The following is a 66914-nucleotide window of genomic DNA, read 5'->3' as shown; positions in this document are numbered from 1 at the left end:
GTGCCCTGGCTGTCCCTAGGTGGGTCCCTGGGGGTGCCCTGGCTGTCCCTGAAGGTCCCTGGCTGTCCCATAGGTGTCCCTAGGGGTACCCTGGCTGTCCCTGGGGTGCCCTGGCTATCCCCTAGGTGTCCCTGGGGTGCCGTGGCTGTCCCCTTGGTGTCCCTGGGGGTGACCTCCCTGTCCCCTAGGTGTCCTGGAGGTGCCCTGGCTGTCCCCTTGGTGTCCCTGGGGGTGCCCTGGCTGTCCCATAGGTGTCCCTGGAGGTGCCCTGGCTGTCCCCTTGGTGTCCCTGGGGGTGCCCTGGCTGTCCCATAGGTGTCCCTGGAGGTGCCCTAGCTGTCCCCTAGGTGTCCCTGGGAGTGCCCTGGCTGTCCCCCTAGGTGTCCCTGGGGGTGCCCTGGGTGTCCCTCTGGGTGCCCTGGCTGTCCCCTAGGTGTCCCTGGGGTCCCCTGGGTGTCCCCGGGGGTGCCTTGGCTGTTCCTGTGGTGCCCTGGCTGTCTTCTAGGTGTCCTTGGGGGTGCCCTGGCTGTCCCGTAGGTGTCCCAGGGCTGCCCTGGCTGTCCCATAGGTGTCCCTGGGGGTGCCCTGGCTGTTCCTTAGTGTCCCTGGGGGTGCCCTGGCTGTCCCTTAGGTGTCCCTGGGGGTTCCCTGGCTATCTGTGGGGTGCGTGGCTGCCTCTGGGGTGCCCTTGATGTCCCCTAGGTGTCCCTGGGGTGCCCTGAGTGTCCCTGTGGGTGCCCTGCCTGTCCCTAGGTGTCCTGGGGGGTGCCCTGGCTGTCCCTCTAGGTGTCCTGGAGTGCCCTGGCTGTCCCCTAGGTGTCCCTTGGGGTCCACGGGCTGTCCACTGGTTGTCCCTTGGGGGACCTGACTGTCCCTGGGATGCCCTGGCTGTCCTCTAGGTGTCCCTTGGGGTCCACGGGCTGTCACTAGGGTTCCCTTGGGGGGACCTGACTGTCCCTGGGATGCCCTGGCTGTCCCCTAGGTGTCCCTGGGGGTGCCCTGGCTGTCCCCTAGTTGTCCCTGGGGTGCCCTGGCTGTCTCTTAGGTGTCCCTGTGGGTGCCCTGGCTGTCCCCTAGGTGTCCCTGGGGTGCCCTGGCTGTCCTTTAGGTGTCCCCTGGGGGTGCCCTGGCTGTCCCCTAGGTGTCCCTGCCTCGCTCGTATCCTCGACTCCGCCTCCGGCGCCATGGTGACACCCCTCCCAGTCTGGACCAGTGTGGCCACACCCCCTCCCCTGGGGCCATTAGACCCATCCCAGTAAGACCAGTAAGGCACCGTGTGCCCACCATCGACCCCCACACGCCTGCCCAGTTCGTCCCAGTCCACTCCCCGTCCATCCCAGTTCTCTCTGATCACCCTCCCAGTGCTCCCAGTCCATCCCAGTCCCGCAGGTGCTGGTGCTTGTGGCTTGATCAGCTGGTGCCTGTCCGCAACGTGGAGCGGGTCAAATGAGGCCTCAGGGGGAGGGGGGGGCGGATTTTTGGGGGGTCCTGGGGGTCCCGAGTTGTCCTGGAGGGGTTTGGGGGGTCTGCGGGGAGTCTCAAGGGGCTGCTGTGGTGTTTTTTCCGGGGATCTTCGGGGAGGTTTGGGCGGCCCATTTGAGGCATCAAAGGAACCTGAGGAGGGTTTTGCGGGCTCCTGGAGGTCGGGGGGGCCCTGGGGGTGGTTTGGGGGGCACTGGGGGGTTCCAGCCCGTGACCCCCCCCCGTTTTTGACCCCCCCCCCCCCCCCCCGAGCTGTTTCGGTCTCATCGACGCCCTCCTGAAGCCCAAGGGGGGTGGGCGCTGGCCCCCCCCGCTGCCCCTCCCCCTGCCACCCCCGCGACGCCCTGCAGGTGAGGGACCCCCAAAAACCCCTCCCCCAGACCCCAAATTCACCCCTGGGACCCCAAAAAACCCCCAAAACCTCTCCCCGGACCCCAAATTCACCCCTGAGGCCCCAAAAAACCCCCAAACCCCTCCCCATGAACCCCAAATCCACCCCTGGGACCCTCCAAAACCTCCCCAGGACCCCAGATCCACCCCGGGACCCCCAAATCCATCCCTTGGACCCCCAAAAAACCCCCAAATCCATCCCTGGACCCCCCAAAACCTCCCTTCAAACCCCAAATTCACCCCTCGGACCTCCAGAATCCTTCCACAGGGACCCTCAGGGGTCGTTCCCCCACGAAAAGTGCGGGAAACGTGAGGGGAGAAAAAGGGCGGGAAACGTGAGGGGAGAAAAAGGGCGGGAGGCAGATAAGTGGAGGGGATCAATGGAATTTTGGGGGGGGTCAGCGACGCTGAGGAAGGATCAATGGAATATTGGGGGGGCATCAATGACATTGGGGGGGGTCAGTGACACTCGGTGGGGATCAATGATGCTGTGGGGGGGTCGATATCAGCTCGGGGGGCGGCCATGGGTTTTTGGGGGGGCCGCAAACGCAGGCAGCCGTGCTGGGTTTGGAGCGGGGGGGCCCCTTCAACCTCTTGGGGGGGCCCTGGCTGTCCCCTGGCTGTACCTGGGGGGTGCCCTGCCTGTCCCCTAGGTGTCCCTGGGGATGCCCTGGAGTCCCTGGGGGTGCCCTGGCTGTCCCTGGGGGTCCCTGGCTGTCCCCTAGGTGTCCCTGGGGTGCCCTGGCTTTCCCTGGGGTGCCCTGGCTGTCCCTAGGTGTCCTTGGGGTGCCTTGCTGTCCCCAAGGCGTCCCTGGGGTGCCCTGGCTGTCCCCTAGGTGTCCCTGGGGGTGCCCTGGCTGTCCCTGGGGGTCCCTGGCTGTCCCATAGGTGTCCCTAGGGGTGCCTTGTCTGTCCCTGGGGGGGCCCTGGCTGTCCCCTAAGTGTCCCTGGGGGTGCCCTGGCTGTCCCTGGTGTGCCCTAGCTGTCCCCTACGTGTCCCTGGGGGTGCCCTGGGTGTCCCTGAGGTGCTCTAGGGGTGCCCCGGCTGTCCCTGGGGGTACCCTGGCTGTCCCCTAGGGGTCCCTGGGGGTACCTGGCTGTCCCTGGGGGTACCCTGGCTGTCCCCTAGGTGTCCCTGGGGGTGACCTGCCTGTCCCCTAGGTGTCCCTGGAGGTGCCCTGGCTGTCCCCTTGGTGTCCCTGGGGGTGCCCTGGCTGTCCCATAGGTGTCCCTGGAGGTGCCCTGGCTGTCCCCTTGGTGTCCCTGGGGGTGCCCTGGGTGTCCCTGGAGGTGCCCCGGCTGTCTCCTTGGTGTCCCTGGGGGTTCCCTGGCTGTCCCCTAGTTGTCCCTGGGGGAGCCCTGGCTGACCCTAGGGTGCCCTGCCTGTCCCCCTAGGTGTCCCTGGGAGTGCCCCCCCCCTGGCTGTCACCTAGGTGTCCCTGGGGGTCCCTGGCTGTCCCCTAGTTGTCCCTGGGGGAGCCCTGGCTGTCCCAAGGGTGCCCTGCCTGTCCCCTAGGTGTCCCTTGGGAGTGCCCTGGCTGTCCCCTAGGTGTCCCCTGGGGGTGCCCTGGGTGTCCCTCTGGGTGCCCTGGCTGTCCCCTAGGTGTCCCTGGGGGTCCCCTGGGTGTCCCCGGGGGTGCCCTGGCTGTTCCTGTGGTGCCCTGGGCTGTCTTCTAGGTGTCCCTGGGGGGGCCCTGGCTGTCCCCTAGGTGTCCCTGGGGTGCCCTGGCTGTCCCTGGGGGTGCCCAGGCTTTCATATAGGTGTCCCTGGGGGTGCCCTGGCTGTCCCCTAGGTGTCCCAGGGCTGCCCTGGCTGTCCCATAGGTGTCCCTGGGGGGTGCCCTGGCTGTTCCTTAGGTGTCCCTGGGGGTTCCCTGGCTATCTGTGGGGTGCCGTGGCTGCCTCTGGGGTGCCCTTGATGTCCCCTAGGTGTCCCTGGGGTGCCCTGAGTGTCCCTGTGGGTGCCCTGGCTGTCCCCTAGGTGTCCCTGGGGTTCCCTGGCTGTCCCTGGGGTGCCCAGGCTTTCCTATAGGTGTCCCTGGGGGTGCCCTGGCTGTCCCGTAGGTGTCCCAGGGCTGCCCTGGCTGTCCCATAGGTGTCCCTGGGGGTGCCCTGGCTGTTACTTAGGTGTCCCTGGGGGTGCCCTGGCTGTCCCTTAGGTGTCCCTGGGGGTTCCCTGGCTATCTGTGGGGTGCCGTGGCTGCCTCTGGGGTGCCCTTGATGTCCCCTAGGTGTCCCTGGGGTGCCCTGAGTGTCCCTGGGGTGCCCTGGCTGTCCCCTAGGTGTCCTTGGGGTGCCTTGCTGGCCCCAAGGCGTCCCTGGGGTGCCCTGGCTGTCCCCTAGGTGTCCCTGGGGGTTCCCTGGCTGTCCCTGAAGGTCCCTGGCTGTCCCATAGGTGTCCCTAGGGGTGCCTTGTCTGTCCCTGGGGGGGCCCCTGGGTGTACCCTGGTGTCCTCTGGGAGGGCCCTGGCTGTCCCCCTAAGTGTCCCTGGGGGTGCTCTGGTGTCCCTGGGGATGCCCTGGCTGTCCCCTAGCTGTCCCTGGGGGTGCCCTGGGTGTCCTGGGGTGCCCTGGCTGTCCCCTAGGTGTCCCTGGGGGTGCCCTGGCTGTCCCTGGTGTGCCCTAGCTGTCCCCTACGTGTCCCTGGGGGTGCCCTGGGTGTCCTGAGGTGCTCTAGGGGTGCCCCGGCTGTCCCTGGGGGTGCCCAGGCTGTCCCCTAGGGGTCCCTGGGGGTACCCTGGCTGTCCCTGGGGTGCCCTGGCTGTCCCCTAGGTGTCCCTGGGGTGCCGTGGCTGTCCCCTTGGTGTCCCTGGGGGGTGACCTCCCTGTCCCCTAGGTGTCCCTGGAGGTGCCCTGGCTGTCCCCTTGGTGTCCCTGGGGGTGCCCTGGCTGTCCCCATAGGTGTCCCTGGAGGTGCCCTGGCTGTCCCCTTGGTGTCCCTGGGGGTGCCCTTGGTGTCCCTGGGGTGCCCTGGCTGTCCCCTAGGTGTCCCCGGGGATGCCCTGGCTATCCCTGGGGGGCCCCTGGCTGTCCCTGGGGTGCCCTAGCTGTCCCCCTAGGTGTCCCTGGGGAGTGCCCTGGCTGTCCCCTAGGTGTCCCTGGGGGTGCCCTGGGTGTCCCTCTGGGTGCCCTGGCTGTCCCCTAGGTGTCCCTGGGGTCCCCTGGGTGTCCCCGGGGTGCCCTGGCTGTTCCTGTGGTGCCCTGGCTGTCTTCTAGGTGTCCCTGGGGGGCCCTGGCTGTCCCCTCGGTGTCCCTGGGGGTGCCCCAAGGTTTCCCCTAGGTGTCCCTGGGGGTGCCCTGGGTGTCCCTGGGGTGCCCTGGCTGTCCCGTAGGTGTCCAGGGCTGCCCTGGCTGTCCCATAGGTGTCCCTGGGGGTGCCCTGGCTGTTCCTTAGGTGTCCCTGGGGGTGCCCTGGCTGTCCCTTAGTGTCCCTGGGGGTTCCCTGGCTATCTGTGGGGTGCCGTGGCTGCCTCTGGGGTGCCCTTGATGTCCCCTAGGTGTCCCTGGGGTGCCCTGAGTGTCCCCTGTGGGTGCCCTGCCTGTCCCCTAGGTGTCCCTGGGGGTGCCCTGGCTGTCCTCTAGTGTCCCTGGAGTGCCCTGGCTGTCCCCTAGGTGTCCCTTGGGGTCCACGGGCTGTCCACTAGGTGTCCCTTGGGGGGACCTGACTGTCCCTGGGATGCCCTGGCTGTCCCCTAGGTGTCCCTGGGGTGCCCTGGCTGTCCCCTAGTTGTCCCTGGGGTGCCCTGGCTGTCTCTTAGGTGTCCTGTGGGTGCCCTGGCTGTCCCCTAGGTGTCCCTGGGGTGCCCTGGCTGTCCTTTAGGTGTCCCTGGGGGTGCCCTGGCTGTCCCCTAGGTGTCCCTGCCTCGCTCGTATCCTCGACTCCGCCTCCGGCGCCATGGTGACACCCCTCCCAGTCTGGACCAGTGTGGCCACACCCCCTCCCCTGGGGCCATTAGACCCATCCCAGTACAGACCAGTAAGGCACCGTGTGCCCACCATCGACCCCACACACGCCTGCCAGTTCGTCCCAGTCACTCCCCGTCACATCCCAGTTCTCTCTGATCACCCTCCCAGTGCTCCCAGTCCATCCCAGTCCCGCAGGTAGCTGGTGCTTGTGGCTTGATCAGCTGGTGCCTGTCCGCAACGTGGAGCGGGTCAAATGAGGCCTCAGGGGGAGGGGGGGGCGGATTTTGGGGGGTCCTGGGGTCCCGAGTTGTCCTGGAGGGGTTTGGGGGGGGTCTGCGGGGAGTCTCAAGGGGCTGCTGTGGGTGTTTTTCGGGGATCTTCGGGAGGTTTGGGCGCCCATTTGAGGCATCAAAGGAACCTGAGGAGGGTTTTGCGGGCTCCTGGAGGTCGGGGGGGCCCTGGGGTGGTTTGGGGGGCACTGGGGGGGTTCCAGCCCCGTGACCCCCCCCCGTTTTTGACCCCCCCCCCCCCCCCCGAGCTGTTTCGGTCTCATCGACGCCCTCCTGAAGCCCAAGGGGGGGTGGGCGCTGGGCCCCCCCCGCTGCCCCCTCCCCCTGCCACCCCCCGCGACGCCCTGCAGGTGAGGGACCCCCAAAAACCCCTCCCCAGACCCCAAATTCACCCCTGGGACCCCAAAAAACCCCCAAAACCTCTCCCCGGACCCCAAATTCACCCCTGAGGCCCCAAAAAACCCCCAAACCCCTCCCCATGAACCCCAAATCCACCCCTGGGACCCTCCAAAACCTCCCCAGGACCCCAGATCCACCCCGGGACCCCCAAATCCATCCCTTGGACCCCCAAAAAACCCCCAAATCCATCCCTGGGACCCCCCAAAACCTCCCTTCAAACCCCAAATTCACCCCTCGGACCTCCAGAATCCTTCCACAGGACCCCTCAGGGGTCGTTCCCCACGAAAAAGTGCGGGAAACGTGAGGGGAGAAAAAGGGCGGGAAACGTGAGGGGAGAAAAAGGGCGGGATCAAGTGGAGGGGATCAATGGAATTTTGGGGGGGGTCAGCGACGCTGAGGAAGGATCAATGGAATATTGGGGGGGCATCAATGACATTGGGGGGGGTCAGTGACACTCGGGTGGGGATCAATGATGCTGTGGGGGGGTCGATATCAGCTCGGGGGGCGGCCATGGGTTTTTGGGGGGGCCGCAACGCAGGCAGCCGTGCTGGGTTTGGAGCGGGGGGGCCCCTTCAACCTCTGGGGGGGCCATGGCTGTCCCCTGGCTGTACCTGGGGGTGCCCTGCCTGTCCCCTAGGTGTCCCTGGGGATGCCCTGGAGTCCCTGGGGGTGCCCTGGCTGTCCCTGGGGGTCCCTGGCTGTCCCCTAGGTGTCCCTGGGGTGCCCTGGCTTTCCCTGGGGTGCCCTGGCTGTCCCCTAGGTGTCCCTGGGGGTGCCCTGGCTGTCCCTGGGGGTCCCTGGCTGTCCCATAGGTGTCCCTAGGGGTGCCTTGTCTGTCCCTGGGGGGGCCCTGGCTGTCCCCTAAGTGTCCCTGGGGGTGCCCTGGCTGTCCCTGGTGTGCCCTAGCTGTCCCCTACGTGTCCCTGGGGGTGCCCTGGGTGTCCCTGAGGTGCTCTAGGGGTGCCCCGGCTGTCCCTGGGGGTACAGTGGCTGTCCCCTAGGGGTCCCTGGGGGTACCCTGGCTGTCCCTGGGGGTACCCTGGCTGTCCCCTAGGTGTCCCTGGGGGTGACCTGCCTGTCCCCTAGGTGTCCCTGGAGGTGCCCTGGCTGTCCCCTTGGTGTCCCTGGGGGTGCCCTGGCTGTCCCATAGGTGTCCCTGGAGGTGCCCTGGCTGTCCCCTTGGTGTCCCTGGGGGTGCCCTGGGTGTCCCTGGAGGTGCCCTGGCTGTCTCCTTGGTGTCCCTGGGGGTTCCCTGGCTGTCCCCTAGTTGTCCCTGGGGGAGCCCTGGCTGACCCTAGGGTGCCCTGCCTGTCCCCTAGGTGTCCCTGGGAGTGCCCTGGCTGTCACCTAGGTGTCCCTGGGGGTCCCTGGCTGTCCCCTAGTTGTCCCTGGGGGAGCCCTGGCTGTCCCAAGGGTGCCCTGGCTGTCCCCTAGGTGTCCCTGGGAGTGCCCTGGCTGTCCCCTAGATGTCCCTGGGGGTGCCCTGGGTGTCCCTCTGGGTGCCCTGGCAGTCCCCTAGGTGTCCCTGGGGTGCCCTGGCTGTCCCGTAGGTGTCCCAGGGCTGCCCTGGCTGTCCCATAGCTGTCCCTGGGGGTGCCCTGGCTGTTACTTAGGTGTCCCTGGGGGTGCCCTGGCTGTCCCTTAGGTGTCCCTGGGGGTTCCCTGGCTATCTGTGGGGTGCCGTGGCTGCCTCTGGGGTGCCCTTGATGTCCCCTAAGTGTCCCTGGGGTGCCCTGAGTAACCCTGGGGTGCCCTGGCTGTCCCCTAGGTGTCCTTGGGGTGCCTTGCTGGCCCCAAGGCGTCCCTGGGGTGCCCTGGCTGTCCCCTAGGTGTCCCTGGGGGTGCCCTGGCTGTCCCTGAAGGTCCCTGGCTGTCCCATAGGTGTCCCTAGGGGTGCCTTGTCTGTCCCTGGGGGGGCCCTGGGTGTACCCTGGTGTCCCTGGGAGGGCCCTGGCTGTCCCCTAAGTGTCCCTGGGGGTGCTCTGGTGTCCCTGGGGATGCCCTGGCTGTCCCCTAGCTGTCCCTGGGGGTGCCCTGGGTGTCCCTGGGGTGCCCTGGCTGTCCCCTAGGTGTCCCTGGGGGTGCCCTGGCTGTCCCTGGTGTGCCCTAGCTGTCCCCTACGTGTCCCTGGGGGTGCCCTGGGTGTCCCTGAGGTGCTCTAGGGGTGCCCCGGCTGTCCCTGGGGGTGCCCAGGCTGTCCCCTAGGGGTCCCTGGGGGTACCCTGGCTGTCCCTGGGGTGCCCTGGCTGTCCCCTACGTGTCCCTGGGGTGCCGTGGCTGTCCCCTTGGTGTCCCTGGGGGTGACCTCCCTGTCCCCTAGGTGTCCCTGGAGGTGCCCTGGCTGTCCCCTTGGTGTCTCTGGGGGTGCCCTGGCTGTCCCATAGGTGTCCCTGGAGGTGCCCTGGCTGTCCCCTTGGTGTCCCTGGGGGTGCCCTTGGTGTCCCTGGGGTGCCCTGGCTGTCCCCTAGGTGTCCCCGGGGATGCCCTGGCTATCCCTGGGGGGCCCCTGGCTGTCCCTGGGGTGCCCTAGCTGTCCCCTAGGTGTCCCTGGGAGTGCCCTGGCTGTCCCCTAGGTGTCCCTGGGGGTGCCCTGGGTGTCCCTCTGGGTGCCCTGGCTGTCCCCTAGGTGTCCCTGGGGTCCCCTGGGTGTCCCCGGGGGTGCCCTGGCTGTTCCTGTGGTGCCCTGGCTGTCTTCTAGGTGTCCCTGGGGGGCCCTGGCTGTCCCCTCGGTGTCCCTGGGGGTGCCCTGGGTGTCCCCTAGGTGTCCCTGGGGGTGCCCTGGGTGTCCCTGGGGTGCCCTGGCTGTCCCGTAGGTGTCCCAGGGCTGCCCTGGCTGTCCCATAGGTGTCCCTGGGGGTGCCCTGGCTGTTCCTTAGGTGTCCCTGGGGGTGCCCCGGCTGTCCCTTAGGTGTCCCTGGGGGTTCCCTGGCTATCTGTGGGGTGCCGTGGCTGCCTCTGGGGTGCCCTTGATGTCCCCTAGGTGTCCCTGGGGTGCCCTGAGTGTCCCTGTGGGTGCCCTGCCTGTCCCCTAGGTGTCCCTGGGGGTGCCCTGGCTGTCCTCTAGGTGTCCCTGGAGTGCCCTGGCTGTCCCCTAGGTGTCCCTTGGGGTCCACGGGCTGTCCACTGGTTGTCCCTTGGGGGGACCTGACTGTCCCTGGGGTGCCCTGGCTGTCCCCTAGGTGTCCCTTGGGGTCCACGGGCTGTCCACTAGGTGTCCCTTGGGGGGACCTGACTGTCCCTGGGATGCCCTGGCTGTCCCCTAGGTGTCCCTGGGGGTGCCCTGGCTGTCCCCTAGTTGTCCCTGGGGTGCCCTGGCTGTCTCTTAGGTGTCCCTGGGGGTGCCCTGGCTGTCCCCTAGGTGTCCCAGGGCTGCCCTGGCTGTCTTTTAGGTGTCCCTGGGGGTGCCCTGACTGTCCCCTAGGGGTACCTTGTCTGTCCCTGGGGGGGCCCTGGCTGTCTTCCTAGGTGTCCCTGTGGGTGCCCTGGCTGTCCCCTAGGTGTCCCTGGGGTGCCCTGGCTGTCCTTTAGGTGTCCCTGGGGGTGCCCTGGCTGTCCCCTAGGTGTCCCTGCCTCGCTCGTATCCTCGACTCCGCCTCCGGCGCCATGGTGACACCCCTCCCAGTCTGGACCAGTGTGGCCACACCCCCTCCCCTGGGGCCATTAGACCCATCCCAGTACAGACCAGTAAGGCACCGTGTGCCCACCATCGACCCCCACACGCCTGCCAGTTCGTCCCAGTCCACTCCCCGTCCATCCCAGTTCTCTCTGATCACCCTCCCAGTGCTCCCAGTCCATCCCAGTCCCGCAGGTGCTGGTGCTTGTGGCTTGATCAGCTGGTGCCTGTCCGCAACGTGGAGCGGGTCAAATGAGGCCTCAGGGGGAGGGGGGGGGCGGATTTTGGGGGGTCCTGGGGGTCCCGAGTTGTCCTGGAGGGGTTTGGGGGGTCTGCGGGGAGTCTCAAGGGGCTGCTGTGGGTGTTTTTCGGGGATCTTCGGGAGGTTTGGGCGGCCCATTTGAGGCATCAAAGGAACCTGAGGAGGGTTTTGCGGGCTCCTGGAGGTCGGGGGGGCCCTGGGGGTGGTTTGGGGGGCACTGGGGGGTTCCAGCCCGTGACCCCCCCCCCGTTTTTGACCCCCCCCCCCCCCGAGCTGTTTCGGTCTCATCGACGCCCTCCTGAAGCCCAAGGGGGGGTGGGCGCTGGGCCCCCCCCGCTGCCCCCTCCCCCTGCCACCCCCGCGACGCCCTGCAGGTGAGGGACCCCCAAAAACCCCTCCCCAGACCCCAAATTCACCCCTGGGACCCCAAAAAACCCCCAAAACCTCTCCCCGGACCCCAAATTCACCCCTGAGGCCCCAAAAAAACCCCCAAACCCCTCCCCATGAACCCCAAATCCACCCCTGGGACCCCCCAAAACCTCCCCAGGACCCCAGATCCACCCCGGGACCCCCAAATCCATCCCTTGGACCCCCAAAAACCCCCAAATCCATCCCTGGGACCCCCCAAAACCTCCCTTCAAACCCCAAATTCACCCCTCGGACCTCCAGAATCCTTCCACAGGACCCCTCAGGGGTCGTTCCCCACGAAAAAGTGCGGGAAACGTGAGGGGAGAAAAAGGGCGGGAAACGTGAGGGGAGAAAAAGGGCGGGATCAAGTGGAGGGGATCAATGGAATTTTGGGGGGGGTCAGCGACGCTGAGGAAGGATCAATGGAATATTGGGGGGGGCATCAATGACATTGGGGGGGTCAGTGACACTCGGGTGGGGATCAATGATGCTGTGGGGGGGTCGATATCAGCTCGAGGGGCGGCCATGGGTTTTTGGGGGGCCGCAACGCAGGCATCCGTGCTGGGTTTGGAGCGGGGGGGCCCCTTCAACCTCTGGGGGGGCCATGGCTGTCCCCTGGCTGTACCTGGGGGTGCCCTGCCTGTCCCCTAGGTGTCCCTGGGGATGCCCTGGAGTCCCTGGGGGTGCCCTGGCTGTCCCTGGGGGTCCCTGGCTGTCCCCTAGGTGTCCCTGGGGTGCCCTGGCTTTCCCTGGGGTGCCCTGGCTGTCCCCTAGGTGTCCTTGGGGTGCCTTGCTGTCCCCAAGGCGTCCCTGGGGTGCCCTGGCTGTCCCCTAGCTGTCCCTGGGGGTGCCCTGGCTGTCCCTGGGGGTCCCTGGCTGTCCCATAGGTGTCCCTAGGGGTGCCTTGTCTGTCCCTGGGGGGGCCCTGGGTGTACCCTGGTGTCCCTGGGAGGGCCCTGGCTGTCCCCTAGGTGTCCCTGGGGGTGCCCTGGCTGTCCCTGGTGTGCCCTAGCTGTCCCCTACGTGTCCCTGGGGGTGCCCTGGGTGTCCCTGAGGTGCTCTAGGGGTGCCCCGGCTGTCCCTGGGGGTACCCTGGCTGTCCCCTAGGGGTCCCTGGGGGTACCCTGGCTGTCCCTGGGGGTACCCTGGCTGTCCCCTAGGTGTCCCTGGGGGTGACCTGCCTGTCCCCTAGGTGTCCCTGGAGGTGCCCTGGCTGTCCCCTTGGTGTCCCTGGGGGTGCCCTGGCTGTCCCATAGGTGTCCCTGGAGGTGCCCTGGCTGTCCCCTTGGTGTCCCTGGGGGGGCCCTGGCTGTCCCTGGGGTGCCCTAGCTGTCCCCTAGGTGTCCCTGGGGGTGCCCTGGCTGTCCCCTTGGTGTCCCTGGGGTACCCTGGCTGTCCCTTATGTGTCCCTGGGGGTGCCCAGGGTGTCCCTGGGGTGCCCTAGCTGTCCCCTAGGTGTCCCTGGGAGTGCCCTGGCTGTCCCCTAGGTGTCCCTGGGGGTGCCCTGGGTGTCCCTCTGGGTGCCCTGGCTGTCCCCTAGGTGTCCCTGGGGTCCCCTGGGTGTCCCCGGGGGTGCCCTGGCTGTTCCTGTGGTGCCCTGGCTGTCCCCTCGGTGTCCCTGGGGGTGCCCTGGGTGTCCCCTAGGTGTCCCTGGGGGTGCCCTGGGTGTCCCTGGGGTGCCCTGGCTGTCCCGTAGGTGTCCCAGGGCTGCCCTGGCTGTCCCATAGGTGTCCCTGGGGGTGCCCTGGCTGTTCCTTAGGTGTCCCTGGGGGTGCCCCGGCTGTCCCTTAGGTGTCCCTGGGGGTTCCCTGGCTATCTGTGGGGTGCCGTGGCTGCCTCTGGGGTGCCCTTGATGTCCCCTAGGTGTCCCTGGGGTGCCCTGAGTGTCCCTGTGGGTGCCCTGCCTGTCCCCTAGGTGTCCCTGGGGGTGCCCTGGCTGTCCTCTAGGTGTCCCTGGAGTGCCCTGGCTGTCCCCTAGGTGTCCCTTGGGGTCCACGGGCTGTCCACTGGTTGTCCCTTGGGGGGACCTGACTGTCCCTGGGGTGCCCTGGCTGTCCCCTAGGTGTCCCTTGGGGTCCACGGGCTGTCCACTAGGTGTCCCTTGGGGGGACCTGACTGTCCCTGGGATGCCCTGGCTGTCCCCTAGGTGTCCCTGGGGGTGCCCTGGCTGTCCCCTAGTTGTCCCTGGGGTGCCCTGGCTGTCTCTTAGGTGTCCCTGGGGGTGCCCTGGCTGTCCCCTAGGTGTCCCAGGGCTGCCCTGGCTGTCTTTTAGGTGTCCCTGGGGGTGCCCTGACTGTCCCCTAGGGGTACCTTGTCTGTCCCTGGGGGGGCCCTGGCTGTCTTCCTAGGTGTCCCTGTGGGTGCCCTGGCTGTCCCCTAGGTGTCCCTGGGGTGCCCTGGCTGTCCTTTAGGTGTCCCTGGGGGTGCCCTGGCTGTCCCCTAGGTGTCCCTGCCTCGCTCGTATCCTCGACTCCGCCTCCGGCGCCATGGTGACACCCCTCCCAGTCTGGACCGGTGTGGCCACACCCCCTCCCCTGGGGCCATTAGACCCATCCCAGTACAGACCAGTAAGGCACCGTGTGCCCACCATCGACCCCCACACGCCTGCCAGTTCGTCCCAGTCCACTCCCCGTCCATCCCAGTTCTCTCTGATCACCCTCCCAGTGCTCCCAGTCCATCCCAGTCCCGCAGGTGCTGGTGCTTGTGGCTTGATCAGCTGGTGCCTGTCCGCAACGTGGAGCGGGTCAAATGAGGCCTCAGGGGGAGGGGGGGGGCGGATTTTGGGGGGTCCTGGGGGTCCCGAGTTGTCCTGGAGGGGTTTGGGGGGTCTGCGGGGAGTCTCAAGGGGCTGCTGTGGGTGTTTTTCGGGGATCTTCGGGAGGTTTGGGCGGCCCATTTGAGGCATCAAAGGAACCTGAGGAGGGTTTTGCGGGCTCCTGGAGGTCGGGGGGGCCCTGGGGGTGGTTTGGGGGGCACTGGGGGGTTCCAGCCCGTGACCCCCCCCCGTTTTTGACCCCCCCCCCCCCCCGAGCTGTTTCGGTCTCATCGACGCCCTCCTGAAGCCCAAGGGGGGGTGGGCGCTGGGCCCCCCCCCGCTGCCCCCTCCCCCTGCCACCCCCGCGACGCCCTGCAGGTGAGGGACCCCCAAAAACCCCTCCCCAGACCCCAAATTCACCCCTGGGACCCCAAAAAACCCCCAAAACCTCTCCCCGGACCCCAAATTCACCCCTGAGGCCCCAAAAAACCCCCAAACCCCTCCCCATGAACCCCAAATCCACCCCTGGGACCCCCAAAAACCTCCCCAGGACCCCAGATCCACCCCGGGACCCCCAAATCCATCCCTTGGACCCCCAAAAACCCCCAAATCCATCCCTGGGACCCCCCAAAACCTCCCTTCAAACCCCAAATTCACCCCTCGGACCTCCAGAATCCTTCCACAGGACCCCTCAGGGGTCGTTCCCCACGAAAAAGTGCGGGAAACGTGAGGGGAGAAAAAGGGCGGGAAACGTGAGGGGAGAAAAAGGGCGGGATCAAGTGGAGGGGATCAATGGAATTTTGGGGGGGGTCAGCGACGCTGAGGAAGGATCAATGGAATATTGGGGGGGCATCAATGACATTGGGGGGGTCAGTGACACTCGGGTGGGGATCAATGATGCTGTGGGGGGGTCGATATCAGCTCGAGGGGCGGCCATGGGTTTTTGGGGGGCCGCAACGCAGGCATCCGTGCTGGGTTTGGAGCGGGGGGGCCCCTTCAACCTCTGGGGGGGCCATGGCTGTCCCCTGGCTGTACCTGGGGGTGCCCTGCCTGTCCCCTAGGTGTCCCTGGGGATGCCCTGGAGTCCCTGGGGGTGCCCTGGCTGTCCCTGGGGGTCCCTGGCTGTCCCCTAGGTGTCCCTGGGGTGCCCTGGCTTTCCCTGGGGTGCCCTGGCTGTCCCCTAGGTGTCCTTGGGGTGCCTTGCTGTCCCCAAGGCGTCCCTGGGGTGCCCTGGCTGTCCCCTAGGTGTCCCTGGGGGTGCCCTGGCTGTCCCTGGGGGTCCCTGGCTGTCCCATAGGTGTCCCTAGGGGTGCCTTGTCTGTCCCTGGGGGGGCCCTGGGTGTACCCTGGTGTCCCTGGGAGGGCCCTGGCTGTCCCCTAGGTGTCCCTGGGGGTGCCCTGGCTGTCCCTGGTGTGCCCTAGCTGTCCCCTACGTGTCCCTGGGGGTGCCCTGGGTGTCCCTGAGGTGCTCTAGGGGTGCCCCGGCTGTCCCTGGGGGTACCCTGGCTGTCCCCTAGGGGTCCCTGGGGGTACCCTGGCTGTCCCTGGGGGTACCCTGGCTGTCCCCTAGGTGTCCCTGGGGGTGACCTGCCTGTCCCCTAGGTGTCCCTGGAGGTGCCCTGGCTGTCCCCTTGGTGTCCCTGGAGGTGCCCTGGCTGTCCCATAGGTGTCCCTGGAGGTGCCCTGGCTGTCCCCTTGGTGTCCCTGGGGGGGCCCTGGCTGTCCCTGGGGTGCCCTAGCTGTCCCCTAGGTGTCCCTGGGGGTGCCCTGGCTGTCCCCTTGGTGTCCCTGGGGTACCCTGGCTGTCCCCTAGGTGTCCCTGGGGGTGCCCTGCCTTTCCCCGAGGTGTCCCTGGGGGTGCCCTGGCTGTCCTTGGGGTGCTCTGGCTGTCCCCTAGGTGTCCCTGGAGTGCCCTGACTGAACCCTAGGTGTCCCTGGGGGTTCCCTGGCTGTCCCCTAGGTGTCCCTGGGGGTGCCCTGGCTGTTCCTGTGGTGCCCTGGCTGTCGCCTAGGTGTCCCTGGGGGTGCCCTGGGTGTCCCTCTGGGTGCCCTGGCTGTCCCCTAGGTGTCCCTGGGGTCCCCTGGGTGTCCCTGGGGTGCCCAGGCTTTCCTATAGGTGTCCCTGGGGGTGCCCTGGCTGTCCCCTAGGTGTCCCAGGGCTGCCCTGGCTGTCCCATAGGTGTCCCTGGGGGTGCCCTGGCTGTTCCTTAGGTGTCCCTGGGGGTGCCCTGGCTGTCCCTTAGGTGTCCCTGGGGGTTCCCTGGCTATCTGTGGGGTGCCGTGGCTTCCTCTGGGGTGCCCTTGATGTCCCCTAGGTGTCCCTGGGGTGCCCTGAGTGTCCCTGGGGTGCCCTGGCTGTCCCCTAGGTGTCCCTGGGGGTGCCCTGGCTGTCCCTGGGGGTCCTTGGCTGTGCCATAGGTGTCCCTAGGGGTGCCTTGTCTGTCCCTGGGGGGGCCCTGGGTGTACCCTGGTGTCCCTGGGAGGGCCCTGGCTGTCCCCTAAGTGTCCCTGGGGGTGCTCTGGTGTCCCTGGGGATGCCCTGGCTGTCCCCTAGCTGTCCCTGGGGGTGCCCTGGGTGTCCCTGGGGTGCCCTGGCTGTCCCCTAGGTGTCCCTGGGGGTGCCCTGGCTGTCCCTGGTGTGCCCTAGCTGTCCCCTACGTGTCCCTGGGGGTGCCCTGGGTGTCCCTGAGGTGCTCTAGGGGTGCCCCGGCTGTCCCTGGGGGTGCCCAGGCTGTCCCCTAGGGGTCCCTGGGGGTACTCTGGCTGTCCCTGGGGTGCCCTGGCTGTCCCCTAGGTGTCCCTGGGGTGCCGTGGCTGTCCCCTTGGTGTCCCTGGGGGTGACCTCCCTGTCCCCTAGGTGTCCCTGGAGGTGCCCTGGCTGTCCCCTTGGTGTCCCTGGGGGTGCCCTGGCTGTCCCATAGGTGTCCCTGGAGGTGCCCTGGCTGTCCCCTTGGTGTCCCTGGGGGTGCCCTTGGTGTCCCCGGGGATGCCCTGGCTATCCCTGGGGGGCCCCTGGCTGTCCCTGGGGTGCCCTAGCTGTCCCCTAGGTGTCCCTGGGAGTGCCCTGGCTGTCCCCTAGGTGTCCCTGGGGGTGCCCTGAGTGTCCCTCTGGGTGCCCTGGCTGTCCCCTAGGTGTCCCTGGGGTCCCCTGGGTGTCCCCGGGGGTGCCCTGGCTGTTCCTGTGGTGCCCTGGCTGTCTTCTAGGTGTCCCTGGGGGGCCCTGGCTGTCCCCTCGGTGTCCCTGGGGGTGCCCTGGGTGTCCCCTAGGTGTCCCTGGGGGTGCCCTGGGTGTCCCTGGGGTGCCCTGGCTGTCCCGTAGGTGTCCCAGGGCTGCCCTGGCTGTCCCATAGGTGTCCCTGGGGGTGCCCCGGCTGTCCCTTAGGTGTCCCTGGGGGTTCCCTGGCTATCTGTGGGGTGCCGTGGCTGCCTCTGGGGTGCCCTTGATGTCCCCTAGGTGTCCCTGGGGTGCCCTGAGTGTCCCTGTGGGTGCCCTGCCTGTCCCCTAGGTTTCCCTGGGGGTGCCCTGGCTGTCATCTAGGTGTCCCTGGAGTGCCCTGGCTGTCCCCTAGGTGTCCCTTGGGGTCCACGGGCTGTATACTGGTTGTCCCTTGGGGGGACCTGACTGTCCCTGGGATGCCCTGGCTGTCCCCTAGGTGTCCCTGGGGTTGCCCAGGCTGTCCCCTAGGGGTCCCTGGGGGTACCCTGGCTGTCCCTGGGGTGCCGTGGCTGTCCCCTTGGTGTCCCTGGGGGTGACCTGCCTGTCCCCTAGGTGTCCCTGGAGGTGCCCTGGCTGTCCCCTTGGTGTCCCTGGGGGTGCCCTGGCTGTCCCATAGGTGTCCCTGGAGGTGCCCTGGCTGTCCCCTTGGTGTCCCTGGGGGTGCCTTGGGTGTCCTTGGGGTGCCCTAGCTGTCCCCTAGGTGTCCCTGGGGGTGCCCTGGCTGTCCCCTTGGTGTCCCTGGGGTACCCTGGCTGTCCCTTAGATGTCCCTGGGGGTGCCCTGGCTCTCCTTGGGGTGCCCTGGCTGTCCCTTATGTGTCCTTGGGGGTGCCCAGGGTGTCCCTGGGGTGCCTTGCTGTCCCCTAGGTGTCCCTGGGGGTGCCCTGCCTGTCCCCTAGGTGTCCCTGGGGGTGCCCTGCCTGTCCCCGAGGTGTCCCTGGGGGTGCCCTGGCTGTCCTTGGGGTGCTCTGGCTGTCCCCTAGGTGTCCCTGGAGTGCCCTGACTGTCCCCTAGGTGTCCCTGGGGGTTCCCTGGCTGTCCCCTAGCTGTCCCTGGGGGAGCCCTGGCTGACCCTAGGGTGCCCTGCCTGTCCCCTAGGTGTCCCTGGGAGTGCCCTGGCTGTCACCTAGGTGTCCCTGGGGGTGCCCTGGCTGTCTCTGGGGGTCCCTGGCTGTCCCCTAGGTGTCCCTGGGGTGCCCTGGCTGTCCCTGGGGGTCCCTGGCTGTCCCCTAGGTATCCCTGGGGTGCCCTGGCTGTCCCCTAGGTGTCCCAGGGGGTGACCTGGCTGTCCCCTAGGTGTCCCTGGGGTGCCCTGGCTTTCCCAGGGGTGCCCTGGCTGTCCCCTAGGTGTCCTTGGGGTGCCTTGCTGTCCCCAAGGCGTCCCTGGGGTGCCCTGGCTGTCCCCTAGGTGTCCCTGGGGGTGCCCTGGCTGTCCCTGGGGGTCCCTGGTTGTCCCATAAGTGTCCCTAGGGGTGCCTTGTCTGTCCCTGGGGGGGCCCTGGGTGTACCCTGGTGTCCCTGGGAGGGCCCTGGCTGTCCCCTAAGTGTCCCTGGGGGTGCTCTGGTGTCCCTGGGGATGCCCTGGCTGTCCCCTAGCTGTCCCTGGGGGTGCCCTGGGTGTCCCTGGGGTGCCCTGGCTGTCCCCTAGGTGTCCCTGGGGATGCCCTGGCTGTCCCTGGTGTGCCCTAGCTGTCCCCTACGTGTCCCTGGGGGTGCCCTGGGTGTCCCTGAGGTGCTCTAGGGGTGCCCCAGCTGTCCCTGGGGGTGCCCAGGCTGTCCCCTAGGGGTCCCTGGGGGTACCCTGGCTGTCCCTGGGGTGCCCTGGCTGTCCCCTAGGTGTCCCTGGGGTGCCGTGGCTGTCCCCTTGGTGTCCCTGGGGGTGCCCTGGCTGTCCCATAGGTGTCCCTGGATGTCCCCTGGCTATCCCCTTGGTGTCCCTGGGGGTGCCCTGGCTTTCCCCTAGGTGTCCCTAGGGTGCCCAGGCTGTCCCCTAGCTGTCCCTGGGGGTGCCCTGGGTGTCCCTTGGGTGCCCTGGCCGTCCCCTAGGTGTCCCTGGGGGTGCCCTGGCTGTCCCTGGTGTGCCCTGGCTGTCCCCTAGGTGTCCCTGGGGTGCCCTGGCTGTCCCCTATGTGTCCCTGGATGTGCCCTGGCTATCCGCTTGGTGTCCCTGGGGGTGCCCTGGCTGTCCCTGGTGTGCCCTGGCTGTCCCCTACGTGTCCCTGGATGTGCCCTGGCTGTCCCCTAGGTGTCCCTGGGGGTGCCCTGGCTGTCCCTGGTGTGCCCTGGCTGTCCCCTACGTGTCCCTGGGGGTGCCCTGGGTGTCCCTGGGGTGCCCTAGGGGTGCCCCGGCTGTCCCTGGGGGTGCCCAGGTTGTCCCTGGGGTGCCCTGGCTGTCCCCTAGGTGTCCCTGGGGTGCACTGGCTGTCCCTGGGGTGCCCTGGCTGTCCCCTAGGTGTCCCTGGGGTGCCGTGGCTGTCCCCTAGGTGTCCCTGGGGGTACCCTGGCTGTCCCCTATGTGTCCCTGGGGTGCTCTGGCTGTCCCTGGGGTGCCCTGGCTGTCCCCTATGTGTCCCTGGTGGTGCCCTGGCTGTCCCCTAGGTGTCCCTGGAGGTGCCCTGGGTGTCCCCTTGGTGTCCCTGGGGGTGCCCTGGCATTCCCTGGGGTGCCCTGGCTGTCCCCTAGGTGTCCCTGGGGGTGCCCTGGCTGTCCCTGGGGTGCCCTGGCTGTCCCCTAGGTGTCCCTGGGGGTGCCCTGACATTCCCTGGGGTGCCCTGGCTGTGCCCTAGGTGTCCGTGGATGTGCCCTGGCTATCCCCTTGGTGTCCCTGGGGGTGCCCTGGCTTTCCCCTAGGTGTCCCTAGGGTGCCCAGGCTGTCCCCTAGCTGTCCCTGGGGGTGCCCTGGCTGTCCCTGGGGTGCCCTGGCTGTCCCCTAGGTGTCCCTGGGGGTGCCCTGGCTGTCCCCTAGGTGTCCCTGGGGGTGCCCTGGCTGTCCTTGGGGTGCTCTGGCTGTCCCCTTGGTGTCCCTGGGGGGTGCCATGGCTGTCCCCTAGGTGTCCCTGGGGGTGCCCTGGAGGTCCCCTAGGTGTCCCTGGGGGTGCCCTGGCTGTCCCCTAGGTGTCCCTGTCTCGCTCGTATCCTCGACTCCGCCTCCGGCGCCATGGTGACACCCCTCCCAGTCTGGACCAGTGTGGCCACACCCCCTCCCCTGGGGCCATTGGACCCATCCCAGTATAGACCAGTAAGGCACCGTGTGCCCACCATCGACCCCCACACGCCTGCCAGTTCGTCCCAGTCCACTCCCCGTCCATCCCAGTTCTCTCTGATCACCCTCCCAGTGCTCCCAGTCCATCCCAGTCCCGCAGGTGCTGGTGCTTGTGGCTTGATCAGCTGGTGCCTGTCCGCAACGTGGAGCGGGTCAAATGAGGCCTCAGGGGGAGGGGGGGGGCGGATTTTGGGGGGTCCTGGGGGTCCCGAGTTGTCCTGGAGGGGTTTGGGGGGTTTTGGGGGGGTCTGGGGGGAGTCCTGGGGGCTGCTTTGGGTGTTTTTGGGGAATCTTCGGGAGGTTTGGGCAGCCCATTTGAGGCATCAAAGGAACCTGAGGAGGGTTTTGCGGGCTCCTGGAGGTCGGGGGGGCCCTGGGGGTGGTTTGGGGGGCACTGGGGGGTTCCAGCCCGTGACCCCCCCCGTTTTTGACCCCCCCCCCGAGCTGTTTCTGTCTCATCGACGCCCTCCTGAAGCCCACGGGGGGGTGGGCGCTGGGCCCCCCCTGCTGCCCCCTCCCCTGCCACCCCCGCGACGCCCTGCAGGTGAGGGACCCCCAAAAACCCCTCCCCAGACCCCAAATTCACCCCTGGGACCCCGAAAAACCCCCCAAACCTCTCCCCGGACCCCAAATTCACCCCTGAGGCCCCAAAAAACCCCCAAGCCCCTCCCCATGAAACCCAAATCCACCCCTGGGACCCCCCAAAACCTCCCCAGGACCCCAGATCCACCCCGGGACCCCCAAATCCATCCCTTGGACCCCCAAAAACCCCCAAATCCATCCCTGGGACCCCCCAAAACCTCCCTCCAAACCCCAAATTCACCCCTCGGACCTCCAGAATCCTTCCACAGGACCCCTCAGGGGTCGTTCCCCACGAAAAAGTGCGGCAAACGTGAGGGGAGAAAAAGGGCGGGAAACGTGAGGGGAGAAAAAGGGCGGGAAACGTGAGGGGAGAAAAAGGGCGGGATCAAGTGGGGACATCAGTGGAATATTGGGGGGGGTCAGTGACGCTGAGGGAAGATCAATGGAATATTGGGGGGGCATCAATGACATTGGGGGGGTCAGTGACACTCGGGTGGGGATCAATGATGCTGTGGGGGGGTCGATATCAGAGGTTATCAGAGGAAATCGCCGCCGCCGTCCTCCCGTGCCCAGAGCCCCGGCAGGACCCCAGCGCAGCTCCGGCTGCAGGCGGAGCAGGAGCGGCTCCTGCCGCCCGCAGCGATCCCGGTCCCGATCCCGACCGCAACGCCAGCTTGGGCCTCAGGCCCCGAGACCCACAACCCGCCCGCCGGGGGGGGCCGCACCGCTCGGGAGCCGCAGCCGACACTGACAGGACCCGAACCAGAACGCCCGCTCCCATTCCCGGCCCCGCCTGGCTCCGCGCAGGGCCGCGAGCAACCTCGGCTCGGCTCGGTTCGGCTCGGCTCGGCTCAGCTGCGAGGGGCGGGGCGGGGTCGCGGGCGATGGTCCCGCCCCCAAGCCGGGGCGTGCTCGGGGCGGAGCCGGGGCGGGCTCGGGGCGGAGCCGGGGCGGGTTCAGGGCGGATCCGGGGCGGGCTCGGGGCGGATCCGGGGCGGGCTCGGGGCGGAGCCGAGGCGGGCTCGGGGCGGATCCGGGGCGGGCTCGGGGTGGGCTCGGGGCGGAGCAGGGGCAGAGCCGGGGCGGGCTCGGGGCGGGGCCGGGGCGGAGCCGGGGCTCTGTGAGGCGGGGCCCGGAGGCAGCCGGGGCCGGGCAGTACCGGGGGCGCGGCTTCAGGGGCGCGGGGCGGGTCCCAAGTGCACGGCGCCGGGACCCCACCGGGGCGTTCCTCACCGAGCCCATAGAGCAGCAGCTACTTCCGCCACCCTTTTGAATCCCCGCGATTGGCGGGCTCGCTGAGGCATCTGCAGTGCTGATTGGACAGCGGGCCCCGGGAACCGCCCCCGCCCCCCGGCCCGCGCTGAGGGCCCGGGGCCTCCGCCCTCAGACCGGCTCCGGCTCCAACCCGGCCCGGGCTCTGCTCCGGTCCCCCCGGCCCGCCCTGAGGGCCCGGGGGCTCTGCGCCGAGACCGGCCTTGCCCCTCCCCGCCTCGCCCTGTAGTAGATTTCTGTTTGGTTTGTGGGAAGAAACAGGTGTGAGAAGTGAGATTTGTGCTGGAGAGGTGCTGCTGGGAAGAAAGGATGGAGTAAATCTGCTCCAAGGATGTGCGATGAAGAATTCAGGGTCAGAGGTGGGCAGTATTTATAAACTGTCTCCATATTTCCCTGTATCTCTGGGTGTTTGGATTGAGCCTGGGATTGTCAGCTATGTTATAAACAAGCCAACCCGGCTACTGAACTCCCAATGAACGTTTGGAAACCCTTGCACAGAAAGACAAGGTAGTAATGATTCCAAAGGAGAAAATGTAAATGAAGGGTAACGATTGCTGGGAAATTTCCTTAGGAATTGTGAACCTCACACAAACGGAATTTAGGAGGTGGAATCCCAGTTTCAGCCTTGGGCACGTGCAGGAGAAGAGGGATCCTTATTCACAGCAAGGAAAGCCCGGTGCCCCAGCGTGTCAGTGCACACAGTGCAATGTCCAGGAAATGAGCGGCAGGGACTGGCAGCAGCTGCAGGTGAGAGCTGTCACAGGCTGATTGAGGGGACAGAGCAGCCCCAGGTGAGAGCTGTCACAGGCTGATTGAGGGGACAGAGCAGCCCCAGGTGAGAGCTGTCACACTGATGAGGGGACAGGTGTAAGCTGTAAAGGATAACGAGGGGGCGGGTCCTGCCAGCACTGCTTTAAGAGGGGAGCCCGAGCTCAGTTTGGCACGGAGCTGCGGGAGGAGAGGGGTTTATGCTGGGCTCCCAGGTGAGGCTCATGGAAGGATGGTGATTTCATCTCACAGGGGCTGGGGGAGGCCTTGGGCGTGGAACATTACTTCAGGAGGTGCTGAGGGACAAACCTTTGTGCCGAGCAGCAGCAGCACAAAAGGTTGAAATAAGTTTTGGTTTGGCATGTAGTGATGGGATTGGCGTCTATGGTGTGCTAGTGTTAGCTAAAGGTTTAAACTTTAATGTTTATTTTTAAAGCTTTAAGTTAATGAATTAATATAGGTTGCAAGACATGGGCTTTTTCCTTTTTATTTGGCTAGCGGGAGGTCTTTAACTTTGGGGGCACTCTGGGTATATGTTCTGGAGTGTTATTGAGGGGATTGGACGTGGGGTTGTTTTTATTATATTCAGTAGTTTGACTGGGGGTGATAAGAGTTGGCTTTTTTTGCTGGAATTTTTTTGGGGTTGTCTGTTTGAAAATTTATGTATTTATGCAGTTAAGTGTAGTGGTGTTTCCGGTGTAACTCTTCAGCTTATGTTATTGTTTGTGTGTTTGAGGTGGTCCACTTGTCTTACGCCCTGACCGATTGGCCAACAGATCTGCTGAGATCATACATCGATGTTTGTTTTATTTCTTGTAGCCGAATAAGAGACAGCAGCCCGGTGACAGCAGGAAATTCCCAGAGGGCGAGGCGGCCTTCTGTGGCACCCGACATGGATTCTCATCCCCAGACGTCCAAGAGATAAGTGGAGGGTTCAGAGCCACAGAGGGGATGAAAGTGGAGTGCTGGGTCAGGACTTGTCAGGAGGGGTTTTTGAGTCAGGTTTGGAGATAGGGATGTCCAAGATGTGCCAATTGAGAGTACAGGTGTACCAGCCCGACCCAAACCCGAAGGAGTAGCCCTAAAGACATGCCCGTTTCCCTGAGTGCGGGTACAGGCAGGAGCCCTTATGCAGGACAATGCCAGAAGGCCTGGCTGCGAGGTGTAGGGCTCTAAAGAAGTTGGGTTTAGAAGGGGGGAGGTGTAGCCACACACACAGAGGCTGAGGTAAAGGACTCAAGGACTAGAGGACACACGGTGAAAACCAGGGGAACAGGCTAGGATACAAGTCAGAGTACAGGTGTAGCGGCCCTCACAGCACTGCTACCAGCACACTTCCCCTGAGAGCAGGTGCAGGCAGCAGCCCTAGTGCAGGAACACACCAGAAGCTCTGACCTGTGCAGACACTGTCAGGCTAGGGCCAGGCAGGAAGCGATAGTGGGGAGCAGGATCCAGCAGGGCTGGGGATAACGGGGGTTTCCCGCCCCACCCACCCTGGGATTCCCTGTCTCTCCGCAGCCGGTGGAAGTGCTCCTGATTTCCCTCTCGAGGCGGCGGTTGGTAAGGCTTCGTGCCTTTTGCCACCGCAAAGAGTTCGGCTCTGTCAGCCTCTGCCCTGTCTCAGGGCCACGTTTAGGGTAGGCAGGGAACAACTGTGGATGTACCTGTCCTGCGTGCGGGACAGCTCTTGGGACCCTAACGGTGCAGAGCGTCCCCGGCTGCAAGGTCTAGGGCTCTGAAGAAGCAGGGTTCAGAAGGGGGGAGGTTACAGTGATGCACACAGAGGCTGAGGTAAAGGACTGAAGGACTAGAGAACACACAGTGAAAATCAGGGGTACAGCCTAGGATACAAGTCAGAGTACAGGTATCCCGGTCCTCACAGTGCTGCTTCCAACACTGTTTCCCTGAGAGCAGGTGCAGGCAGCAATCCTAATGGCAAGGCAATGCCAGAAGTCCTGAGAGGTGCAGGCAGTAACCCTAAGCTAGGGCCAGGCAGGAAGTGACAGTGGTGGGGCCGAGTCCGCAGGGTTGAGGTTCACTGGGGATGTCCACCCTGCGTTCCTGTCCTGCTCTAACCGGGGATGCTCACAGCCCTAATGGAGGCCACGGTTGGTGGGCTCAGTGCCAGTAATGCCTCTAAGGCTTTGGCGCTGCGAGCGTCGGCCTCCGAGCTCAGCTGAAGCACACACGGGGCCCGAGGACCCGGTCCTGCTTAAGAGACGGTGAGTAGCAGAGCTGCTGGTTTTTGGCTGATGTGCAGCTAAGATTATGCTTTGATGTTTGGTTTTCTTTATTGTAGCTGACTAGGAGACAGCAGGCAAGTGACAGGAGGAATTTCCCAGAGGCATAGGCGGCCTTCTTTGGGACCCAGCGTGGATTCACCTCCCCAGACATCTGAGAGATAAGTGGAGGGCTCGGAACTAGGGAGAGGATGAAAGCGGGGTGCCAGGGCAGGGGTCAGCGGGAGGGATTTTTTGAGTCGGGTTTGGAGATGGGGATGTCCCAGATGTGACCCCTTAGGCTACAATAAGGGAAAGTCTCATTCTGGATCACAGTGCTGAGGTGTGCAGGGCAGAGCAGTCCCAGGGTGTGTTGTGTCTGTTGTGCACTTTGTGTCTTTTGGGTGTCTTGTCTTTTCCTTTAGTCTTTTCAGGCGCCTGTCAAAACCTCTGGCATCAGTCTTAGCATTTCTGATCTCTGTGCTCCTCAGCCAGGTGCCTTTGTCTCAGCTGCTCGGACACTCATCAGAATCCATCTCTCTTCACAAGCATCCAGTCCGATGCCTTTTCAGGTCTTGTTCTGAGCTGTACTGACAGCCGTGCACCGCCCTGATCCATTCCGGCGGGTTAGGTCTTGTGAGAATGCAAAGACAGGTCGAGGATTCTGACCGTAGGGTTCTCGGGCATCCATCTCTGCATTTCTTGGGATAAGTCATCCCGATGGCATCTTGTTCCTGCAGGGTTCTCTGAGCCTGGCCAGCTCACCTTCCTTCTCACCTCGGTCATCTCATTCCGAGTTCTCTGGACCCTCAGGGTCATTCTTCTTGCCCAGAGTTTTCTGTCCCTGTTGCGTCCCCTCGTTTGTCCTGTGCTGTGTCACGGGTGTTGGTGTGTGTTTGGCCGGGAGCTGCTCTGCCTTGATGCTCAGTCTGGGTGTGGGGGTAATAGGATAATAGTGCTGGGGGCTTGAAATTTGTGATGTGGGGTGTAGTTAGACTGTAGAGGGTATTCCTAGATTGCCACAAGATGTGTGGAGCTGTCAAGGTATCCTGCAGCACTCTGACTTTTGTCCCAACTTTCTTTCAGATGCAGAGGGATGAAATCTGTGGCAGAGCCCCCCAGTCTGGGTGAGGGGCTCCCCTGAGAAGGTCAGTCACTGTTTTGATTTGCAGGGGAGGTGTAAATGATGGCTGTGTTACAGCTCTGTTCTTTGTCTTTATTTTTAGGTGGTAAAGCCGGATCTCAGCAGTCAAGCTGGCGTGGGCGAGGTGAGCAGCGATGGGTGGACAGAAGCAGTTGCTATTGTTCAAGCCTCACTCGCTGGTGCAACTCTAAGCCTCCGTTATTGTGTGTTTTAGGGAGTCCACTCGCAGGAGGCCGAGCTCCCCTCTCACCAACCGGACGACAGACCCGGGTCACCTCACCCGTGAGCCCTCCGGGAGCATTCCAGGAGTCTGTGATGGAGCCTTGATCTTCTCCTTGTGAAGGCCCCATCCAGGTAGTCTTGGATAACGGGCGAGGAGTTGAGGTGAGTCAGGGAGGAGAAGGAGGGATGGTCCCCTCAAGTTCCAGCGCTGCCACGTCACCTTGTCTGCTCTTTACCCAGGCAGACCCTGCGACGCCGGCGTTGGCCTCTGAGCGCAGCTGAAGCACGGGGCCGAGGACACGGGCAAGCTTAGGAGACAGTGAGTAGCAGAATTGTCGGGTTTTGGGTGATGGGCTGCCAAGATTATGCTTTGATGTTTGGTTTTCTTTATTGTAGCTGTGTAGGAGACAACAGCCCAGCAACAGCAGGAATTTCCCTGAGGGAGAGGCGGCCTTCTTTGCCACCCAGCGTGGATTCACCTCCCTAGACGTCCGAGAGATAAGTGGAGGGCTCGGAGCCAGGGAGGGCTTGAAAGCGTGGTGTGGGATCAGGGGCCACCGGGAGGGATTTTTTGAGTCATTTTTGGTGACAGGGATGTCCAAGAAGTGACCGCTTAGGCTACAGAAAGTCTCATTCTGGATCAGAGTGCCGAGGTGTGCCGGGCAGAGCAGTCCTGGTGTGTGTTGTGTCACTTGTCTGTTGTGCACTCTGTCTGTTTGGTGTCTTGTCTTTTCCTTTTGTCCTTTGAGGGGCCTATCAAAACCCCTGGCATCAGTCTTAGCATTTCTGATCTCTGTGCTCCTCAGCCAGGTGCCTTTGTCTCAGCTGCTCGGACACTCATCAGAATCCATCTCTCTTCACAAGCATCCAGTCCGATGCCTTTTCAGGTCTTGTTCTGAGCTGTACTGACAGCCGTGCACCGCCCTGATCCATTCAGCGGGTTAGGTCTTGTGAGAATGCAAAGGCAGGTAGAGGATTCTGACCGTAGGGTTCTCGGGCATCCATCTCTGCATTTCTTGGGATAAGTCATCCCGATGGCATCTTGTTCCTGCAGGGTTCTCTGAGCCTGGCCAGCTCACCTTCCATCTTACCTCGGTCATCTCATTCCGAGTTCTCTGGACCCTCAGGGTCATTCTTCTTGCCCAGAGTTTTCTGTCCCTGTTGTGTCCCCTCGTTTGTCCTGTGCTGTGTCACGGGTGTTGGTGTGTGTTTGGCCGGGAGCTGCTCTGCCTTGATGCTCAGTCTGGGTGTAGGGGTAATAGGATAATAGTGCCGGGGGCTTGAAATTTGTGATGTGGAGTGTAGCAGGGCTGTCGAGGGTATTCCTAGATTTCCACAAGATATGTGGAGCTGTCAAGGTATCCTGCAGCACTCTGACTGTTGTTCTGACTTTCTTTCAGATGCAGGTGGATGAAATCTGTGGCAGAGCCCCCCATCCTGGGTGAGGGGGCTCCCCTGAGAAGGTCGGTCACTGTTTTGATTTGCAGGGGAGGTGTAAATGGTGGCCGTGTTACAGCTCTGTTCTTTGTCTTTATTTTTAGACCAGACCCTGCGACGCCGGCGTTGGCCTCTGAGCGCAGCTGAAGCACAGGGCCGAGGACACAGGCAAGCTTAGGAGACTGTGAGTAGCAGAATTGCTGGTTTCTGGCTGATGTGCTGCTAAGAGCACAGGGTCACGTTTAGTTCTCTTTATTGTAGCTGATGAGGAGACACCAGCCTGGTCACAGCAGGAATTTCCCCGAGGGAGAGGCAGCCTTCTTTGGGACAAGGCGTGGATGCACCTCCCCAGACATCTGAGAGATAAGTGGAGAGCTCAGAGCCGTAGAGGGCATGAAAGAAGAGTGTGGGGTCACTAGCAAGGTTTTTTGAGTCAGGTTTGAAGACAGGGATGTCTAAGCTGTGACCCCTTAGGTTTCATCCAGGGAGAGTCTCATTCTGGATCACAGTGCCGAGGTGTGCAGGGCAGAGCAGTCCTGGTGTGTGTTGTGTCTGTTGTGCACTCTGTGTCTTGGGTGTCTTGTGTGTGCTGTCTTTTCCCTTAGCCCTTCAGGGGCCTATCAAAACCCCTGGCATCAGTCTTAGCATTTCTGATCTCTGTGCTCCTCAGCCAGGTGCCTTTGTCTCAGCTGCTCGGACACTCATCAGAATCCATCTCTCTTCACAAGCATCCAGTCCGATGCCTTTTCAGGTCTTGTTCTGAGCTGTACTGACAGCCGTGCACCGCCCTGATCCATTCCGGCGGGTTAGGTCTTGTGAGAATGCAAAGACAGGTCGAGGATTCTGACCGTAGGGTTCTCGGGCATCCATCTCTGCATTTCTTGGGATAAGTCATCCCGATGGCATCTTGTTCCTGCAGGGTTCTCTGAGCCTGGCCAGCTCACCTTCCATCTTACCTCGGTCATCTCATTCCGAGTTCTCTGGACCCTCAGGGTCATTCTTCTTGCCCAGAGTTTTCTGTCCCTGTTGTGTCCCCTCGTTTGTCCTGTGCTGTGTCACGGGTGTTGGTGTGTGTTTGGCCTGGAGCTGCTCTGCCTTGATGCTCAGTCTGGGTGTAGGGGTACGAGGGTAATAGTGCTGGGGGCTTGAAATTTGTGATGTGGGGTGTAGTTAGACTGTAGAGGGTATTCCTAGATTGCCACAAGATGTGTGGAGCTGTCAAGGTATCCTGCAGCACTCTGACTTTTGTCCCAACTTTCTTTCAGATGCAGAGGGATGAAATCCGTGGCAGAGCCCCCCATCCTGGGTGAGGGGCTCCCCTGAGAAGATCGATCGCTATTCAAGGTGAGAGTCACATATTTCACATTTTTTGGCACTCCAGTGCAGGCCACCTGCATTTACAGCTTGAAAGAGGTGAGTCCCTTGGTAACCCCTGGGCAGCAGCTGGAGCCTGCTCCGGGCTGGGCTGAGGGAGCAAACACTTGTGGCTGACACAGCTCCACACTGGGGGTACTTGGGAAAACACCTGCCTTGTCCTGGATTGTTTTTTTTTTTGAGCTTTTGACAAGGTTTTAGTCATCACCTTGGTAAAAATAAATGGTAAGGACTGAAAACATGAGAGGCTGGCAGGTTATATGCACGAAAGACAACTTTTTTTTTCTTAAATATTTGTGCAACCTATATCTTAATTTTGAGACTCTTTTTTTGGTCAACTTTATTGTAAAACCCCCTTATTTTCAAGTTAGCTGCTTCAATAATGAATTTGTTTTACAAATACCCGCTAATGTCCGAAGGTTAAAGCACTAACACCAACATCCCACCTCTTTTATTTTTGCAGCAAAATTTTATCTTTACTAAACTTGAAACTTGATGTTTTTGCAGGTAGTAAGTTAAAGAAGGTGTTTATCTGCCCATCACTGATAGTCAGGGTCATGAAGAAATTGCTCTAGTGTTCTAAAATAAATGCAGATTTTTAGGCCTCTCCCATTCTCTCTGACTAGCAGCATGTGAATTGATTTTTGATCTCCTTTCTGTTGGTGTCTGTGGGTTTTAAGCGGCATGGAGAAGGTGTCTGTGGACATGGCACCCAGGGAATGGTGCTGGGAAGGGCAGGATGGAAAGGAGCTGCTCAGGAATCCAGAGCAGCAGTGGAGTGGGAGCTGGTGCTGCTGCCTCAGTCACACCCTCCTGGACAGTCTGTGCAGTGATAATATTCCTACTTTCCTTCCTGAACCTGGGGTTGGAGGAGAACATGAGTCTTGGCATTGTTGGAAAGGGGAACTCCAGGGAAAAACTGCTGTTTGTGTCCTCAGAGAGCAGTGGGAAGAGCCTGGGAGAAATCCTGGCTGGCTGAGGGATCCTTGTGTCCCCTCAGGAATAAATCCCTGCGTCTCCTCAGACCTGCTGGTTTGCAGTAGAGTTTGGGCACCTTTCGCTGCAGCTGTGGTTCTTAATAACTGGAAGTCCATGGATTGCTGGGCGATTCCCATAAGTTCTCCTATTTTGTAGGAGCTGCACGGTGAGGTCAGCATTCTGATGGAGGCCCTGGCACAGCTGCCAAGGGCAAGGAACGTGGAGCATCCCGGGGCTTCTCCCACCCGAGTTTCTCCCGGAGCGTGCTGCGTGTCGTGCCGGATGTTTAACCCGGGTTTGGGGTGTTCTCCTGCAGTCCCAGCTCTGACTGCTGCCCCCGAGCCCCGGCCTTGCTCGGTCCCAGCACTGAACCTGGCAGGTGGGTGTGCTTTTCCAGCCCTTGAATCCCACGGGCAATCCCAGATTCCCGGAGCTCCCCGAGGCACAGCCTGGCCTCCCTCCCTGGGAGCTGCATTTCAGTCTGCCTGGACCAAGGCCATCCTGTTTGAGACTTTATTCCTGTTGCTTTTCCTCTTCCAGGTTGTGGGCAAAAAGGAGAGAGCCAGTAGGAAGTGAAGCCACTGGAAGGCCTTATCCCAGTCCAAGGTTGGATAGGAGTAACTGGACCTGTTGAATTCCCACTTCCCTTTAAATTAGAGCAGAGGAAGCAGATTTTAAATCATCATTCCATGAACTTTCACCAACTTCATGACTCTTGCAAAAGTTTTCAATGTTAGAAATTCCTGAGCTTGTTTTCCAGGCAAGCTTGGATTTAGATGTTATTCCTTCCTTTTATTTGAAGGAATAACTCTGATTTTCTCTCTGATTTTAGTAAGGGAATATTTATTTATTCCAATTTTCCATCCTAATTGGAATTTTTGCACCTTGTAGAGCACATTTCCAAGGAAATTTACCCAATTAATGTTGGTAAATCAGGAATTGTCCAGCACCATCTCCACAAAATTCTGTGAATTCCCAAGAAAACGTTGAAGTATTTATTTGCCATGATTCATCTCTTTGTAAAGTTCAATTTACTGCATTTTTAATTACATAAATGCCATTAAAACCTGAATCCAGGCCTAGCTGCTGTTCCTTGGACACAGGGGGCTGGTTCTTTCCTACCTTGGCACATTTGGGTGTTTGTCCAAAATGAGCTTCCCACTAAAATAGAATTTGTTTCCAAGCAAAAGTGGGAATTGTCTAGAAAACCTTCTGTTCTGGGGGGCACTGGGTTTGTTTCCCTTATTGCTGCATAATTGAGGAAAGCCATGGTGCTTTTTTAGGCAGTGGCAGGAGGTGAAAGCTGCATTTATTTAATTTTGTATTTTATTTCTTGTTATTTTTGTATTTTTATGCTCTTTTGTTGTGGTTTCTCATGTTGCGTTTTGTGGTTTTTCAAAGACTTTTTCTTCCGTTTTTTAATTTTTATATTTTTTTCTTTAGCTATTTATTTACTTGTTAAAACTTCTTTTAGTTTTTTATTTTAATTTTTTGTTTAAATTTTTTTTCCACTTTTTTGTTACTTTGAAATTTTTTTTCTTTTGGTATTTTAATTTTATTTATTATTTTCTATAGTTTTGGTTTATTTTTTCATGTTTTCTTTGTTCCTTTTTTTTTTTCCCCATACTCTTTCTTCCCCCGGGCGCCTGGGGGTTTGGCTGTTGGCAAGAAAGATGAGAAATGACCTCCGTGCCCGCTGGACGTCAGGATGTCATAGAGAGCGCAGTTGGCAAAAGCTCTGTATTTTCTGCTCCATAAAACTCCTGAAGGGAGAAAGCTGTGACCACCGTGGTGCCGTTTTTTCCTTCCCAGCCCCGACCAGGTCTCCTCCTACCCGTGCACAGTGTTACCAGCAGCAGCCTGCTGTCCAGGCTGTCGAGGCGTATTTCAGAGGGGGCAATAAAAACAAAGTAGACGTTTTATTTTGAACTCTCCGACCCTGCTTGTTTATTAGCAAAGAACTCCAAAACAAAGCGAACAAAAAAAGAAAACCCACAAACTAAACTCCCCCGCAACCCACCAAAAGAAAACCATAGAGAAAGAGAAAACATGCCCATATTATTTGAATAAAGATTAAAACTTTACCCCTTAGAAAACCAGGCTCATTTAATTCAAATTAATTGTGTTTCTGATGTGTTAGGTTAATGAATTCATCTAGTGTAAAATATCGTTTAAAATATAAACAAACGAATTAAAAAATAATGAAAAAGAAAAATAACAAAAAGTATAGGATATGAAAAATAATATAAATAATAAATACACAATATATTATTACATACTACACGTTTTATAAATATATATAATATACATAATATAAACATCTATAATGTACATAATCATGATATTTCAATGAAATGTATTATTATTTATAACATTACATAATAAATAATAAATTATTTTATATATAACTTTCTATACTTAATATATATAATAAATATAATAGTATAATAAACATAATACATGATGTATAATGTACATAATATAAAAGCTGAATTGTAATGATTAATGTAAATATCAGAATCACAAAGATAAAAAATATTGAAATAGAGCCTGAACGAAAGGCTTTTTTGTTTCGGTCTGGTTGCTGGCAGGGTTCTCGCAGGTGTGCTCGGGGGTCTTTTGGGCCATTTATTCCGGAGGCTGTTCGCAAGGGCATTTCTGGGCACGTTCGTTTATGGCTCCGCTCCGCGCCGCCGCGCGGCAGTGCTGCCACCCTGTGGGCAGAGAGCGGTAGTGCAGCTTCCCCCCCGCCCGGCCCGCCCGATCTGTGCGGCAATGCTGCCACCGTGTGGGCAAAGAGCGGTAGTGCAGCTGTCCCTCCCGCCCGTCCCGCCTGATCTGTGCGGCAATGCTGCCATCGTGTGGGCAAAGAGCGGTAGTGCAGCTGTCCCTCCCGCCCGTCCCGCCTGATCTGTGCGGCAATGCTGCCACCCTGTGGGCAAAGAGCGGTAGTGCAGCTGTCCCCCATGACCGTCCCGCCGGAGCCGTGCGGCAGTGCTGCCACCCTGTGGGCAAAGAGCGGTAGTGCAGCTGTCCCCCCCCGCCCGTCCCCGACGCGCGTGGCAGCCCCGCATTGTGAGCTCGGGGGCGGCGCTGCCGCCCGCCCGCCCGCAGCTCGGGGCCGAAAGGGAGGGAAAAAGGCAAGGAGCCCGGGCGCGTGGCAGCCGGCTGCCTGCGCGCGCCACCCGGACCCCGGAGCCGTCCGGGCGCGATTTTCCGCGGCGTCTGCGGGTGTGCGGACACGGGATGGGGGCGCAGCGGCGCCGCGGGCGGCAGTCCATTGAGTCAGGCGCTTGTGTGAGCGGCCGAGGGGGCATTTTAGTGGGTTCCACTACCAAGATGGCGGCGAGACGCGAGGCGCCTGACCTTCTAAAAAGGGCGGCCAAAAGGGCGGGAAAAATAAGGACCCTATAGGTGTTTATGCAGCTGCCTGCACAAAACCCCGACTACGGCGCCGCCCGGGGGCAATTTTCCGCGGCGTTTCCAGGTGTGGGGACACGGGCCGTGTGCTCAGTCGCGCCGCGTCCGCGTTCAGATTCGTTGATTTAGTCAGGCGTCTGCGTAAACACCTGGCGGAGGCCTATGCCGAGCCGCAAAGAACATGGCGGCCGGGACGGAAGTGGCCTCAGGAGCAACCAAGATGGCAGCAAGGGAAAGCGGAAGTCACACGTCGCCCCTCACAAAATGGCGCCGAAGCGCGAGGCGCCCGACCTTCCAAAAAAGGCGGCCAAAAGGGCGGGAAAAAATAAGGACCCTATAGGCATTTAGCCAGACGCCTGCACAAAAACCCCGACTACAGCGCCGCCCGGGCGCAATTTTCCGCGGCGTTTCCAGGTGTGCAGACACCGGCCATGTGCTCATCCGCGCCGCCTCCGGGTTCGGATTCGTGGATTTAGTCAGGCGTCTGTGTAAACACCTGCCGGGGGCCTTAGCGGTGCCGCAAAAAAGATGCCGGCGGGACCGGAAGTGGCCTCAGACGCAACCAAGATGGCGGCAAGGAAGGGCGGAATGCTCGTGGGGCTCATCGCGGCCGAAAATCACCGAGTGCAGCTCACACCCTGCAATGGCAAAAGCTGTTTTATTAAAACTCAGCCGAGAATTTTCCTCTTATTTCCAGGTCACAGGATATACTGAACCTGAGAGGGATCCTAAAATCTGACTCTCAAGCAGACGGACCGTTTGAGAATCGAACTCAGCACCTTGGCATTACCCGGACTCTGCTCCAAGCAGCTGAACCAATCTCTGCATTATGGGGATGGACCTCCATAGGATGGCAACGCTTGGCCCCACTAAGGTAAGTGCAGTGCCGCCTTCTCTGCCAAAGCTGCTTCACACACCAGCCCCTGGAATGGCTCGAGGGCAGAACTGGCTGGCAGGTCACGACAGCACAAAGCTCTTCCAGTGACGCTGATTTCCTGTCCTTTCCAGGATTTACTCAACAGCTGCCGTAAAAGTACTTACACAAAGTCTCTTTCTGGGCGGAAAGGAGCAGGACAAGTCCTGAGGCTTCCCTTCTTCCACGGCCAAAGTTCTGGAGAGAGGCAGGGCCGGTCCCACCCGCACAGGGGCGTTTCCTGCAGGTGAGTGTTGCCGGGCCAAACTGATGGCAGCTGCTGAGGCCGGGGCTGCTTTTCTGGCTGGAGGCCTCGGTGCCCCCCCGTGCCGCCTGCAGTGTCCCTCGGTGTTTCCTGCAGGTGTCCCGGGTGCCCGGAGGCGCAGGGAGGAAGGAGGCCGGCAGCCCCAGCGGGGCCAGCAGCCCTGGGATGATGTGCAGGGGAGGAGCTGTGCCTGCGGGGCCCCGCCCGTGGCAGCGGCGGCCAAACGCAGGGCCCGGGGCCGGGCTCGGGGCTGGCACGGACACGGCCCCGGGGCTGCCGCGGCTCCTCGGCCAGGGGCTGCTCCCACCGGGCACGGGGAGATGCTGCAGCCCGGACAGAGGCACCCACAGCCCAAGAGCTCCCCAGGGAACAGCTGGCATTGCCCGGGAACGGCGGCTCGGGCTGTCTGCAGAGGGGCTCAGACAGCAATTCCCACCTCCCGGAGCTCCCACACAGTTGCCAGGGATGTCCTGGCCACCCCAAATCCCCTCCCTTTCAGCCTGAGGACATCACCCATCGGCAGCATTAAAGCCAAGGTGCTCCTCCCTCACAGAAATTAAATCCAGAGCAACGGCCCTCGGAGATGCCTCAAAATCAAAGGTTTGAGTGGGATGGAGTTTCGTTTGGATGAAGTCTGGACTTTTCCAGGGAGCCAGCCGGAGTGCAGAAGTGATGGAAAGCTTTTGCAGGTGGGTCCCACTGGAGGTGTGCTGAAGGCAGGGATGGGCATCCCTTGCCTGAGGGAAAGGCACTTGCAGAGGCCACTGCTGGGGCTCGGAAAGGAGCTGAGCTCCTGCAGGGAGCTGTGTCCTCCCGAGGGCACAGGGGCTGCCTCAGCACAGGCCGGCCAGTGCCTTCTCCTGCTCTGAAACATCACCTGGAGCCCGAGCTCAGGGGGTGGCTGAATTCCAGGGAAATCTGACAGGTGACCCCCAGGGGATGAGGGTTAGAATTAACCAAATCTATGGAATAAAAACCTATCCTGTCCCCATCCTGCTGAGCTTCCTTGGAAGCTCTGCTGGTTCCTGACACATCTGGCATTCAAGCAGCAGCTCTGCGTGGGAATATCCATGCTCTGTGAGGCACTGTGAGGTTATTGCAGCAGGAACTGAGCAGGGAATTCGGGGCCGTGGGTATAATTCATCTAAACTAGCAAAGGTGACAGTGAACCCCAAATCTGGGCACCACACAGAGAACAATCTTTGTGCTGCCCTGTCAGCTCAAGCCCCTGGGCTGGGAAGTTTTGGGAGTCAAACATATGGAATGATAAAAGTCACAGCAACTGGTGTCACCCCGAGGGACAGTCCAAGTCCCAGACAATTCCTCTGCAGTCCCCTGGGGGGGAAAACACCCTCTGTCTGCCAGGAGCCCTGACTCTGTTTCTCCTATCAGCTGTGTTGGGCTTTAAGAACTTGAAATAACTTTGAAGCCAAAGAAATCACCTTTTCCTTCTGGTTTGATTGTGTTTTTTTGTTGTTTTTTTTTTTTTTTTTCTTTCAGATGCTGGACTTGCTTCTGTGGATGTGTGCTGAGCTCTGGCTGCAGGGGACTGTCAGGCCTGAATGGCTGTGAGTTTGTGTTCTTCTCGCTGGGGAAGCAGAAATAATTATTAATTAGACTGCAGAAATGTTTTCAGAAACCTTTCCCCTTTCCTGCCCTTTGCTGGTGGATCTTCTCTTTCTGCCTTTGACTTTACAAAGCTGTTCCCTGATGTCAATTCCCCTGCCTGAATTCCTTGCAGCTCCTAGCTGGGAAAAACTGGGATGATGTCCTAGGGATGTTCTTAGGGGAGGACAGAGGTGAGATTTTTGCCTGTATTTTTCTAATATTTTCTAAAATTTCAGGGAGCTGCTCCTGCTCCTGCCCCTAATCCTGCTGCTGCTGCACAAGTGGAGCCTTGTCAGCGAAGACCTGCATCTGCAGGAGGCCCCGCAGGCCCTGGCTGGGAAGTGCCAAAACAAAGAAGTGATCAGTAAGTGCTGAACTGCTTCCAGAAGGGCATATTTTGTTGCAGCCGTTACAGACCAACCGTGTGGTGCTGGTGACTTTGTGTGAGTTGCTTTATTAAAGCCAATCGTTGGTAAGGGTTTTGAGCCTGCCTTGGAGAGCACTTGGAGCTCTGGGTGCCCTGGCTTTCCCCTAGGTGGCCCTGGGGGCGCCCTGGCTGTCCCCTAGGTGTCCCTGGGGTGCTCTGGCTGTCCCTGGGGTTGCCCTGGCTGTCCCCTAGATGTCCCTGGAGTGCCCTGGCTGTCCCCTAGGTGTCCCTTGGGGTCCACGGGCTGTCCACTAGGTGTCCCTTGGGGGGACCTGACTGTCCCTGGGATGCCCTGGCTGTCCCCTAGGTGTCCCTTGGGGTCCACGGGCTGTCCACTAGGTGTCCCTTGGGGGGACCTGACTGTCCCTGGGGTGCCCTGGCTGTCTCTTAGGTGTCCCTGGGGGTGCCCTGCCTGTCCCCTAGGGGTACCTTGTCTGTCCCTGGGGGGGCCCTGGCTGTCTTCCTAGGCGTCCCTGGGGGTGCCCTGGCTGTCCCTGGGGGTACCCTGGTGTCCCTGAGAGGGCCCTGGCTGTCCCCTAAGTGTCCCTGGGGGTGCTCTGGTGTCCCTGGGGATGCCCTGGCTGTCCCCTAGCTGTCCCTGGGGGTGCCCTGGGTGTCCCTGGGGTGCCCTGGCTGTCCCCTAGGTGTCCCTGGGGGTGCCCTGGCTGTCCCTGGTGTGCCCTAGCTGTCCCCTACGTGTCCCTGGGGGTGCCCTGGGGTGCTCTAGGGGTGCCCCGGCTGTCCCTGGGGGTGCCCAGGCTGTCACCTAGGGGTCCCTGGGGGTACCCTGGCTGTCCCCTATGTGTCCCTGGGGGCGCCCTGGCTGTCCCCTAGGTGTCCCTGGGGTGCCGTGGCTGTCCCCTTGGTGTCCCTCGGGGTGCCCTGGCTGGCCCCTAGGTGTCCCTGGAGGTGCCCTGGCTGTCCCCTTGGTGTCCCTGGGGGTGCCCTGGCAGTCCCATAGGTGTCCCTGGGGGTGCCCTGGCTCTCCTTGGGGAGCCCTGGCTGTCCCTTATGTGTCCCTGGGGGTGCCCAGGGTGTCCCTGGGGTGCCTTGCTGTCCCCTAGGTGTCCCTGGGGGTGCCCTGCCTGTCCCCTAGCTGTCCCTGGCGGTGCCCTGGGTGTCCCTGGGGTGCCCTGGCTGTCCCTTTGGTGTCCCTGGAGGTGCCCTTGCTGTCCCTTGGGGGGCCCTGGCTGTCCCCTAGGTGTCCCTGGGGTTCCCTGGCTGTCCCTGGGGTGCCCAGGCTTTCCTATAGGTGTCCCTGGGGGTGCCCTGGCTGTCCCCTAGGTGTCCCTGGGGTGCCCTGGCTGTCCTTTAGGTGTCCCTGGGGGTGCCCTGGCTGTCCCCTAGGTGTCCCTGCCTCGCTCGTATCCTCGACTCCGCCTCCGGCGCCATGGTGACACCCCTCCCAGTCTGGACCAGTGTGGCCACACCCCCTCCCCTGGGGCCATTAGACCCATCCCAGTACAGACCAGTAAGGCACCGTGTGCCCACCATGGACCCCCACACGCCTGCCAGTTCGTCCCAGTCCACTCCCCGTCCATCCCAGTTCCCTCTGATCACCCTCCCAGTGCTCCCAGTCCATCCCAGTCCCGCAGGTGCTGGTGCTTGTGGCTTGATCAGCTGGTGCCTGTCCGCAACGTGGAGCGGGTCAAATGAGGCCTCAGGGGGAGGGGGGGGCGGATTTTGGGGGGTCCTGGGGGTCCCGAGTTGTCCTGGAGGGGTTTGGGGGGTTTTGGGGGGTCTGCGGGGAGTCTCAAGGGGCTGCTGTGGGTGTTTTTGGGGGGGCTTCGGGAGGTTTGGGCGGCCCATTTGAGGCATCAAAGGAACCTGAGGAGGGTTTTGCGGGCTCCTGGAGGTCGGGGGGGCCCTGGGGGTGGTTTGGGGGGCACTGGGGGGTTCCAGCCCGTGACCCCCCCCCGTTTTTGACCCCCCCCCCCCGAGCTGTTTCGGTCTCATCGACGCCCTCCTGAAGCCCAAGGGGGGGTGGGCGCTGGGCCCCCCCCGCTGCCCCCTCCCCCTGCCACCCCCGCGACGCCCTGCAGGTGAGGGACCCCCAAAAACCCCTCCCCAGACCCCAAATTCACCCCTGGGACCCCAAAAAACCCCCAAAACCTCTCCCCGGACCCCAAATTCACCCCTGAGGCCCCAAAAAACCCCCAAACCCCTCCCCATGAACCCCAAATCCACCTCTGGGACCCCCCAAAACCTCCCCAGGACCCCAGATCCACCCCGGGACCCCCAAATCCATCCCTTGGACCCCCAAAATCCCCCAAATCCATCCCTGGGACCCCCCAAAACCTCCCTTCAAACCCCAAATTCACCCCTCGGACCTCCAGAATCCTTCCACAGGACCCCTCAGGGGTCGTTCCCCACGAAAAAGTGCGGGAAACGTGAGGGGAGAAAAAGGGCGGGAAACGTGAGGGGAGAAAAAGGGCGGGATCAAGTGGAGGGGATCAATGGAATTTTGGGGGGGGTCAGCGACGCTGAGGAAGGATCAATGGAATATTGGGGGGGCATCAATGACATTGGGGGGGTCAGTGACACTCGGGTGGGGATCAATGATGCTGTGGGGGGGTCGATATCAGCTCGAGGGGCGGCCATGGGTTTTTGGGGGGCCGCAATGCAGGCATCCGTCCTGGGTTTGGAGCGGGGGGGCCACTTCAACCTCTGGGGGAGCCCTGGCTGTCCCCTGGCTGTCCCTGGGGGTGCCCTGGCTGTCCCTGGGGGTCCCTGGCTGTCCCCTAGGTGTCCCTGGGGTGCCCTGGCTTTCCCTGGGGTGCCCTGGCTGTCCCCTAGGTGTCCCTGGGGGTGTCCTGGCTGTCCCTGGGGGTCCCTGGCTGTCCCATAGGTGTCCCTAGGGGTGCCTTGTCTGTCCCTGGGGGGGCCCTGGGGGGGCCCTGGGTGTACCCTGGTGTCCCTGGGAGGGCCCTGGCTGTCCCCTAAGCGTCCCTGGGGGTGCTCTGGTGTCCCTGGGGATGCCCTGGCTGTCCCCTAGCTGTCCCTGGGGGTGCCCTGGGTGTCCCTGGGGTGCCCTGGCTGTCCCTTAGGTGTCCCTGGGGTGCCGTGGCTGTCCCCTTGGTGTCCCTGGGGGTGACCTGCCTGTCCCCTAGGTGTCCCTGGAGGTCCCCTGGCTGTCCTCTTGGTGTCCCTGGGGGTGCCCTGGGTGTCCCTGGGGTGCCCTGGCTGTCCCCTAGGTGTCCCCGGGGATGCCCTGGCTATCCCTGGGTGTACCCTGGTGTCCCTGGGAGGGCCCTGGCTGTCCCCTAAGTGTCCCTGGGGGTGCCCTGGCTGTCCCCTTGGTGTCCCTGGGCTACCCTGGCTGTCCCTTAGATGTCCCTGGGGGTGCCCTGGCTCTCCTTGGGGTGCGCTGGCTGTCCCTTATGTGTCCTTGGGGGTGCCCAGGGTGTCCCTGGGGTGCCTTGCTGTCCCCTAGGTGTCCCTGGGGGTGCCCTGCCTGTCCCCTAGGTGTCCCTGGGGGTGCCCTGCCTGTCCCCGAGGTGTCCCTGGGGGTGCCCTGGCTGTCCTTGGGGTGCTCTGGCTGTCCCCTAGGTGTCCCTGGAGTGCCCTGACTGTCCCCTAGGTGTCCCTGGGGGTTCCCTGGCTGTCCCCTAGCTGTCCCTGGGGGAGGCCTGGCTGACCCTAGGGTGCCCTGCCTGTCCCCTAGGTGTCCCTGGGAGTGCCCTGGCTGTCACCTAGGTGTCCCTGGGGGTGCCCTGGCTGTCTCTGGGGGTCCCTGGCTGTCCCCTAGGTGTCCCTGGGGTGCCCTGTCTGTCCCCTAGGTGTCCCTGGTGGTGCCCTGGCTGTCCCTGGGGATCCCTGGCTGTCCCCTAGGCGTGCCTGCGGGTGACCTGGCTGTCCCCTAGGTGTCCCTGGGGGTGCCCTGGCTGTCCCCTTGGTGTCCCTGGGGTGCCCTGGCTGTCCCTGGGGTTCCCTGGCTGTCCCCTAGGTGTCCCTGGGGGTGCCCTGGCTGTCCCCTTGGTGTCCCTGGGGTGCCCTGGCTTTCCCTGGGGTGCCCTGGCTGTCCCCTAGGTGTCCTTGGGGATGCCCTGGTGTCCCTGGGGGTGCCCTGCCTGTCCCCTAGGTGTCCCTGGGGGTGCCCAGGGTGTCCCTGTCAGGGCCCTGGCTGTCCCTTATGTGTCCCTAGGGGTACCTTGTCTGTCCCTGGGGGGGCCCTGGCTGTCCCTGTGGGGGCCCAGGCTGTCCCCTAGGTGTCCCTGGGGTGCCCTGGCTGTCCCTGGGGTACCCAGGCTTTCGTTTAGGTGTCCCTAGGGGTGCCCTGGCTGTCCCGTAGTTGTCCCTGGGGTGCCCTGGCTGTCCTTTAGGTGTCCCTGGGGGTGCCTTGTCTGTCTCTTGGGGGGCCCTGGCTGTCCCTGTGGGGGCCCTGGCTGTCTTCTAGGTGTCCCTGGGGGGCCCTGGCTGTCCCCTAGGTGTCCCTGGGGTGCCCTGGCTGTCCCTGGGGTGCCCAGGCTTTCCTTTAGGTGTCCCTGGGGTGCCCTGGCTGTCCCCTAGGTGTCCCAGGGCTGCCCTGGCTGTCTCATACGTGTCCCTGGGGGTGCCCTGGCTGTCCATTAGGTGTTCCTGGGGGTGCCCTGGCTGTCCCCTAGGTGTCTCTGCCTCGCTCGTATCCTCGACTCCGCCTCCGGCGCCATGGTGACACCCCTCCCAGTCTGGACCGGTGTGGCCACACCCCCTCCCCTGGGGCCATTAGACCCATCCCAGTACAGACCAGTAAGGCAGCGTGTGCCCACCATGGACCCCCACACGCCTGCCAGTTCGTCCCAGTCCACTCCCCGTCCATCCCAGTTCTCTCTGATCACCCTCCCAGTGCTCCCAGTCCATCCCAGTCCCGCAGTTGCTGGTGCTTGTGGCTGATCAGCTGGTGCCTGTCCGCAACGTGGAGCGGGTCAAATGAGGCCTCAGGGGGAGGGGGGGGGCGGATTTTGGGGGGTCCTGGGGGTCCCGAGTTGTCCTGGAGGGGTTTGGGGGGTTTTGGGGGGTCTGCGGGGAGTCTCAAGGGGCTGCTGTGGGTGTTTTTGGGGGGGCTTCGGGAGGTTTGGGCGGCCCATTTAAGGCATCAAAGGAACCTGAGGAGGGTTTTGCGGGCTCCTGGAGGTCGGGGGGGCCCTGGGGGTGGTTTGGGGGGCACTGGGGGGTTCCAGCCCGTGACCCCCGCCCGTTTTTGACACCCCCCCCCCCCCCCGAGCTGTTTCGGTCTCATCGACGCCCTCCTGAAGCCCAAGGTGGGGGTGGGCGCTGGGCCCCCCCCGCTGCCCCCTCCCCCTGCCACCCCCGCGACGCCCTGCAGGTGAGGAACCCCCAAAAACCCCTCCCCGGTCCCCAAATTCACCCCTGGGACCCCAAAAAACCCCCAAAACCTCTCCCCGGACCCCATATTCACCCCTGAGGCCCCAAAAAACCCCCAAACCTTTCCCCATGAACCCCAAATCCACCCCTGGGACCCCCCAAAACCTCCCCAGGACCCCAGATCCACCCCGGGACCCCCAAATCCATCCCTTGGACTCCCAAAAACCCCCAAATCCATCCCTGGGACCCCCCAAAACCTCCCTTCAAACCCCAAATTCACCCCTCGGACCTCCAGAATCCCTCCACAGGACCCCTCAGGGGTCGTTCCCCACGAAAAAGTGCGGGAAACGTGAGGGGAGAAAAAGGGCGGGATCAAGTGGAGGGGATCAATGGAATTTTGGGGGGGGTCAGCGACGCTGAGGAAGGATCAATGGAATATTGGGGGGGCATCAATGACATTGGGGGGGTCAGTGACACTCGGGTGGGGATCAATGATGCTGTGGGGGGGTCGATATCAGCTCGGGGGGCGGCCATGGGTTTTTGGGGGGCCGCAATGCAGGCATCCGTCCTGGGTTTGGAGCGGGGGGGCCCCTTCAACCTCTGGGGGGGCCCTGGCTGTCCCCTGGCTGTACCTGGGGGTTCCCTGGCTGTCCCCTAGGTGTCCCTGGGGATGCCCTGGCTGTCCCTGGGGGTGCCCTGGCTGTCCCTGGGGGTCCCTGGCTGTCCCCTAGGTGTCCCTGGGGTGCCCTGGCTTTCCCTGGGGTGCCCTGGCTGTCCCCTAGGTGTCCTTGGGGTGCCTTGCTGTCCCCAAGGCGTCCCTGGGGTGCCCTGGCTGTCCCCTAGGTGTCCCTGGGGGTGTCCTGGCTGTCCCTGGGGGTCCCTGGCTGTCCCATAGGTGTCCCTGGAGGTGCCCTGGCTGTCCTCTTGGTGTCCCTGGGGGTGCCCTGGGTGTCCCTGGGGTGCCCTGGCTGTCCCCTAGGTGTCCCCGGGGATGCCCTGGCTATCCCTGGGGGGGCCCTGGCTGTCCCTGGGGTGCCCTAGCTGTCCCCTAGGTGTCCCTGGGGGTGCCCTGGCTGTCCCCTTGGTGTCTCTGGGGTACCCTGGCTGTCCCTTAGATGTCCCTGGGGGTGCCCTGGCTCTCCTTGAGGTGCCCTGGCTGTCCCTTATGTGTCCCTGGGGGTGCCCAGGGTGTCCCTGGGGTGCCCTAGCTGTCCCCTAGGTGTCCCTGGGGGTGCCCTGCCTGTCCCCTAGGTGTCCCTGGGGTTGCCTTGGCTGTCCCCTAGGTGTCCCTGGGTGTGCCCTGGTGCCCCTGGGGTGCCCTGGCTGTCCCCGAGGTGTCCCTGGGGGTGCCCTGGCTGTCCCCGAGGTGTCCCTGGGGGTGCCCTGGCTGTCCTTGGGGTGCTCTGGCTGTCCCCTAGGTGTCCCTGGAGTGCCCTGACTGTCCCCTAGGTGTCCCTGGGGGTTCCCTGGCTGTCCCCTAGTTGTCCCTGGGGGAGCCCTGGCTGTCCCTAGGGTGCCCTGCCTGTCCCCTAGGTGTCCCTGGGAGTGCCCTGGCTGTCCCCTAGGTGTCCCTGGGGGTCCCTGGCTGTCTCCTAGTTGTCCCTGGGGGAGCCCTGGCTGTCCCTGGGGGTGCCCTGCCTGTCCCCTAGGTGTCCCTGGGAGTGCCCTGGCTGTCCCCTAGGTGTCCCTGGGGGTGCCCTGGGGTACCCTGGCTGTCCCTTAGATGTCCCTGGGGGTGCCCTGGCTCTCCTTGAGGTGCCCTGGCTGTCCCTTATGTGTCCCTGGGTGTGCCCTGGTGTCCCTGGGGTGCCCTGGCTGTCCCCTAGGTGTCCCTGGGGGTGCCCTGCCTGTCCCCGAGGTGTCCCTGGGGGTGCCCTGGCTGTCCTTGGGGTGCTCTGGCTGTCCCCTAGGTGTCCCTGGAGTGCCCTGACTGTCCCCTAGGTGTCCCTGGGGGTTCCCTGGCTGTCCCCTAGTTGTCCCTGGGGGAGCCCTGGCTGTCCCTAGGGTGCCCTGCCTGTCCCCTAGGTGTCCCTGAGTGCCCTGGCTGTCCCCTAGGTGTCCCTGGGGGTCCCTGGCTGTCTCCTAGTTGTCCCTGGGGGAGCCCTGGCTGTCCCTGGGGGTGCCCTGCCTGTCCCCTAGGTGTCCCTGGGAGTGCCCTGGCTGTCCCCTAGGTGTCCCTGGGGGTGCCCTGGGGTACCCTGGCTGTCCCTTAGATGTCCCTGGGGGTGCCCTGGCTCTCCTTGAGGTGCCCTGGCTGTCCCTTATGTGTCCCTGGGTGTGCCCTGGTGTCCCTGGGGTGCCCTGGCTGTCCCCTAGGTGTCCCTGGGGGTGCCCTGGCTGTCCCCTTGGTGTCCCTGGGGTGCCCTGGCTGTCCCTGGGGTTCCCTGGCTGTCCCCTAGGTGTCCCTGGGGGTGCCCTGGCTGTCCCCTTGGTGTCCCTGGGGTGCCCTGGCTTTCCCTGGGGTGCCCTGGCTGTCCCCTAGGTGTCCTTGGGGATGCCCTGGTGTCCCTGGGGGTGCCCTGCCTGTCCCCTAGGTGTCCCTGGGGGTGCCCAGGGTGTCCCTGTCAGGGCCCTGGCTGTCCCTTATGTGTCCCTAGGGGTACCTTGTCTGTCCCTGGGGGGGCCCTGGCTGTCCCTGTGGGGGCCCAGGCTGTCCCCTAGGTGTCCCTGGGGTGCCCTGGCTGTCCCTGGGGTACCCAGGCTTTCGTTTAGGTGTCCCTAGGGGTGCCCTGGCTGTCCCGTAGTTGTCCCTGGGGTGCCCTGGCTGTCCTTTAGGTGTCCCTGGGGGTGCCTTGTCTGTCTCTTGGGGGGCCCTGGCTGTCCCTGTGGGGGCCCTGGCTGTCTTCTAGGTGTCCCTGGGGGGCCCTGGCTGTCCCCTAGGTGTCCCTGGGGTGCCCTGGCTGTCCCTGGGGTGCCCAGGCTTTCCTTTAGGTGTCCCTGGGGTGCCCTGGCTGTCCCCTAGGTGTCCCAGGGCTGCCCTGGCTGTCTCATACGTGTCCCTGGGGGTGCCCTGGCTGTCCATTAGGTGTTCCTGGGGGTGCCCTGGCTGTCCCCTAGGTGTCTCTGCCTCGCTCGTATCCTCGACTCCGCCTCCGGCGCCATGGTGACACCCCTCCCAGTCTGGACCGGTGTGGCCACACCCCCTCCCCTGGGGCCATTAGACCCATCCCAGTACAGACCAGTAAGGCAGCGTGTGCCCACCATGGACCCCCACACGCCTGCCAGTTCGTCCCAGTCCACTCCCCGTCCATCCCAGTTCTCTCTGATCACCCTCCCAGTGCTCCCAGTCCATCCCAGTCCCGCAGTTGCTGGTGCTTGTGGCTGATCAGCTGGTGCCTGTCCGCAACGTGGAGCGGGTCAAATGAGGCCTCAGGGGGAGGGGGGGGGCGGATTTTGGGGGGTCCTGGGGGTCCCGAGTTGTCCTGGAGGGGTTTGGGGGGTTTTGGGGGGTCTGCGGGGAGTCTCAAGGGGCTGCTGTGGGTGTTTTTGGGGGGGCTTCGGGAGGTTTGGGCGGCCCATTTAAGGCATCAAAGGAACCTGAGGAGGGTTTTGCGGGCTCCTGGAGGTCGGGGGGGCCCTGGGGGTGGTTTGGGGGGCACTGGGGGGTTCCAGCCCGTGACCCCCGCCCGTTTTTGACACCCCCCCCCCCCCCCCGAGCTGTTTCGGTCTCATCGACGCCCTCCTGAAGCCCAAGGTGGGGGTGGGCGCTGGGCCCCCCCCGCTGCCCCCTCCCCCTGCCACCCCCGCGACGCCCTGCAGGTGAGGAACCCCCAAAAACCCCTCCCCGGTCCCCAAATTCACCCCTGGGACCCCAAAAAACCCCCAAAACCTCTCCCCGGACCCCATATTCACCCCTGAGGCCCCAAAAAAACCCCCAAACCTTTCCCCATGAACCCCAAATCCACCCCTGGGACCCCCCAAAACCTCCCCAGGACCCCAGATCCACCCCGGGACCCCCAAATCCATCCCTTGGACTCCCAAAAACCCCCAAATCCATCCCTGGGACCCCCCAAAACCTCCCTTCAAACCCCAAATTCACCCCTCGGACCTCCAGAATCCCTCCACAGGACCCCTCAGGGGTCGTTCCCCACGAAAAAGTGCGGGAAACGTGAGGGGAGAAAAAGGGCGGGATCAAGTGGAGGGGATCAATGGAATTTTGGGGGGGGTCAGCGACGCTGAGGAAGGATCAATGGAATATTGGGGGGGCATCAATGACATTGGGGGGGTCAGTGACACTCGGGTGGGGATCAATGATGCTGTGGGGGGGTCGATATCAGCTCGGGGGGCGGCCATGGGTTTTTGGGGGGCCGCAATGCAGGCATCCGTCCTGGGTTTGGAGCGGGGGGGCCCCTTCAACCTCTGGGGGGGCCCTGGCTGTCCCCTGGCTGTACCTGGGGGTTCCCTGGCTGTCCCCTAGGTGTCCCTGGGGATGCCCTGGCTGTCCCTGGGGGTGCCCTGGCTGTCCCTGGGGGTCCCTGGCTGTCCCCTAGGTGTCCCTGGGGTGCCCTGGCTTTCCCTGGGGTGCCCTGGCTGTCCCCTAGGTGTCCTTGGGGTGCCTTGCTGTCCCCAAGGCGTCCCTGGGGTGCCCTGGCTGTCCCCTAGGTGTCCCTGGGGGTGTCCTGGCTGTCCCTGGGGGTCCCTGGCTGTCCCATAGGTGTCCCTGGAGGTGCCCTGGCTGTCCTCTTGGTGTCCCTGGGGGTGCCCTGGGTGTCCCTGGGGTGCCCTGGCTGTCCCCTAGGTGTCCCCGGGGATGCCCTGGCTATCCCTGGGGGGGCCCTGGCTGTCCCTGGGGTGCCCTAGCTGTCCCCTAGGTGTCCCTGGGGGTGCCCTGGCTGTCCCCTTGGTGTCTCTGGGGTACCCTGGCTGTCCCTTAGATGTCCCTGGGGGTGCCCTGGCTCTCCTTGAGGTGCCCTGGCTGTCCCTTATGTGTCCCTGGGGGTGCCCAGGGTGTCCCTGGGGTGCCCTAGCTGTCCCCTAGGTGTCCCTGGGGGTGCCCTGCCTGTCCCCTAGGTGTCCCTGGGGTTGCCTTGGCTGTCCCCTAGGTGTCCCTGGGTGTGCCCTGGTGCCCCTGGGGTGCCCTGGCTGTCCCCGAGGTGTCCCTGGGGGTGCCCTGGCTGTCCCCGAGGTGTCCCTGGGGGTGCCCTGGCTGTCCTTGGGGTGCTCTGGCTGTCCCCTAGGTGTCCCTGGAGTGCCCTGACTGTCCCCTAGGTGTCCCTGGGGGTTCCCTGGCTGTCCCCTAGTTGTCCCTGGGGGAGCCCTGGCTGTCCCTAGGGTGCCCTGCCTGTCCCCTAGGTGTCCCTGGGAGTGCCCTGGCTGTCCCCTAGGTGTCCCTGGGGGTCCCTGGCTGTCTCCTAGTTGTCCCTGGGGGAGCCCTGGCTGTCCCTGGGGGTGCCCTGCCTGTCCCCTAGGTGTCCCTGGGAGTGCCCTGGCTGTCCCCTAGGTGTCCCTGGGGGTGCCCTGGGGTACCCTGGCTGTCCCTTAGATGTCCCTGGGGGTGCCCTGGCTCTCCTTGAGGTGCCCTGGCTGTCCCTTATGTGTCCCTGGGTGTGCCCTGGTGTCCCTGGGGTGCCCTGGCTGTCCCCTAGGTGTCCCTGGGGGTGCCCTGCCTGTCCCCGAGGTGTCCCTGGGGGTGCCCTGGCTGTCCTTGGGGTGCTCTGGCTGTCCCCTAGGTGTCCCTGGAGTGCCCTGACTGTCCCCTAGGTGTCCCTGGGGGTTCCCTGGCTGTCCCCTAGTTGTCCCTGGGGGAGCCCTGGCTGTCCCTAGGGTGCCCTGCCTGTCCCCTAGGTGTCCCTGAGTGCCCTGGCTGTCCCCTAGGTGTCCCTGGGGGTCCCTGGCTGTCTCCTAGTTGTCCCTGGGGGAGCCCTGGCTGTCCCTGGGGGTGCCCTGCCTGTCCCCTAGGTGTCCCTGGGAGTGCCCTGGCTGTCCCCTAGGTGTCCCTGGGGGTGCCCTGGGGTACCCTGGCTGTCCCTTAGATGTCCCTGGGGGTGCCCTGGCTCTCCTTGAGGTGCCCTGGCTGTCCCTTATGTGTCCCTGGGTGTGCCCTGGTGTCCCTGGGGTGCCCTGGCTGTCCCCTAGGTGTCCCTGGGGGTGCCCTGCCTGTCCCCGAGGTGTCCCTGGGGGTGCCCTGGCTGTCCTTGGGGTGCTCTGGCTGTCCCCTAGGTGTCCCTGGAGTGCCCTGACTGTCCCCTAGGTGTCCCTGGGGGTTCCCTGGCTGTCCCCTAGTTGTCCCTGGGGGAGCCCTGGCTGTCCCTAGGGTGCCCTGCCTGTCCCCTAGGTGTCCCTGGGAGTGCCCTGGCTGTCCCCTAGGTGTCCCTGGGGGTGCCCTGGGTGTCCCTGTGGGTGCCCTGGTTGTCCCCTAGGTGTCCCTGGGGTCCCCTGGGTGTCCCCGGGGGTGCCCTGGCTGTTCCTGGGGTGCCCTGGCTGTCCTTTAGGTGTCCCTTGGGGTACCCTGGCTGTCCCCTAGGTGTCCCAGGGCTGCCCTGGCTGTCTCTTAGGTGTCCCTGGGGGTGCCCTGGCTGTCCCCTAGGTGTCCCTGGGAATGCGCTGGCTGTCCTTGGGGGCGCCGTGGCTGTCCCCTTGGTGTCCCTGGGGGTTCCCTGGGTGTCCCTGCGGAGGCCCTGACTCTCCCCTAGGTGTCCCTGTGGGTGCCCTGGCTGTCCCTGGGGTGCCCTGGCTGTCCCCTATCGGTCCCTGGGGGTGCCCTGTCTGCCCCTGGGGTGCCCTGTCTGTCCCCTAGGTGTCCCTGGTGGTGCCCTGGCTGTCCCTGGGGATCCCTGGCTGTCCCCTAGGTGTGCCTGCGGGTGACCTGGCTGTCCCCTAGGTGTCCCTGGGGGTGCCCTGGCTGTCCCCTTGGTGTCCCTGGGGTGCCCTGGCTTTCCCTGGGGTGCCCTGGCTGTCCCCTAGGTGTCCTTGGGGATGCCCTGGTGTCCCTGGGGGTGCCCTGCCTGTCCCCTAGGTGTCCCTGGGGGTGCCCTGGGTGTCCCTGTCAGGGCCCTGGCTGTCCCTTATGTGTCCCTAGGGGTACCTTGTCTGTCCCTGGGGGTGCCCTGGCTGTCCCTGGGGTACCAAGGCTTTCGTTTAGGTGTCCCTAGGGGTGCCCTGGCTGTCCCTTAGGTGTCCCTGGAGGTGCCCTTGCTGTCCATTGGGGGGCCCTGGCTGTCCCTGTGGGTCCCTGGCTGTCCCCTAGGTGTCCCTGGGGGTGCCTTGTCTTTCTCTTGGGGGGCCCTGGCTGTCCCTTAGGTGTCCCTTGGGGTGCATTAGGTGTCCCTGGGGGTGCCCAGGGTGTCCCTGGGGTTCCCTGGCTGTCCCCTAGGTGTCCCTGCCTCGCTCGTATCCTCGACTCCGCCTCCGGCGCCATGGTGACACCCCTCCCAGTCTGGACCAGTGTGGCCACACCCCCTTCCCTGGGGCCATTAGACCCATCCCAGTACAGACCAGTAAGGCACCGTGTGCCCACCATGGACCCCCACACGCCTGCCAGTTCGTCCCAGTCCACTCCCCGTCCATCCCAGTTCCCTCTGATCACCCTCCCAGTGCTCCCAGTCCATCCCAGTCCCGCAGGTGCTGGTGCTTGTGGCTTGATCAGCTGGTGCCTGTCCGCAACGTGGAGCGGGTCAAATGAGGCCTCAGGGGGAGGGGGGGGGCGGATTTTGGGGGGTCCTGGGGGTCCCGAGTTGTCCTGGAGGGGTTTGGGGGGTTTTGGGGGGTCTGCGGGGAGTCTCAAGGGGCTGCTGTGGGTGTTTTTGGGGGGGCTTCGGGAGGTTTGGGCGGCCCATTTGAGGCATCAAAGGAACCTGAGGAGGGTTTTGCGGGCTCCTGGAGGTCGGGGGGGCCCTGGGGGTGGTTTGGGGGGCACTGGGGGGTTCCAGCCCGTGACCCCCCCCCCGTTTTTGACCCCCCCCCCCCCCCCGAGCTGTTTCGGTCTCATCGACGCCCTCCTGAAGCCCAAGGGGGGGTGGGCGCTGGGCCCCCCCCGCTGCCCCCTCCCCCTGCCACCCCCGCGACGCCCTGCATGTGAGGGACCCCCAAAAACCCCTCCCCGGACCCCAAATTCACCCCTGGGACCCCAAAAAACCCCCAAAACCTCTCCCCGGACCCCAAATTCAGCCCTGAGGCCTCAAAAAACCCCCAAAAACCCCTCCCCATGAACCCCAAATCCACCCCTGGGACCCCCCAAAACCTCCCCAGGACCCCAGATCCACCCCGGGACCCCCAAATCCATCCCTTGGACCCCCAAAAACCCCCAAATCCATCCCTGGGACCCCCCAAAACCTCCCTCCAAACCCCAAATTCACCCCTCGGACCTCCAGAATCCTTCCACAGGACCCCTCAGGGGTCGTTCCCCACGAAAAAGTGCGGGAAACGTGAGGGGAGAAAAAGGGCGGGATCAAGTGGAGGGGATCAATGGAATTTTGGGGGGGGTCAGCGACGCTGAGGAAGGATCAATGGAATATTGGGGGGGCATCAATGACATTGGGGGGGTCAGTGACACTCGGGTGGGGTTCAATGATGCTGTGGGGGGGTCGATATCAGCTCGGGGGGAGGCCATGGGTTTTTGGGGGGCCGCAACGCAGGCAGCCGTGCTGGGTTTGGAGCGGGGGGGCCCCTTCAACCTCTGGGGGGGCCCTGGCTGTCCCCTGGCTGTACCTGGGGGTTCCCTGGCTGTCCCCTAGGTGTCCCTGGGGATGCCCTGGAGTCCCTGGGGGTGCCCTGGCTGTCCCTGGGGGTCCCTGGCTGTCCCCTAGGTGTCCCTGGGGTGCCCTGGCTGTCCCCTAGGTGTCCTTGGGGTGCCTTGCTGTCCCCAAGGCGTCCCTGGGGTGCCCTGGCTGTCCCCTAGGTGTCCCTGGGGGTGCCCTGGCTGTCCCTGGGGGTCCCTGGCTGTCCCATAGGTGTCCCTAGGGGTGCCTTGTCTGTCCCTGGGAGGGCCCTGGGGGTACCCTGGTGTCGCTGGGAGGGCCCTGGCTGTCCCCTAAGTGTCCCTGGGGGTGCTCTGGTGTCCCTGGGGTGCCCTGGCTGTCCCCTAGGTGTCCCTGGGTGTGCCTTGTCTGTCCTTGGGGGTGCCTTGTCTGTCCCTGGGGGGGCCGTGGCTGTCCCCTCGGTGACCCTGGGGGTTCCCTGGGTGTCCCTGCGGGGGCCCTGACTGTCCCTGGGGTGCCTTGCTGTCCCCTAGGTATCCCTAGGGTGCCCTGGCTGTCCCCTAGGTGTCCCTGGGGGTGCCCTGGCTGTCCCTGAGGGGGCCGAGGCTGTCCCCTAGTTGTCCCTGGGGGTTCCCTGGGTGTCCCTGTGGGGCTCTGGCTGTCCCTGGGGTGCCCTGGCTGTTCCATAGGTGTCACTGGGGGTGCTCTGGAGTCACTGGGGTGCCTTGGCTGTCCCTTAGGTCTCCCTGGGGTTGCCCCGGCTGTCCCCTGCGGGGCCCTGGCTGTCCCTGGGCGGCCCTGGCTATACCCTAGGTGTCCCTGGGGGTCCCTTGTCTTTCCCTGGGGGTGCCATGGCTGTCCCCTAGGTGTCCCTGGGGGTGCCCTGGCTGTCCCTTAGGTGTCCGTAGGGGTGCCTTGTCTGTCCCTGGGGGTGCCCTGGCTGTACCCTACGTGTCCCTGGGGGTGCCTTGTCTGTCCCTTGGGGGGCCCTGGCTGTCCCTGGGGGTGCCCTGGCTGTCCCCTAGGTGTCCCTGGGGGTGCCCTGGGTGTCCCTGTCCGGGCCCTGGCTGTCCCCTCGGTGTCCCTGGGGGTTCCCTGGGTGTCCCATCGGGGGCCCTGGCTGTCCCCTAGGTGTCCCTGTGGGGGCCCTGGCTGACCCTGGGGTGCCCTTGCTGTCCCCTAAGTGTCTTTGGGGCTGCCCTGGCTGTCCCCTACCTGTCCCTGGGGGTTCCCTGGGTGTCCTCTAGGTGTCCCTAGGAGGTGCCCTGGCTGTCTCTGGGGGGCCCTTGCTGTCCCCTAGATGTCCCTGGGGGTGCCCTGGATGTCCCTGGGGGTGCCCTGGGTGTCCCCTAAGTTTCCCTGGGGGTGCCCTGGGTGTCCCTGGGGGTGCCCTGGCTGCCTCCTAGGTGTCCCTTGGGGTGCCCTAGGTGTCCCTGGGGGTGCCCTGGCTGTCCTCTAGGTGTCCCTGGGGGAGCCCTGGTGTCTCTGGGGGTGCCCTGGCTGTCCCTGGCGTGGCCAGGGAGTCCCTAGGGTGCCCTGGCTATCCCCTAGGTGTCCCTGGGGGTGCCCTGGCTGTCCCTGAGGTGCCCTTGCTGTCCCCTAGGTGTCCCTGGGGTTACCTGGGTGTCCTCTATCTGTCCCTGGGGGTTTCCTTGGTGTCCGTGGCGGTGCCCTGGGGATGCTCTGACTCTCCCTGGGGCGGCCCTGGCTGCCCCTGGAGTGGCCGTGGCTGTCCCTGGGGTTGCCCTGGCTGTACCCTACGTGTCCCTGGGGGTGCCTTCTCTGTCCCTTGGGGGTCCCTGGCTGTCCCTGTGGGGGCCCTGGCTGTCTTCTAGGTGTCCCTATGGTGCCCTGGCTGTCCCTGGGGTGCCCAGGCTGTCCTTTAAGTGTCCGTGGTGGTGCCCTGGCTGTCCCCTAGGTATCCCTGGGGGTGCCCTGGCTGTCCCTGGGGAGGCCGTGGCTGTCCCCTAGGTGTCCCTGGGGGTTCCCTGGGTGTCCCTGCGGGGGCCCTGGCTGTCCCATAGGTGTCCCTGTGGGGGCCCTGGCTGTCCCTGGGGTGCCCTGGCTGTCTCATAGGTGTCCCTGGGGGTGCTCTGGTGTCACTGGGATGCCCTGGCTGTCCTTTGGGGGGCCCTGGCTGTATCTGGGGGTGCCCTGGCTGTCCCCTAGGTGTCCCTGGGGGTGCCCTGGGTGGTTCTGGGGGTCCCCTGGCTGTCCCATAGGTGTCCCTGGGGATGCCCTGGCTGACCCCTAGGTGTCACTGGGGGTGCCATGGCTGTCCCTTAGGTGTCCCTGGGGGTGCCCTGGCTGTCCCTTAGGTGTTTCTGGGGTGCCCTGGCTGTCCCCTAGGTGTCCCTGCCTCGCCCGGATCCTCGACTCCGCCTCTGGCGCCATGGTGACACCCCTCCCAGTCTGGACCAGTGTGGCCACACCCCCTCCCCTGGGGCCAATAGACCCATCCCAGTATAGACCAGTAAGCCACCTTGTGCCCACCATCGACCCCCACACACCTGCCAGTTCGTCCCAGTCCACTCCCCGTCCATCCCAGTTCTCTCTGATGACCCTCCCAGTGCTCCCAGTCCATCCCAGTCCCGCAGGTGCTGGTGCTTGTGGCTTGATCAGCTGGTGCCTGTCCGCAACGTGGAGCGGGTCAAATGAGGCCTCAGGGGGAGGGGGGGGCGGATTTTGGGGGGTCCTGGGGGTCCCGAGTTGTCCTGGAGGGGTTTGGGGGGTTTTGGGGGGCCTGGGGGGAGTCCTGGGGGCTGCTTTGGGTGTTTTTGGGGGATCTTCGGGAGGTTTGGGCGGCCCATTTGAGGCATCAAAGGAACCTGAGGAGGGTTTTGCGGGCTCCTGGAGGTCGGGGGGGCCCTGGGGGTGGTTTGGGGGGCACTGGGGGGTTCCAGCCCGTGCCCCCCCCCTCGTTTTTGACCCCCCCCCCCGAGCTGTTTCGGTCTCATCGACGCCCTCCTGAAGCCCAAGGGGGGGTGGGCGCTGGGCCCCCCCCTCTGCCCCCTCCCCCTGCCACCCCTGCGACGCCCTGCAGGTGAGGAACCCCCAAAAACCCCTCCCCAGACCCCAAATTCACCCCTGGGTCCCCAAAAAAACCCCAAAACCTCTCCCCGGACCCCAAATTCACCCCTGAGGCCCCAAAAAACCCCCAAACCCCTCCCCATGAACCCCAAATCCACCCCTGGGACCCCCCAAAACCTCCCCAGGACCCCAGATCCACCCCGGGACCCCCAAATCCATCCCTTGGACCCCCAAAAACCCCCAAATCCATCCCTGGGACCCCCCAAAACCTCCCTCCAAACCCCAAATTCACCCCTCGGACCTCCAGAATCCTTCCACAGGACCCCTCAGGGGTGGTTCCCCACGAAAAAGGGCGGGAAACGTGAGGGGAGAAAAAGGGCGGGAAACGTGAGGGGAGAAAAAGGGCGGGATCAAGTGGAGGGGATCAATGGAATTTTGGGGGGGGTCAGCGACGCTGAGGGAAGATCAATGGAATATTGGGGGGGCATCAATGACATGGGGGGGGGTCAGTGACACTCGGGTGGGGATCAATGATGCTGTGGGGGGGTCGATATCAGAGGTTATCAGAGGAAATCGCCGCCGCCGTCCTCCCGTGCCCAGAGCCCCGCCAGGACTCCAGCGCAGCTCCGGCTGCAGGCGGAGCAGGAGCGGCTCCTGCCGCCCGCAGCGATCCCGGTCCCGATCCCGACGGCAACGCCAGCCCGGTCCTCAGGCCCCGAGACCCACAGCCCGCCCGCCGAGGGGGGCCGCACCGCTCGGGAGCCGCAGCCGACACTGACAGGACCCGAACCAGAACGCCCGCTCCCATTCCCGGCCCCGCCTGGCTCCTCGCAGGGCCGCGAGCAACCTCGGCTCGGCTCAGCTTCGAGGGGCGGGGCGGGGCCGCGGGCGATGGTCCCGCCCCCATCCCGGGCAGCGCGGGGCGCCGGGGCGGGCTCGGGGCGGAGCCGGGGCGGGCTCGGGGCGGAGCCGGGGTGGGCTCGGGGCGGAGCCGGGGCGGAGCCGGGGCGGGCTCGGGGCGGAGCCGGGGCGGGCTCGGGACAGAGCCGGGGCGGGCTTTGGGCGGAGCCGGGGCGGAGCCGGGGCGGGCTCGGGGCGGAGCCGGGGCGGGCTCGGGGCGGAGCCGGGGCGGGCTCGGGGCGGAGCAGGGGCGGAGCCGGGGCGGAGCCGGGGCGGGCTCGGGGCGGAGCCGGGGCGGGCTCGGGGTGGAGCAGGGGCGGAGCCGGGGCGGGGTCGGGGCGGAGCCGGGGCGGAGCCGGGGCTCTGTGAGGCGGGGCCCGGAGGCAGCCGGGGCCGGGCAGTACCGGGGGCGCGGCTTCAGGGGCGCGGGGCGGGTCCCAAGTGCACGGCGCCGGGACCCCACCGGGGCGTTCCTCACCGAGCCTATAGAGCAGCAGCTACTTCCGCCACCCTTTTGAATCCCCGCGATTGGCGGGCTCGCTGAGGCATCGGCAGTGCTGATTGGACAGCGGGCCCCGGGAATCGCGCCCGCCCCCCGGCCCGCGCTGAGGGCCCGGGGCCTCCGCCCTCAGACCGGCTCCGGCTCCAACCCGGCCCGGGCTCTGCTCCGGTCCCCCCGGCCCGCCCTGAGGGCCCGGGGGCTCTGCGCCGAGACCGGCCTCGCCCCTCCCCGCCTCGCCTCGTAGTAGATTTCTGTTTGGTTTGTGGGAAGAAACAGTTGTGAGAAGTGAGATTTGTGCTGGAGAGGTGCTGCTGGGAAGAAAGGATGGAGTAAATCTGCTCCGAGGATGTGTGATGAAGAATTCAGGGTAAGGGTTGGGCAATATTTATAAACTGTCTCCATATTTCCCTGTATCTCTGGGTGTTTGGATTTAGCCTGGGATTGTCAGCTAAGTTATAAAAAAGCCAACCCGGCTACTGAACTCCCAATAAACGTTTGGAACCCTTGCACAGAAAGACAAGTTAGCAACGATTCCAAAGGAAAAATTGTAAATGGAGGGTAACGATTGCGGGGGGATTTCCTTGGGGATTATGACCCTCACACATACGGAATTTAGGAGGTGGAATCCCAGTTTCAGCCTTGGGCACGTGCAGGAGAAGAGGGGTCGTTATCCCTATCAAGGAAAGCCCGGTGCCCCAGCGCGCCAGGTGCGGACAACGAATTCTCCGGGGATGAGCACAAGTCCCCTCTTCCCCTGCCCCGACACTCGGACTGGCAGCAGCTGCAGGTGAGAGCTGTCACAGGATGGTGAGGAGACAGAGCAGCCCCAGGTGTGACCGTCAGGATGAGGAGGGCAGCAGAGCCGCCACAAGTGTGAGCTGTAAAGGATAATGAGGGGCCGGTTCTAGCCGGGGGCGGTTTAATAGAGGAGCCCGAGTTCACTTTGGCATCGGGCCGTGAGGAGCTCAGCGTGGTTTCTGCGGTGGTGGGAAAGCTTCTTACAGCGCCTGCAGGAGCACGTGGATGTGGGGGGTTTCTTTGTGCCGGACAGCAGTAGCAGGTAAGCCAGCATGGGTTTGTAGGGGAGATTTTTTTTTCTTTGCAGCTTTGTCTTACTAATTTCTCTGTGGTGCTCCCAGGAAATAAAAGGAGTTATGGAGAGAAAAGGAGTTCAAATTCAGTGAAGAAACTCTTCTTCTGTGGTTGTCAGTATTCAAACTGAAGAAAACTTTCCACCTGGATTTTTAATGAGTTGTGGTATTTCTATGTGGTTTTTATTAAGTATTATGCTCTTGGGTGGCGTGTAGTGTTTTGTCTGATTTTTGATGTTATGTGTAATTTGGTTTTTGAGTGAGGATAACTTTGTTGGAGGGGTTGTTTGTATTTGAGGTAGAATTAATTTAAGTAGCTTTTTTTGCTAGACTTCTGATACGTGGTATTGGGGTTTTGTGTGTGATATGTAGGGATTCAAGTTGGGTAGGGTTATTTTTTCTGTTTAGTGGCTTTGAATGATTTATTGTGTAGCTTTATCTTGTTTGTAGATGGTGTATGGTGAGAGATATGGTTTCTTTTTCGTGTTAGGTTTTGTAGTTTACATGTCGGTCAGAGTATTTTTGAACCGAGTTCTGTTGAATTGTTTTTGGTGAGATACAGTGTTTTTTGAGGGTGTGTTTTCTAAGGTTTACAATGGTGTAATTGGCTGTAGTGTGAGATGTAAAGGAGGTTTTTATTTTTTTGGTGGTGGTTTTTATTATGGTGAGTGTGTAGTATTTGTTTTGATGGGTTTGGGGTAGTGTGATGTAGCTAATTTATTAGGGTTTTCTAATATTTATAATTCAATTATTGTTTATTGTATTACAGGGATTTATTTATTTAGCTTGTTTGGTTTTAGTGTGTGTTCTATAATTATGGAAAATTTGGGAGATGCTGTTTATAGTTGAATGGATCTTTTAGTTTTAGGATTGAGGGGGTTGCGGGTATATATTTTGAAGTTTTTTTGAGGGGATTGGACATGGGGGTTATTTTTATTATATTTGGTAGTTGGACTTATAGTAATAAGAGCTGGCTTTTTTTTTGCTGCATTATTTTTTGTTTTTTCTTTTCTAGTATTCTTGTATTTGTGTGGTCAGGGTAGTGGTGTTTCTGGTGCAGCTGTAAGCCTCCATTATTGTTTGTGTGTTTTAGGTGGTCCACTGGTATTACAGGGAGACCCCCTCATTGACCGGCCAACAGATCTGCTGAGATTGTACATCAGCATTTGGTTTTCTCTACGGTACCTGACTAAGAGACAGCAGTCTGGTGACAGCAAGGAATTCCCAGAGGTGGAGCTGGATCTCAGCAGTCAAGCTGACGTGGGCAAGGTGAGCAGTGACTGGTGGACAGAAGCAGTTGCTATTGTTCAAGTCTCACTTGCTGGTGCAACTCTAAGCATTCACTGTTCTTTTTTTTTTTTACTTTAGGTTGTCCCCTTGCCAGATGTGCTGGCCCCAGAGGCCAGATGGGTGCAGCATTAAGGTATACTTGTGGCATGCTTCAGTCAGACTGGGGAGGTTGCTGTTTCACAGTAACTCAGCATGATTTTTTGCTTCTTTTGTTTCTTTGCAGGTGCCACTGCTGTCCCAGGCGTGCTAAGGAATAGAGAGAGCCGGTGAGTTGCCCTTTAGGCAGGGTGACCCATAGGTGAGCGATGCGCTCAGCATTTACTTTTTCCTTTTGCTGGGTCCACTCCTGTCAGCCTCTGGAGCGGAGTGAAGATCTGAGGGGGAGCTGGGGCAGCAGTGCAGAGGAGCCCTGGGGATTACTCTTCTGGAGGGGGATAGTCACATTTCCTGTTTTGTGATCCTAGGTAGCGCGAGGAGGTGCGGAGACAAAGTCTGGATACGGCAGCCCCAAAGCGGATGCTGAGAACATGTCTGAGATGCTGAGAACGTTCTGTCGAGGACGGACGTTCCACTCGTGTTCCAAAAGCTAAGTGTTGGGGCTGGTGGTCAGGAGAAGGGAAAAAACCTTTTCAGTCCCGGGAGGTGATTTAAAGTTACCTTAGAAGAGAAGGCCCTAGTGGGGTGGTCCCTTCAAAAGTAAAGGGTGAGGGTTTCTCCTCAGCTTCACCAGAGCCTTTGCTGGGCGGGGCAGTTCTGACCCATCTCCATGTTCTAGGGAGCTTCACATTATTGGCCTTCTTTTAGAGTCCACAGGGTTAGGCTGCAGCAGGGGATTCCTGGCCCAGGAGCGTCCTGATTAGGAGCAATGCTAGTTGCAAGGCGTAGGGTTAGTAGGGTTCAGCAGGGGGAGTTTACAGTGGCACACAGAGGCTGAAGGAGGGCTTGAGAAGTAAAGGACTCGAGGTCTAGAGAACACACAGTGAAAATCGGGGGTATAGCCTAGGATACAAGTCAGAGTACAGGTATCCCGGCCCTCACAGCGCTGCTGCCAACACTGTTTCCCTGAGAGCAGGTGCAGGCAGCAATCTTAATGCTAGACAATGCCAGAAGTCCTGAGAGGTGCAGGCAGTAACCCTAAGCTAGGGCCAGGCAGGAAGTGACAGTGGTGGGGCAGAGTCCACAGGGTTGAGGTTCACCGGGGATGTCCACCCTGCGTTCCTGTCCTGCTCTAACCGGGGATGCTCACAGCCCTAATGGAGGCCACGGTGGGTGGGCTCAGTGCCAGTAATGCCTCTAAGGCTTTGGCGCTGCGAGCGTCAGCCTCCGAGCTCAGCTGAAGCACACACGGGGCCCGAGGACCCGGTCCTGCTTAAGAGACGGTGAATAGCAGAGCTGCTGGTTTTTGGCTGATGTGCAGCTAAGATTATGCTTTGATGTTTGGTTTTCTTTATTGTAGCTGACTAGGAGACAGCAGCCCAGCGACAGCAGGAATTTCCCTGAGGGAGAGGCGGCCTTCTTTAGCACCCAGCGTGGATTCACCTTCCCAGACGTCTGAGAGATAAGTGGAGGGCTCGGAACTAGGGAGGGGATGAAAGCAGGGTACCAGGGCAGGGGTCACCGGGAGGGATTTTTTGAGTCGGGTTTGGAGATGGGGATGTCCCAGATGTGACCCCTTAGGCTACATGAAGGGAAAGTCTCATTCTGGATCACAGGGCTGAGGTGTGCAGGGCAGAGCAGTCCCAGGGTGTGTTGTGTCTCTTGTGCACTCTGTGTCTTTTGGGTGTCTTGTCTTTTCCTTTAGTCCTTTCAGGGGCCTGTCAAAACCCCTGGCATCAGTCTTAGCATTTCTGATCTCTGTGCTCCTCAGCCAGGTGCCTTTGTCTCAGCTGCTTGGACACTCATCAGAATCCATCTCTTCACAAGCATCCAGTCCGATGCCTTTTCAGGTCTTGTTCTGAGCTGTACTGACAGCCGTGCACCGCCCTGATCCATTCCGGCGGGTTAGGTCTTGTGAGAATGCAAAGGCAGGTAGAGGATTCTGACCGTAGGATTCTCGGGCATCCATCTCTGCGTTTCTTGGGATAAGTCATCCCGATGGCATCTTGTTCCTGCAGGGTTCTCTGAGCCTGGCCAGCTCACCATCCATCTTACCTAGGTCATCTCATTCTGAGTTCTCTGGACCCTCAGGGTCATTCTTCTTGCCCAGAGTTTTCTGTCCCTGTTGCGTCCCCTCGTTTTTCCTGTGCTGTGTCACGGGTGTTGGTGTGTGTTTGGCTGGGAGCTGCTCTGCCTTGCTGCTCAGTCTGGGTGTAGAAGTAATAGGATGAGTCCCGGGGACTTGCATTTTGTGATGTGGGGATGTGGGGTGTAGTTAGACTGTCGAGGGTATTCCTAGATTGGCACAAGATGTGTGGAGCTGTCAAGGTATCCTGCAGCACTCTGACTTTTGTCCCAACTTTCTTTCAGATGCAGAGAGATGAAATCCGTGGCAGAGCCCCCCATCCTGGGTGAGGGGCTCCCCTGAGAAGGTCAGTCCCTGTTTGTGTTTGCAGGGGAGGTGTAAATGATGGCTGTGTTACAGCTCTGTTCTTTGTCTTTATTTTTAGGTGGTAAAGCCGGATCTCAGCAGTCAAGCTGACGTGGGCGAGGTGAGCAGTGATGGGTGGACAGAAGCAGTTGCTATTGTTCAAGCCTCACTCGCTGGTGCAACTCTAAGCCTCCGTTATTGTGTGTTTTAGGGAGTCCACTCGCAGGAGGCCGAGCTCCCCTCTCACCAACCGGACGACAGACCCGGGTCACCTCACCCGTGAGCCCTCCGGGAGCATTCCAGGAGTCTGTGATGGAGCCTTGATCTTCTCCTTGTGAAGGCCCCATCCAGGTAGGCTTGGATAATGGGCGAGGAGTTGAGGTGAGTCAGGGAGGAGAAGGAGGGATGGTCCCCTCAAGTTCCAGCGCTGCCACGTCACCTTGTCTGCTCTTTACCCAGGCAGACCCTGCGACGCCGGCGTTGGCCTCTGAGCGCAGCTGAAGCACGGGGCCGAGGACACAGGCAAGCTTAGGAGACAGTGAGTAGCAGAATTGCTGGTTTCTGGCTGATGTGCTGCTAAGATTATGCTTTGATGTTTGGTTTTCTTTATTGTAGCTGTGTAGGAGACAACAGCCCAGCAGCAGCAGGAATTTCCCTGAGGGAGAGGCGGCCTTCTTTGCCACCCAGCGTGGATTCACCTCCCTAGACGTCCGAGAGATAAGTGGAGGGCTCGGAGCCAGGGAGGGCTTGAAAGCGGGGTGTGGGATCAGGGGCCACCGGGAGGGATTTTTTGAGTCATTTTTGGTGACAGGGATGTCCAAGATGTGACCCCTTAGGCTACATCAAGGGAAGGTCTCATTCTGGATCACAGTGCCGAGGTGTGCAGGGCAGAGCAGTCCTGGTGTGTGTTGTGTCACTTGTCTGTTGTGCTCTCTGTCCTTTGGGTGTCTTGTGTGTGCTGTCTTTTCACTTAGCCCTTTGAGGGGCCTATCAAAACCCCTGGCATCAGTCTTAGCATTTCTGATCTCTGTGCTCCTCAGCCAGGTGCCTTTGTCTCAGCTGCTCGGACACTCATCAGAATCCATCTCTCTTCACAAGCATCCAGTCCGATGCCTTTTCAGGTCTTGTTCTGAGCTGTATTGACAGCCGTGCACCGCCCTGATCCATTCCGGCGGGTTAGGTCTTGTGAGAATGCAAAGGCAGGTAGAGGATTCTGACTGTAGGATTCTCGGGCATCCATCTCTGCATTTCTTGGGATAAGTCATCCCGATGGCATCTTGTTCCTGCAGGGTTCTCTGAGCCTGGCCAGCTCACCTTCCATCTTACCTCGGTCATCTCATTCCGAGTTCTCTGGACCCTCAGGGTCATTCTTCTTGCCCAGAGTTTTCTGTCCCTGTTGCGTCCCCTCGTTTGTCCTGTGCTGTGTCACGGGTGTTGGTGTGTGTTTGGCCGGGAGCTGCTCTGCCTTGATGCTCAGTCTGGGTGTAGGGGTACGAGGGTAATAGTGCCGGGGGCTTGAAATTTGTGATGTGGGGTGTAGTTAGACTATAGAGGGTATTCCTAGATTGCCACAAGATGTGTGGAGCTGTCAAGGTATCCTGCAGCACTCTGACTTTTGTCCCAACTTTCTTTCAGATGCAGAGGGATGAAATCCGTGGCAGAGCCCCCCATCCTGGGTGAGGGGCTCCCCTGAGAAGATCGATCGCTATTCAAGGTGAGAGTCACATATTTCACATTTTTTGGCACTCCAGTGCAGGCCACCTGCATTTACAGCTTGAAACAAGTGAGTCCCTTGGTAACCCCTGGGCAGCAGCTGGAGCCTGCTCCGGGCTGGGCTGAGGGAGCAAACACTTGTGGCTGACACAGCTCCACACTGGGGGTACTTGGGAAAACACCTGCCTTGTCCTGGATTTTTTTTTTTTTGAGCTTTTTACACGGTTTTAATCATCACCTTGGTAAAAATAAATGGTAAGGACTGAAAACATGAGAGGCTGGCAGGTTATGCTCGTGAATGAGAACTTTTTTTTTAAATAACTGTGCGGCCTATATCTTAATTTTGAGACTCTCTTTTTTGGCTGACTTTACTGTAAAAAATCTAATTTTAATTTAGCTGCCTCAATAATGTTTTTATTGTACAAATATGTTCTAGCGGCAGGAGCTTAAAGTAGTAACACCAACATGCCACCTCTGGAATAAATCCCTGCGTCTCCTCAGACCTACTGGTTTGCAGTAGAGTTTGTACACCTTTCGCTGCAGCTGTGGTTCTTAATAACTGGAAGTCCATGGATTGCTGGGCGATTCCCATAAGTTCTCCTATTTTGTAGGAGCTGCATGGTGAGGTCAGCATTCTGAGGGAGGCCCTGGCACAGCTGCCAAGGGCAAGGAACGTGGAGCATCCCAGGGCTTCTCCCACCCGAGTTTCTCCCGGAGCGTGCTGCGTGTCATGCCGGATGTTTAACCCGGGTTTGGGGTGTTCTCCTGCAGTCCCAGCTCTGACTGCTGCCCCCGAGCCCCGGCCTTGCTCGGTCCCAGCACTGAACCTGGCAGGTGGGTGTGCTTTTCCAGCCCTTGAATCCCACGGGCAATCCCAGATTCCCGGAGCTCCCCGAGGCACAGCCTGGCCTCCCTCCCTGGGAGCTGCATTTCAGTCTGCCTGGACCAAGGCCATCCTGTTTGAGACTTTATTCCTGTTGCTTTTCCTCTTGCAGGTAGTTGGCGAAAAGGAGAGAGCCAGTAGGAAGTGAAGCCACTGGAAGGCCTTATCCCAGTCCAAGGTTCCCACTTTTCTTTCTGACTCCTGGATAATTGCCTGGCCATAACTGGACAGAGACTGTCAGTTTGATTTCCTGCCTTTTCCAATAAATCCTTGCTTTCAGCTGGAGTGTATTCCTGGTGTCATCCCCCTCCTCGTCCGTGGATGTGTAAATAAAATTCCTGACTTGCCGAGTCCAATTTTGTTATTGCAGGAAGTGTGGTGCTTTTGTTCCACTGAAACTTCCCAACTCTGCTGAGAGTTTCCGATGTCAAATACAAGTAAGATTCGAGTTTCTTTGCATTGTTACTCCCACAAAACACAGATCATTCTTGGATAGGAGTAGCTGGACCTGTTGAATTTCCACTTCCCTTTAAAATTAGAGCAGAGGAAGCAGATTTAAATTTGTTCCATGAACTTCCACCAACTTGATGACTGTTCCAAAAGTTTGCAGTGTTAGAAATGCCTAAGCTTGTTTTCCAGGCAAGCTGGGATTTAGATGTTATTTCTTCCTTTTATTTGATGTTTTTTCTCTCTCTGATTCTAGTAAGAGAATATATTTTTTTTTTCCAGTTTTCCATCCTAATTGGAGTTTTTGTACATTGTAGGGCACATTTCCAAGGAAATTTACCAAATTCATGTTGGTAAAGCAGGAGCTATTCAGCACCATGCTGCCACTTTTTTCCTTTCAACCCCCTAACAGGTCTCATTCTACCCATACACAGTATTACCAGCAATAACTTGGTGTCGAGTTGTATTTCAGAGGTAGCAATAAAACAAAGTTGACATTTTATTTTGTGCCTCTCTGAACCTCTTTGTTTATTAACAAAGAACTCCAAAACAAAGCAAACAGAAAAACAAAAACCAAAACAAAAGCCCCTACAAACACTGCCCCCCAAGAAAAAACAATGACAGAGAAAACATACCAACATTATTAAATAAAAATTAAATCTTTACCCCTTAGAAAACGAGGCTAATTTAATTTTAATTCATTGTGGTTCTGATGTGTTAGGTAAATGAATTCATATAGTTTAAAAAATAAACAAGTCAACACAAATTAAATAAATACAAAAATAGAAAAATATAAGTAACAAAAATAGAAATATAAAATACAGTTTTAAGGGGTGAGAAAATCTCTAGAAAAGCTAAAGCTTTTACAGTATCCCCTAAATAGGTGGTACTCTCTTAACTGCTGCAGAGCGTTGAAACAAGCCTAGAGAAGCTTCAGTGTGCACCAAAAGCAGCTGCTGCTATAGGAAACCGGTGTTGTTTTAAGACCTCCCCCTCCCAAGTTCCTTGCACTTTGTGTTCACAGAGAAGTCACACGAGTCCTGATATATTTTTCCTTTCTTCAAGGATGATGACAACAAGAAAAGTCAACTCTTTAATTTTTGCTTATCCCTAGCAAGCAAAGCCCGGTGCCCCAGTGTGTCGGTGCAAACAGTGAAATGTCTGCAGCAAGTTCCCTCTGCCCCGCCCTCACCCTCGGGCTGGCAGCAGCTGCAGGCGTGAGCTGTTAGGATAACGAGGGGACAGAGCAGCCGCAGGCGTGAGCTGTAAAGGATAATGAGGGGCAGGTGGCTCCTGCCCGAGCTGCTTACGCGGGGAGCCTCAGCTCACTCTAGCGTGGAGCTGCCGGAGGGAGCAGCTTCTGCGAGGCTCTCTGGAGTGTCTTACGGGATGATGGCGAGCTCGTCTTACAGAGTTTGGGGGAACCCTCGGATATGGAGTATTGCTTCAGGAGATGCCGAGGGACAAACCTTTGTGCCGGGCAGCAGGAGCAGGTGAGCCGGTGTGGATTTGTAGGGGGGACTTTTCTCCTTTTCCCTTTCAATTTTGTCTTCCCAATCCTTCCCTGGCGTCCCTAGAAAAAAAAAAAAAGGGGGTTTTGAGGACAAAAGAGTTTAAATTGAGGAAAGAAACTCCTTTTATTGTCTGTGTTCAAACTGGGGGAATCCCCCTTCACCTGGGATTTTAATAAATAGTGGTACTTCTATGCGGTGCTTTTATTACTTTATTACTTATATGGTGCTTTTATTCAATATTGCATTCTTTGGTGGTACATAGTGTTTTGTTTTATTTTTTGGTATTATTTATTGCCTGTAATTTGGTTTTTGAGCGAAGGTAACTGTATGGGTGGGTTTGTTTGTATTTGAGGTAGAATTAATTTAAGTAACTTTTTTTTTTTTTTTAAATAGGCTTCTGATACGTGCGATTGGGGTTTTGTTTTTGTTTATTGTATGTAGGGATTCAGATTACCTAGGGCCAGCCTGGCCGGTGGAGGTTTTGTTAGATGCAATTTTAATATTTTTAAAAGTTTTTTTCTGTTTAGTTGTTTTAAGGTGGTTTTCAATAATTTTTTGTGTAGTTTTATTTTGTTTGTAGATGGTGTATGCTAAGGGATACGGTCTATTTATTTGGTGGTAGGTTTCTTAGTTTACATGTCGATCAGATTGTTTTTGAACTGAGTTTTATTGTTGAAATATTTTTTTTTGGTGAGATATTGTATTTTTAAAGGAAATGTTTTCTAAGGTTTACAATGGTGGAAGTGGCTGTAGGGTGAGGTATAGGGGAGGTTATTTATTTAGCGGTGGCTTTTATCATGGTGAGTATGTAGTGTTTGTTTTGGTGGGTTGAGGTAGTGGAATGTAGGTAATTTTTTGTGTTTCCTAATATTTGTAATTGGATTATTGTTTATTATAGTATAGGGGTTAATTTATTTGGCTTGTTTGATTGCAGTATATGTTTTATACTTATGGATCATTTGAAAGGTATTGTTTATAGTTACATTAATTTTTTTGGTTTTGTGTGTATTTATAAGTGGTATTTTTGTTTTGATGGTTTGAGGTTTATGGGTTTCTTGAGTTAGGAATGATTTGTTTTGGTGTTTTTAATTGAAATTTATTTGTGACTTCTTTGTTGTGTAGTTTGATTTGTTTGTTGCTGTCGGGGTTTAGAGTAAATTTGAGAGGAAACCTTTGAATGGGGTTCTTCTGGAAAGTAAACCTAAACAGTCTCTTTCTTTTAAACTGCTTTTGCAAAGAATTTCTTTGGAGAAAAGTGGGAAAACCTATTTGTTTAACAAACAAAGTGGTCGCAAGCATAAAGAATGAATAATATGAAATAATAAAACTTTTTGTTATTTTGAAGCGAGATGGTAACTTCAGAAAGTCTTTGCTGTGGGCTGTAGCTGAGCTCTTTTGGTCTCTTATCAGCTGTTCTGGTGTTGATAAAATGCTCAGGTGCAGGCCCCGTGGGCTGCAGGTGCCAGCTCTCGGCGCTGCTCTGGGTTTTTCAGTCTGCAGCAGGTTTAAACAGTCCTAAGAAAAAGGAAAACAAATAGCGAGGGAACTTCTCTGCCCTAACTAGCTGAAACCAAGAGCAAAGCACATCTTTGTGCTGCAGTCTGTCTGTGCTTGAGCTGAATATACGAGAGAGGGTATTCAGAGGAGTGAAAGTCGTTTTCTTAAAACAAACTGCAACCATTTTCTTTCCTTGCTTAGCTCTCAAAATCAGTCTTAAAGGTCCAGAACAAGCGACTGGGGATACAAGCGGCATAAACTCACCCTAGGGCATTCTATGTCTTATCCCCATATCATAAACTTATCAAAACAAATTGAATTCTAACTCTAGGAAGACATATATTCCACACACTTATGTCTTTATAGAAGCAACATACAGCTGTATACAGACAATGGTAGCGATAGTTAATAAACAGTGATGCTTACAGATGGTTCTTACTTAACAGTTAGATTTTCTGGACGTTCACATCCGTGTTGTTTCTTTTTTCTGTGCCGTTCACTATGTGCAACTCGGTTGCAGTCATTTGGCAGTCTAAGGGGAGCCAAGGTTGCAGCTACTGACAGCTTGGACCTGGGAGTAAAGTGCAGCAGTGTTCAGAATTGCAAGTGGCAGAAGCCCACTCCCGGGCACAGAGCTCTGTGCAGGAACGGTGGGTCTCTTCTGTGGGAAGCTATACACACCGACTAAGTTCCTGATGTCAGTTTGCAGAAGGTGTTTGGCAGTCTAAGGGCAGCTAGGGTTTCAGCTTCTGGCAGCTTGGTTCTGGGAGTAATGTGCACTGTTCAGAATTCTAAGTGGCAGAAGCCCACTCCCGAACACAGAGCTCTGTGCAGGAACTGTGGGTCTTTTCTGTGGGAACCTAAACTAACCCCAGCAGGCTCCTGATGTCAGTTTATGGGATGGATTTGGCACTCCAAGGACAGTTAGGGTTCCAGGATCTGGGAGCTTGGATCTGGCAGATGTCCTG

General features: G+C 60.8%; 5 long non-coding RNA genes across 8 annotated transcripts in view; all 5 read left to right on the top strand.

Moving 5' to 3' along the window:
* The first annotated feature begins 27302 nt into the window (after nucleotides 1-27302).
* Nucleotides 27303-28510, top strand: LOC136304789 (uncharacterized). The gene is made up of 3 exons (XR_010724821.1): nucleotides 27303-27653; nucleotides 27732-27811; nucleotides 27889-28510. It is a non-coding gene; the product is annotated as an uncharacterized lncRNA (long non-coding RNA).
* Nucleotides 28511-34125: 5615 nt separating this feature from the next.
* On the top strand, nucleotides 34126-35217 carry LOC136304786 (uncharacterized). Its single transcript, XR_010724817.1, has 3 exons — nucleotides 34126-34273; nucleotides 34408-34559; nucleotides 34674-35217. It is a non-coding gene; the product is annotated as an uncharacterized lncRNA (long non-coding RNA).
* A 19858-nt stretch (nucleotides 35218-55075) lies between these two features.
* On the top strand, nucleotides 55076-58970 carry LOC136304782 (uncharacterized). Of its 4 annotated transcripts, none has more exons than XR_010724812.1 (7): nucleotides 55076-55351; nucleotides 55616-56044; nucleotides 56124-56241; nucleotides 57169-57344; nucleotides 57444-57498; nucleotides 57589-57631; nucleotides 57830-58970. It is a non-coding gene; the product is annotated as an uncharacterized lncRNA (long non-coding RNA). The 4 variants fall into 4 exon arrangements; XR_010724811.1 differs by having other exon boundaries at nucleotides 55601-56044; XR_010724810.1 differs by lacking the exon at nucleotides 55076-55351 and having other exon boundaries at nucleotides 55373-56044; nucleotides 57830-58967.
* Nucleotides 58971-58979: 9 nt separating this feature from the next.
* LOC136304783 (uncharacterized) lies at nucleotides 58980-62844 on the top strand. The gene is made up of 7 exons (XR_010724814.1): nucleotides 58980-59893; nucleotides 59972-60013; nucleotides 60104-60243; nucleotides 60352-60430; nucleotides 60508-61606; nucleotides 62217-62439; nucleotides 62601-62844. It is a non-coding gene; the product is annotated as an uncharacterized lncRNA (long non-coding RNA).
* A 1433-nt stretch (nucleotides 62845-64277) lies between these two features.
* The window catches only part of LOC136304788 (uncharacterized), a 61907-nt gene continuing 59270 nt past the window's right edge, over nucleotides 64278-66914 (top strand). The window contains exon 1 of the long non-coding RNA XR_010724820.1: nucleotides 64278-64428. This is a non-coding gene — a long non-coding RNA (uncharacterized lncRNA). The remainder of the gene's footprint in view (nucleotides 64429-66914) is intronic.

This window comes from Chamaea fasciata, unplaced genomic scaffold, assembly GCF_029207755.1.
Source record: "Chamaea fasciata isolate MVZ Bird 193981 ecotype frontalis unplaced genomic scaffold, bChaFas1.0.hap1 SCAF_177, whole genome shotgun sequence".
Lineage (NCBI taxonomy): Eukaryota > Metazoa > Chordata > Aves > Passeriformes > Sylviidae > Chamaea > Chamaea fasciata.
The sequence above is the reverse complement of the archived record's forward strand: the minus strand, read 5'-3'. Positions and strand labels throughout refer to the sequence as shown.